The sequence below is a fragment of the Petromyzon marinus genome, chromosome 79 (genome assembly GCF_048934315.1).
Source record: "Petromyzon marinus isolate PM22_M1 ecotype Great Lakes invasive population chromosome 79, UKy_Petmar_22M1.pri1.0, whole genome shotgun sequence".
In the NCBI taxonomy this organism is placed as follows: Eukaryota; Metazoa; Chordata; class Hyperoartia; order Petromyzontiformes; family Petromyzontidae; genus Petromyzon; species Petromyzon marinus.
This window is the reverse complement of record NC_133745.1, coordinates 19,788,049-19,860,137: the sequence shown is the minus strand read 5'-3', so window position 1 is coordinate 19,860,137 and position 72,089 is coordinate 19,788,049. Positions and strand designations below refer to the sequence as shown.

The window sequence follows — 72,089 nt, the reverse complement described above, 5'->3', positions numbered from 1 at the left end:
TCACCTGTTACTCACCTGTTACTCACCTACCACTCACCTCGCACTCACCTGCCACTCACCTGTTACTCACCTGTTACTCACCTGCCACTCACCTCGCACTCACCTGTTACTCACCTGCCACTCACCTGTTACTCACCTACCACTCACCTGGCACTCACCTGCCACTCACCTGTTACTCACCTGTTACTCACCTGCCACTCACCTGTTACTCACCTGCCACTCACCTGCCACTCACCTGCCACTCACCTGTTACTCACCTGCCACTCACCTGCCACTCACCTGCCACTCACCTGTTACTCACCTGCCACTCACCTGGCACTCACCTGGCACTCACCTGTTACTCACCTGCCACTCACCTTGCACTCACCTGCCACTCACCTGCCACTCACCTGGCACTCACCTGCCACTCACCTGTTACTCACCTGCCACTCACCTGTTACTCACCTGCCACTCACCTGGCACTCACCTGGCACTCACCTGTTACTCACCTGGCACTCACCTGCCACTCACCTGTTACTCACCTGGCACTCACCTGTTACTCACCTGCCACTCACCTGCCACCCACCTGCCACTCACCTGGCACTCACCTGCCACTCACCTGTTACTTGCTCACCCATTCACCTGCATACTCACCTGTACACACAATCACCCAGTCACTGAATCAGCTGATCCTCAATTGCTCACCTGTGCACGCACTGACTCACCTGCACACCCACACATTCACACGTACACACACACATTCACACGCACACCCACACATTCACACGTACACTCACACATTCACACGTACACTACAACCACACATTCACACGTACACTACAACCACACATTCACACGTACACCCACACATTCACACGTACACTACAACCACACATTCACACGTACACTACAACCACACATTCACACGTACACTCACACATTCACACGTACACCCACACAATCACACGCACACCCACACAATCACACGCACACCCACACATTCACACGTACACTCACACATTCACACGTACACCCACACATTCACACGTACACCCACACAATCACACGTACACACACACATTCACACGTACACCCACACATTCACACGTACACTCACACATTCACACGTACACCCACACAATCACACGTACACCCACACATTCACACGTACACTCACACATTCACACGTACACTACACCCACACATTCACACATACACTACACCCACACATTCACACGTACACTCACACATTCACACGTACACCCACACATTCACACGTACACTACAACCACACATTCACACGTACACTCACACATTCACACGTACACTACACCCACACATTCACACGTACACTCACACATTCACACGTACACCCACACAATCACACGTACACCCACACATTCACACGTACACCCACACATTCACACGTGCACTCAACCATTCATACGTACACACACACATTCACACGTACACCCACACATTCACACGTACACCCACACATTCACACGTACACTCACATATTCACACATTCACACTACACACACACATTCACACTACACTCACACATTCACACGTACAATCACACACACATTCACACGTACACTCACACATTCACACGTACACTCACCTATTAACTCACCTGGGAATGATATTCACTTACCCACCCACTCACCTGCAACCCACCCACTCACCTACCAGGCACGCACTCACTTATCCACCCACTCAACCATTCACTTGTGCACTCACCCACTCACCTAGCTCCCCACTCAACCATTCACCTGTGTACTCACCCACTCACCTATCTACCCACTCAACCATTTACCTGTGCACTCACCCACTCACCTAGCTCCCCACTCAACCATTCACCTGTGCACTCACCCACTCACCTAGCTCCCCACTCAACCATTCACCTGTGCACTCACCCACTCACCTAGCCCCCACTCAACCATTCACCTGTGCACTCACCCACTCACCTAGCTCCCCACTCAACCATTCACCTGTGCACTCACCCACTCACCTAGCTCCCACTCAACCATTCACCTGTGCACCCACTCACTCACCTAGCTCCCCACTCAACCATTCACCTGTGCACCCACTCACCTAGCTCCCACTCAACCATTCACCTGTGCACTCACCCACTCACCTATCTACCCACTCAACCATTCACCTGTGCACTCACCCACCCACCACACAGGACGAGGTGTCTGGGCAAGGCTACGAGCGCTTTGACGATGGTGGCGAGGACGAGGAGGGGGGGGAGCAGCGGACCCCAAACCAGGACCCCTCCCAAGGGGATGAGGGTGAGGTTTGCTCGCCGGTGAACCCTCTGAACCAAGGGGGTGCCACCCTACCCCCCACAGCTCCTCCAACACGACGCTTCCTCACACCACGCTCTCTCTAAACACTGTGGTCCATGGGTCTCACTGTGATGAGTCTATGGCTCTCTGTGTGAGTGAGACTGTGGGTCTCTGTGTGAGTGAGTCTATGGGACTCTGTGTGATGAGTCTATGGATCTCTGTGTGAGTGAGTCTATGGGTCTCTGTGTGAGTGAGTCTATGGTTCTCTGTGTGAGTGAGTCTATGGTTCTCTGTGTGAGTGAGACTGTGGGTCTCTGTGTGAGTGAGTCTATGGGTCTCTGTGCGATGAGTCTATGGGTCTCTGTGTGATGAGTCTATGGGTCTCAGTGTGAGTGAGTCTATGGTTCTCTGTGTGAGTGAGTCTATGGTTCTCTGTGTGAGTGAGACTGTGGGTCTCTGTGTGAGTGAGTCTATGGGTCTCTGTGTGATGAGTCTACGGGTCTCTGTGTGAGTCTATGGGTCTCTGTATGAGTCTATGGGTCTATGTGTGATGAGTCGATGGGTCTCTGTGTGAGTCTATGGGTCTCTGTATGAGTCTAAGGGTCTCTGTGTGATGAGTCTATGGGTCTCTGTGTGATGAGTCTATGGGTCTCTGTGTGAGTGAGTCTATGGTTCTCTGTGTGAGTGAGTCTATGGTTCTCTGTGTGAGTGAGACTGTGGGTCTCTGTGTGAGTGAGTCTATGGGTCTCTGTGCGATGAGTCTATGGGTCTCTGTGTGAGTGAGTCTATGGGTCTCTGTGTGAGTGAGTCTATGGTTCTCTGTGTGAGTGAGTCTATGGTTCTCTGTGTGAGTGAGACTGTGGGTCTCTGTGTGAGTGAGTCTATGGGTCTCTGTGCGATGAGTCTATGGGTCTCTGTGTGATGAGTCTATGGGTCTCAGTGTGAGTGAGTCTATGGTTCTCTGTGTGAGTGAGTCTATGGTTCTCTGTGTGAGTGAGACTGTGGGTCTCTGTGTGAGTGAGTCTATGGGTCTTTGTGTGATGAGTCTACGGGTCTCTGTGTGAGTCTATGGGTCTCTGTATGAGTCTATGGGTCTATGTGTGATGAGTCGATGGGTCTCTGTGTGAGTCTATGGGTCTCTGTATGAGTCTAAGGGTCTCTGTGTGATGAGTCTATGGGTCTCTGTGTGATGAGTCTATGGGTCTCTGTGTGAGTGAGTCTATGGTTCTCTGTGTGAGTGAGACTGTGGGTCTCTGTGTGAGTGATTCTATGGGTCTCTGTGCGATGAGTCTATGGGTCTCTGTTTGATGAGTCTATGGGTCTCAGTGTGAGTGAGTCTATGGTTCTCTGTGTGAGTGAGTCTATGGTTCTCTGTGTGAGTGAGACTGTGGGTCTCTGTGTGAGTGAGTCTATGGGTCTCTGTGTGATGAGTCTACGGGTCTCTGTGTGAGTCTATGGGTCTCTGTATGAGTCTATGGGTCTATGTGTGATGAGTCGATGGGTCTCTGTGTGAGTCTATGGGTCTCTGTGTGATGACTCTATGGGTCTCTGTATGAGTCTATGGGTCTCTGTATGAGTCTATGGGTCTCTGTGTGAGTGAGTCTATGGGTCTCTGTGTGAGTGAGTCTATGGGTCTCTGTGTGATGAGTCTACGGGTCTCTGTGTGAGTCTATGGGTCTCTGTATGAGTCTATGGGTCTCTATGTGATGAGTCTATGGGTCTCTGTGTGATGAGTCTACGGGTCTCTGTGTGAGTCTATGGGTCTCTGTATGAGTCTATGGGTCTCAGTGTGAGTCTATAGGTCTCTGTAAGAGTCTATGGGTCTCTGTATGGGTCTATGGGTCTCTGTGTGATGAGTCTTAGGGTCTCTATTTCATGAGTGTATGGGTCTCTGTGTAATGAGTTTATGGGTCTCCGAGTGAGTCTACGGGTCTCTGAGTGAGTCTATGGGTCTCTGTGTGATGAGTCTACGGGTCTCTGTATGAGTCTATGGGTCTCTGTGTGAGTCTACGACTCTCTGAGTGAGTCTACGAGTCTCTGAGTCTACGGGTCTCTGAATGAGTCTACGCATCTCTGAGTGAGTTTACGGGTCTCTGAGTGAGTCTACGCATCTTTGAGTGAGTTTACGGGTCTCTGAGTGAGTCTACGGGTCTCTGAGTGAGTCTACGGGCCTCTGAGTGAGTCTACGGGTCTCTGAGTGAGTCTACGAGTCTCTGAGTGAGTTTAGGGGTCTCTGAGTGAATCTATGGGTCTCTGAGTGAGTCTACAGGTCTCTGAGTGAGTTTAGGGGTCTCTGAGTGAATCTATGGGTCTCTGAGTGAGTCTACGGGTCTCTGAGTGAGTTTACGGGTCTCTGAGTGAGTTTACGGGTCTCTGAATGAGTCTACGGGTCTCTGAGTGAGTCTACGGGTCTCTGAGTGAGTTTACGGGTCTCTGAGTGAGTCTACAGGTCTCTGAGCGAGTCTACGGGTCTCTGAGTGAGTCTACGGGTCTCTGAGTGAGTCTACGGGTCTCTGAGTGAGTTTAGGGGTCTCTGAGTGAATCTATGGGTTTCTGAGTGAGTTTACAGGTCTCTGAGTGAGTCTACAGGCCTCTGAGTGAGTCTACGGGTCTCTGAATGAGTCTACGGGTCTCTGAGTCTACGGGTCTCTGCGTGAGTCTACGGGTCTCTGAGTGAGTTTACGGGTCTCTGAGTGAGTCTACGGGTCTCTGAGTGAGTCTATGGGTCTCTGAGTGAGTCTACTGGTCTCTGAGTGAGTCTACGGGTCTCTGAGTGAGTCTACGGGTCTCTGAATGAGTCTACGGGTCTCTGAGTGAGTCTACGGGTCTCTGAGTGAGTCTGTAAGTTTCTGTGACCCCGTGGCCCAGATGCTAGGAGTGATGCAACCGAGGGCCATGACGAGGAGGGAGGGGAGGAGCGCGGATACCAGATGGGGTCAGATAACGGTGAGGGCACAGAGACTCGCCCACTCACTCACCCACTCACTCACTCACCCACACACCCACTCACTCACTCACCCACCCACCCACTCACTCACCCACCCATTCACTCACTCACCCACTCACTCACCCACTCACTCACTCACCCACTCACCCACTCACCCACTCACTCACCCACTCACTCACCCACTCACTCACCCACTCACCCACTCACCCACTCACTCACCCACTCACTCACCCACTCACTCACCCACTCACTCACCCACTCACTCACCCACTCACCCACTCACCCACTCACTCACTCACCCACTCACTCACCCACTCACTCACTCACCCACCCACTCACTCACCCACTCACTCACCCACCCACTCACCCACTCACTCACTCACTCACCCACTCACTCACTCACTCACCCAGTCACTCACTCACCCACCCACTCACTCACTCACCCACTCACTCACCCACCCACCCACACACTCACTCACTCACCCACTCACTCACTCACCCACTCACTCACCCACTCACTCACCCACCCACCCACTCACCCACTCACCCACACACCTCACCCACCCACTCACCTCACTCACCACAACTGCCCATCCAATCACCCACACACCTCACCCACCCACTCACCTCACCCACACACCCACCCACCCAATACCATTAACCCGCCATTCGCCACGAAGTCGGTGACATCACCACGGCGCCCGTGCCAGGCTAGGTGCACTTTGAGGACGTCACGTGAAGTGTAGATGGCTCGCTGCTGGCAGGAGGTCTCGGGCCAGAACGTGCAGGTGCCATGGGTTGGCTAACTGAGATGAGTGGCTGATGCACCACCACCTGTGCCCCCTACTGTGCTAACTTGCTGCATTTTAGCCACCCGGCGCTCCGCTCGTTGTTGTGAGCGTTGCTCCTCCGCCCTCCGTTGTTGTTGGAGGGCGATTGCCTCCAACTGCCCAGTAGCGTCCTTCACGAGCCTCCTCCACAGAGGCCGATCTTGACACCGCTGGTACCAGTCATCGGCAAGTCCACTCAGCTCCACGTCCTCCTGTACCACATCACTCCATCTCTTCTCTAGCCCGTGCCGCGCCCGTTTAGCCCCCTCAATCCGGCTGAACAAAAGCTGTTTCGGCATGCGGTGGCTGGGCATGCGGGCTACATGACCCAGCCAACGCAGCCTTGCCCACCAGAGGATCTCACCGATGGGACTTTATCCAGATCCTTTCAAGGATTTGTAAGCTCCTCACACAATCCAGCCTGCAGGTTAAATTCAGGATGGATCATAGGCAGGCCAGCCTAAATGTTTCTAACCGGTGAAGATGTTCCATTAGGGGGGTCCACGTTTCGCAAGCGTAGAGAAGGGAGGGAATGACCGTTGCCGAGAAGACCTGAAGCTTAGTGCGGAGCGACAGACCAGGTAGCTTCCACACAGCGTTACGCAACCGATGAAAAGATATTGCCGCTCGACTGAATTGGAGTGAGACCTCTGCTATTAAACTGGAGCCAGTCATAAGCACACTGCCCAGGTATGGGAAACTCTCCACTCTCTCCACAACTGCCCCATCACCGATAGGGAGTTGTGGCGGTGAAGCGTCCGATGGTACAAAATACCCAGGCAGGTGCTTAGTTTTGGTGGGGCTGATGGTAAGGCCCCATCTCTTAGTGGCACGCTCCAGTCCCAGCAGCAGCGTCTCCAACTCCTCCTCTGAATGAGCAGCTATTACCAAATCATCAGCATACATAACGTGGTTGAGCAATAGGGACCCATCCCTTGACCGCACCCGGGCATCGATCAGCCTCCCATTATATCTGTACCATATGGAGATTCCCCCGGTACAGCTATTGAAGGCTTCACGAACTACGTGGTCAAAATAGATGTTAAATAATGTGGGAGCCAGAGGACATCCCTGTCGCACCCCAAGGTGTAGAGGGAATGGCTCTGACTCCCGGCCACGTGGTTTACCCGGGCCCGCTCACCATCATGAAGGTCCGTAATGATCGTGAGCAGAGGGTCCGGCACTCCAAAAGCACGAAGAACAACCCAGAGCCCAGGGCTACTGATGGTATCATAGGCCTTAACCAGGTCAATAAAACAGAGATGTAGGTCTTGTTGGAATTCCCTACACCTCTGCTGTAGAAGACGGACAGAAAATATGGCATCTGTGCAGGACCGCCATTTCCTGAAACCGCATTGGTTTCAGGAAAGGGCGTGCCTGGCAAGGCGATGTTGAATAATCCTTGCCAGGACCTTTCCCGGCACACTGAGGAGTGAGATGCCCCTGTAGTTGTTACAGTCTGTGCGGTCCCCCTTCTTAAAAAGGGGGACCACCAGGGCATCCTTCCAATCCTGCGGAACCCGTCCAGTGGTCCAGACTGTTGTTATGATGTCATATAGGGCAGTCTGTGCACAAACGCCACCCTCCTTCAGCATTTTGCTTGGGAGATCATCTCTGCCCGCTGCCTTTCCTGGTCTCAGACTCCGGATCGCCTTCAGTACTTCCTCCACAGATGGCACCTCAGCCAGCCACTCACAGTGGGTGACTTCTTCCAATATTTGAGGCACCGCAGCCTCAGCATGGGTCATCCTCACTTTGTGCCACGATGTTTTCCTGGCTGAGGGATTTTCCCTCCCCCAGGACCTCACAGAAATGCTCAGCAAATCTGCAAACCTGTTCCTGGGGGTCGGAGATTGGATCACCGTTTTTTCCCCTAATGATGGTAATAGGTGTGGCGCTGCAGGTTACTTTTTTGATGGAGTTAAATAGAGATTTGTGATCGCGGGCCACTGAGGCAGACTCCATCTCCTCAGCAACCCGCGACCACCACCCATCCTTGCAGCGCCTCACGGCTCTCCGAACCTCCGAGCGAAGGCTGCGGTAAGCCTCCTCATTCTCTGATGTGGGATTCTGTAGCCGATGACAGTGGGCCTGTCGCTTTTTCTCAACCATCCTGAACACCTCCTCTGTCAGCCAGGGTCTCTGGGGAGGTCTGGACCGCGTACCCAAAGCAGCCATTGCAGCTGCATGAGTCACAGTCCTAAACCTCGCCCATTTACCCTCGACATCAGGAGGAGTCGGGGACGATGCCAATCCCAGCCGCAAGCGATGATGAAATTCTCGCTTGCAACTTTCATCAGATAACTGAGACCAGGCCACTTTAGGTCGGAATGGGGTCCTGGGTGTACACCCACCACCGGAGTGGAAGAATGGCAGGCGCATCTTACAGATGACTAGTCGATGGTCAGAGGGCAGATCAGCTCCACGGTAGGTCCTGGTGTCAAGGACATGGGCTCGCATCCGCTGGTCCGTCACTATGTAGTCCAGCAGATGTTCTTGCTTGGACCCGGCATGCATCCATGATGTTGTGTGGATGCGCCGATGCTGGAACAGCGTGTTGGTAATTACAAGCCCATGGGCTGCACAAAAATCTAGCAGCCTCCTACTGTTGTTATTGAGCTGATCTGGCCCATGCCCTCCAATCACTCCAGACCAGGTGCCAGTATCATGACCAACTCGGGCATTAAAGTCACCCAACATGATGACTCTATCCCGAGGGGCCACTTTAGCCAGCACCTGTGACAGGAGGTCATAGAAGGCATCTGACTCATCGGCTTTGCCTGCATCCCTCCATGGATGTTCATCTTCGGTGGGGGCATAAGTAACCACGACCACCATTCCTCGCCTCCGGTTGATGGGAAGGCGAGCCCAAAGTAGCCTAGGGCTTACAGCTTCCCACACCTCACCGCCACGCTCCCTTCATTCTTTTGTTCAAAAGAAGAGCCACACCCTGTTGTTTGGCAGTCTGCTGCCCCGAGTAGAGGACTGTCCACCCCTCATGGTGGCAGGAGCCAGAGCCGGTCCACCGGACCTCCTGAATGCTGCATAGATCCAGGCGGTACCGGTCCAGCTCCCGACAGAGGAGTGGCAGCCTCTCCTAACACACACACACACACACTAACACACACACACTAACACACACACACACACACACTAACACACTAACACACACACTAACACACTAACACACACACACTAACACACACACTAACACACTAACACACACACTAACACACTAACACACACACTAACACACACACACTAACACACACACACTAACAGACACACACTAACACACACACACTAACACATACACACTAACACATGAACACACTAACACACACACACTAACACACACACACACACTAACACACACACTAACACACACACACTAACACACTAACACACACACTAACACACACACTAACACACACTAACACACACAAACTAACACACTAACACTAACACACACACTAACACACTAACACACACACACTAACACACTAACACACACACACTAACACACACACACTAACACACACACTAACACACACACACTAACACACACACACTAACACACACACACTAACACACACACACTAACACACACACACACTAACACACACTAACACACACACACTAACACACACACTAACACACACACTAACACACACACACACTAACACACACACTAACACACACACACTAACACACACTAACACTAACACACACACACTAACACACACACTAACACACTAACACACACACACTAACACACACACACACACTAACACACACACTAACACACACACACACACTAACACACTAACACACACACACTAACACACACACACTAACACACACACACTAACACACACACACACACTAACACACACACACTAACACACACACTAACACACTAACACACACACTAACACACTAACAAACACACTAACACACACTAACACACTAACACACACACTAACACACTAACAAACACACTAACACACACTAACACTAACACACACACACACTAACACACACACACTAACACACTAACACACACACTAACACACACACTAACACACACACACTAACACACACACACTAACACACACACTAACACACACACACACTAACACACACTAACACACACACACACTAACACACACACACACTAACACACACTAACACACACACTAACACACACACACACTAACACACTAACACACACTAACACACACTAACACACACTAACACACACACACACTAACACACACTAACACACACTAACACACACACACTAACACACACTAACACACACACACTAACACACACTAACACACACACACTAACACACACACACTAACACACACACTAACACACGCACACTAACACACACACACACTAACACACACACTAACACACACACACTAACACACACACACACACTAACACACACACTAACACACACACACTAACACACACACACTAACACACACACACTAACACACACACACTAACACACACACTAACACACACACACTAACACACACTAACACACACACTAACACACACACACTAACACACACACACACACTAACACACTAACACACACACACACTAACACACACACACACACACTAACACACACACTAACACACACACTAACACACACACACACTAACACACACTAACACACACACACTAACACACACACACTAACACACACACACACACACTAACACACACACTAACACACTAACACACACACTAACACACTAACACACACACTAACACACACACTAACACACTAACACACACACACTAACACACACACTAACACACACACTAACACACTAACACACACACACACACACTAACACACTAACACACACACACTAACACACACACACACACTAACACACACACTAACACACTAACACACACACACTAACACACACACTAACACACACACTAACACTAACACACACACACACTAACACACACTAACACACACACACTAACACACACACACTAACACTAACACACACACACTAACACACACACTAACACTAACACACACACTAACACTAACACACACACTAACACACACACACTAACACACACACACACTAACACACACACTAACACACACACACTAACACACACACTAACACACACACACTAACACACTAACACTAACACACACACACTAACACACACACTAACACACACACACTAACACACACACACTAACACACACACTAACACACACACACACTAACACACACACTAACACACACACACTAACACACACACACACTAACACACACACTAACACACACACACTAACACACACACTAACACACACACACTAACACACACACACACTAACACACACACACACACACACTAACACACACACACTAACACACACACACTAACACACACACACTAACACACACACTAACACACACACACTAACACACACACACTAACACACACACTAACACACACACACTAACACACACACACTAACACACACTAACACACACTAACACACACACACACTAACACACACACTAACACACACACTAACACACACACACACTAACACACACACTAACACACACACTAACACACACACTAACACACACACACACTAACACACACACTAACACACACACACTAACACACACACTAACACACACACACTAACACACACACACTAACACACACACACTAACACACACTAACACACACTAACACACACACACACTAACACACACACTAACACACACACACTAACACACACACACTAACACACACACACTAACACACACACACTAACACACACACTAACACACACACACTAACACACACACTAACACACACACACTAACACACACACTAACACACACACACTAACACACACACACTAACACACACACACTAACACACACACTAACACACACACTAACACACACACACACTAACACACACACACTAACACTAACACACTAACACACACTAACACACACACTAACACACACACACTAACACACACACACTAACACACACACACTAACACACACACACTAACACACACACACTAACACACACACACTAACACACACACACACTAACACACACACACTAACACACACACACTAACACACACACACACTAACACACACACACTAACACACACACACTAACACACACACACACTAACACACACACTAACACACACACACTAACACACACACTAACACACACACACTAACACACACACACTAACACACACACACTAACACACACACACTAACACACACACTAACACACTAACACACACACACTAACACACACACTAACACACACACTAACACACTAACACACACACACACTAACACACACACACTAACACACACACACTAACACACACACTAACACACACACACTAACACACACACTCTAACACTAACACTAACACACACACACTAACACACACTAACACACTAACACACACACACTAACACACACACTAACACACACACACTAACACACACACACTAACACACACACTCTAACACTAACACTCCCACCCACCCCTTCCCCCACCCTGGCCCCCACCCCCTAGGCGCGTCTCCCCGGGGGCTCCCCCCCCTGGGCCCCCCCCCGCTGGGCCCCGCCCCCCTGGAGGCCGCCCTGGAGCCGAGCGGCCACGGCGCGGCTCAGTGGCGGCTGCTGCTGGCGTTGGGGCCGGCGGTGGCGGCCGACGGTGCGGAGCGCCTCCTGGTGTGGCTGGCGCTGCCCAGCGCAGAGAGAGACTTCTGTGGGCCGGACGCCAAGGGCTGGCTCTGTGCGTCACTGTGGTGTGGTGTGACCCTGGTGTGGTGTGGTGTGACCATGGTGTGGTGTGACCCTGGTGTGGTGTGGACCCTGGTGTGGTGTGGACCCTGGTGTGGCGTGAGCCCTGGTGTGGTGTGAACCCTAGTGTGGTGTGTACCCTGGTGTGGTGTTCACCCTGGTGTGGTGTGACCCTGGTGTGGTGTGACCCTGGTGTGGTGTGAACTCTGGTGTGGTGTGACCTTGGTGTGGTGTGACCCTGGTGTGGTGTGTACCCTGGTGTGGTGTGACCCTGGTGTGGTGTGAACCCTAGTGTGGTGTGTACCTTGGTGTGGTGTATACCCTGGTGTGGTGTGACCCTGGTGTGGTGTGACCCTGGTGTGGTGTGGACCCTGGTGTGGTGTGTACCCTGGTGTGGTGTGTACCCTGGTGTGGTGTGGCCTAATACCCTGGTCTGGTGTGCACCCTGGTGTGGTGTGACCCTGGTGTGGTGTGAACTCTGGTGTGGTGTGAACTCTGGTGTGGTGTACCCTGGTGTGGTGTGGCCTGATACCCTGGTCTGGTGTGCACCCTGGTGTGGTGTGGACCCTGGTGTGGCGTGGGCCCTGGTGTGGTGTGAACCCTAGTGTGGTGTGTACCCTGGTGTGGTGTGTACCCTGGTGTGGTGTGACCCTGGTGTGGTGTGACCCTGGTGTGGTGTGGACCCTGGTGTGGTGTGGACCCTGGTCTGGTGTACACCCTGGTGTGGTGTGAACCTTGGTGTGGTGTACACCCTGGTGTGGTGTGGACCCTGGTGTGGCGTGAGCCCTGGTGTGGTGTGACCTAATACCCTGGTGTAGTGTGCACCCTGGTGTGGTGTGACCTTGGTGTAGTGTGGTGTGAACCCTGGTGTGGTGTGAACCCTGGTGTGGTGTGGTGTGAACCCTGGTGTGGTGTGAACCCCGGTGTGGTGTGGTGTGAACCCTGGTGTGGTGTGACCCTGGTGTGGTGTGGTGTGAACCCTGGTGTGGTGTGAACCCTGGGTTGGTGTGACCCTGGTGTGGTGTGGTGTGAACCCTGGTGTGGTGTGACCCTGGTGTGGTGTGGTGTGAACCCTGGTGTGGTGTGAACCCTGGTGTGGTGTGACCTTGGTGTAGTGTGGCCTGTGTGATTGGTGAGTAATTGGTGAGTAATTGGTGAGTGATTGGGGAGTGATTGGTGAGTAATTGGTGAGTGTGTGCAGGCGTGCTGGTGAGTAATTGGTGAGTAATTGGTGAGTAATTGGTGAGTGGGTGCAGGCGTGCTGGTGAGTAGTTGGTGAGTAATTGGTGAGTAATTGGTGAGTGATAGGTGAGTAATTGGTGAGTGTGTGCATGCGTGCTGGTGAGTGATGGGTGAGTAATTGGTGAGTGATGGGAGAGTAATTGGTGAGTAATTGATGAGTGATTGGTGAGTAATTGGTGAGTAATTGGTGAGTAAGTGATTGGTGAGTAATTGGTGAGTGATTGGTGAGTAATTGGTGAGTGTGTGCAGGCGTGCTGGTGAGTGATGGGTGAGTAATTGGTGAGTGATGGGTGAGTAATTGGTGAGTAATTGGTGAGTGATTGGTGAGTAATTGGTGAGTGGGTGCAGGCGTGCTGGTGAGTAGTTGGTGAGTAATTGGTGAGTAATTGGTGAGTGATAGGTGAGTAATTGGTGAGTGTGTGCAGGCGTGCTGGTGAGTAATTGGTGAGTGTCTGGTGAGTAATTGGTGAGTAATTGGTGAGTGTCTGGTGAGTGATTGGTGAGTAATTGGTGAGTAATTGGTGAGTGATTGGTGAGTGATTGGTGAGCCATTGGTGAGTGTGGGCTGGCGTGCTGGTGAGTATTTGGTGAGTGATTGGTGAGTAATTTGTGAGTAATTAGTGAGTAATTGGTGAGTAATTAGTGAGTGATTGGTGAGTAATAGGTAAATGATTGGTGAGTAATTGGTGAGTGATTGGTGAGTAATTGGTGAGTAATTGGTGAGTGTGTGCAGGCGTGATGGTGAGTGATTGGTGAGTAATTGGTGAGTGATTGGTGAGTAATTGGTGAGTAATTGGTGAGCAATTGGTGAGTGTGTGCAGGTATGCTGGTGAGTGATTGGTGAGTAATTGGTGAGTAGTTGGTGAGTGATTGGTGAGTAATTGGTGAGTGATTGGTGAGTAATTGGTGAGTGATGGGTGAGTAATTGGTGAGTAATTGGTGAGTGATTGGTGAGTAATTGGTGAGTGGGTGCAGGCATGCTGGTGAGTAGTTGGTGAGTAATTGGTGAGTAATTGGTGAGTGATAGGTGAGTAATTGGTGAGTGTGTGCAGGCGTGCTGGTGAGTAATTGGTGAGTGTCTGGTGAGTAATTGGTGAGTAATTGGTGAGTGTCTGGTGAGTGATTGGTGAGTAATTGGTGAGTAATTGGTGAGTGATTGGTGAGTGATTGGTGAGCCATTGGTGAGTGTGGGCTGGCGTGCTGGTGAGTATTTGGTGAGTGATTGGTGAGTATTTGGTGAGTAATTGGTGAGTAATTGGTGAGTAATTGGTGAGTAATTAGTGAGTGATTGGTGAGTAATAGGTAATTGATTGGTGAGTAATTGGTGAGTGATTGGTGAGTAATTGGTGAGTAATTGGTGAGTGTGTGCAGGCGTGATGGTGAGTGATTGGTGAGTAATTGGTGAGTGATTGGTGAGTAATTGGTGAGTATTTGGTGAGCAATTGGTGAGTGTGTGCAGGTATGCTGGTGAGTGATTGGTGAGTAATTGGTGAGTAGTTGGTGAGTGATTGGTGAGTAATTGGTGAGTGATTGGTGAGTAATTGGTGAGTGATTGGTGAGTAATTGGTGAGTAATTGGTGAGTGATTGGTGAGTGATTGGTGAGTGTGTGCAGGCATGCTGGTGAGTGATTGATGAGTAGTTGGTGAGTGATTGGTGAGTAATTGGTGAGTGATTGTAGAGTGATTGGTGAGTTATTGGTGAGTGATTGGTGTGTAATTGGTGAGTAATTGGTGAGTGATTGGTGAGTAATTGGTGAGTAATTGGTGAGTGATTGGTGAGTGATTGGTGAGTGATTGGTGAGTAATTGGTGAGTGTGTGCAGGCGTGCTGGTGAGTAATTGGTGAGTGATTGGTGAGTGATTGGTGAGTAATTGGTGAGTAATTGGTGAGTAATTGGTGTGTGATTGGTGAGTAATTGGTGAGTAATTGGTGAGTGATTGGTGAGTAATTAGTGAGTGATTGGTGAGTAATAGGTAAATGATTGGTGAGTAATTGGTGAGTGATTGGTGAGTAATTGGTGAGTAATTGGTGAGTGTGTGCAGGCGTGATGGTGAGTGATTGGTGAGTAATTGGTGAGTGATTGGTGAGTAATTGGTGAGTAATTGGTGAGCAATTGGTGAGTGTGTGCAGGTATGCTGGTGAGTGATTGGTGAGTAATTGGTGAGTAGTTGGTGAGTGATTGGTGAGTAATTGGTGAGTGATTGGTGAGTAATTGGTGAGTGATTGGTGAGTAATTGGTGAGTAATTGGTGAGTGATTGGTGAGTGATTGGTGAGTGTGTGCAGGCATGCTGGTGAGTGATTGATGAGTAGTTGGTGAGTGATTGGTGAGTAATTGTAGAGTGATTGGTGAGTAATTGGTGAGTAATTGGTGTGTAATTGGTGAGTAATTGGTGAGTAATTGGTGAGTAATTGTAGAGTGATTGGTGAGTGATTGGTGAGTGATTGGTGAGTAATTGGTGAGTGTGTGCAGGCGTGCTGGTGAGTAATTGGTGAGTAATTGGTAAGTAATTGGTGAGTAATTGGTGAGTAATTGGTGAGTGTGTGCAGGCGTGCTGGTGAGTAATTGGTGAGTGATTGGTGAGTATTTGGTGAGTGATTGGTGAGTAATTTGTGAGTAATTGGTGAGTAATTGGTGAGTAATTGGTGAGTAATTGGTGTGTGATTGGTGAGTAATTGGTGAGTAATTGGTGAGTGATTGGTGAGTAATTAGTGAGTGATTGGTGAGTAATAGGTAAATGATTGGTGAGTAATTGGTGAGTGATTGGTGAGTAATTGGTGAGTAATTGGTGAGTGTGTGCAGGCGTGATGGTGAGTGATTGGTGAGTAATTGGTGAGTGATTTGTGAGTAATTGGTGAGTAATTGGTGAGCAATTGGTGAGTGTGTGCAGGTATGCTGGTGAGTGATTGGTGAGTAATTGGTGAGTAGTTTGGTGAGTGATTGGTGAGTAATTGGTGAGTGATTGGTGAGTAATTGGTGAGTGATTGGTGAGTAATTGGTGAGTAATTGGTGAGTGATTGGTGAGTGATTGGTGAGTGTGTGCAGGCATGCTGGTGAGTGATTGATGAGTAGTTGGTGAGTGATTGGTGAGTAATTGTAGAGTGATTGGTGAGTAATTGGTGAGTGATTGGTGTGTAATTGGTGAGTAATTGGTGAGTGATTGGTGAGTAATTGGTGAGTAATTGGTGAGTGATTGTAGAGTGATTGGTGAGTGATTGGTGAGTGATTGGTGAGTAATTGGTGAGTGTGTGCAGGCGTGCTGGTGAGTAATTGGTGAGTAATTGGTGAGTGTTTGGTGAGTGTTTGGTGAGTGATTGGTGAGTGATTGGTGAGTGATTGGTGAGTGATTGGTGAGTAATTGGTGAGTTATTGGTGAGTGATTGGTGAGTAATTGGTGAGTAATTGGTGAGTAATTGGTGAGTGATTGGTGAGTAATTGGTGAGTGATTGGTGAGTAATTGGTGAGTAATTGGTGAGTGATTGGTGAGTAATTGGTGAGTAATTGGTGAGTAATTGGTGAGTGATTGGTGAGTGTGTGCAGGCGTGCTGGTGAGTAATTGGTGAGTATTTGGTGAGTAATTGGTGAGTGATTGGTGAGTAATTGGTGAGTGATTGGTGAGTGATTGGTGAGTGATTGGTGAGTGATTGGTGAGTAATTGGTGAGTAATTGGTGAGTGATTGTAGAGTGATTGGTGAGTGATTGGTGAGTGATTGGTGAGTAATTGGTGAGTGTGTGCAGGCGTGCTGGTGAGTAATTGGTGAGTAATTGGTGAGTGTTTGGTGAGTGTTTGGTGAGTGATTGGTGAGTGATTGGTGAGTGATTGGTGAGTTATTGGTGAGTGATTGGTGAGTAATTGGTGAGTAATTGGTGAGTAATTGGTGAGTGATTGGTGAGTAATTGGTGAGTGATTGGTGAGTAATTGGTGAGTAATTGGTGAGTGATTGGTGAGTAATTGGTGAGTAATTGGTGAGTAATTGGTGAGTGATTGGTGAGTGTGTGCAGGCGTGCTGGTGAGTAATTGGTGAGTAATTGGTGAGTAATTGGTGAGTGATTGGTGAGTAATTGGTGAGTGATTGGTGAGTGATTGGTGAGTGATTGGTGAGTGATTGGTGAGTGATTGGTGAGTAATTGGTGAGTAATTGGTGAGTGATTGTAGAGTGATTGGTGAGTGATTGGTGAGTGATTGGTGAGTAATTGGTGAGTGTGTGCAGGCGTGCTGGTGAGTAATTGGTGAGTAATTGGTGAGTGTTTGGTGAGTGTTTGGTGAGTGATTGGTGAGTGATTGGTGAGTGATTGGTGAGTGATTGGTGAGTAATTAGTGAGTTATTGGTGAGTGATTGGTGAGTAATTGGTGAGTAATTGGTGAGTAATTGGTGAGTGATTGGTGAGTAATTGGTGAGTGATTGGTGAGTAATTGGTGAGTAATTGGTGAGTAATTGGTGAGTAATTGGTGAGTAATTGGTGAGTGATTGGTGAGTAGTTGGTGAGTAATTGGTGAGTGATTGGTGAGTGATTGGTGAGTGATTGGTGAGTAATTGGTGAGTGATTGGTGAGTAATTGGTGAGTAATTGGTGAGTGATTGGTGAGTGTGTGCAGGCGTGCTGGTGCAACTCTCCCTGGTTCTCGGCTCCCTCTGCTGTGGGGTTCTCAGCGATGCTGTGGGGAGACGCTCGACACTCCTCACCGCGCTGCTCACCACCACCGCCTTCTCCCTCCTGTCCACGCTCACCACCTCCTATGGAGCCTTCCTCACCTGCAGGGTGCTGGGGGCGCTCGGGTGCTCACCAACAAACTCACCAACACACTCACCAACAAACTCACCACGACACTCACCACTACACTCACCTCTACACTCACCACTACACTCACCAACACACCACTACTATTACACTCACTACTACACTCACCACTACACTCACCACTACACTCACTACTACACTCACCAACACATTCACCACTACACTCACCACACTCACCACTACACTCACCAACACACTCACCTCTACACTCACCACTACACTCACCAACACACCACTACAATTACACTCACTACTACACTCACCACTACACTCATCACTACACTCACCACTACACTCACTACTACACTCACCAACACATTCACCACTACACTCACCACCACACTCACTACTACACTCACCAACACACTCACCAACAAACTCACCACTGCACTCACCACTACACTCACCAACAACCTCACCACTACACTCACCACTACACTCACCACTAAACTCACTACTACACTCACCAACACACTCACCACTACACTCACCACTACACTCACCAACAACCTCACCACTACACTCACCACTACACTCACCACTAAACTCACTACTACACTCACCACTACACTAACCACTACACTCACCACTACACTCACCAACAACCTCACCACTACACTCACCACTACACTCACCACTACACTCACTACTACACTCACCAACACACTCACCACTACACTCACCACTACACTCACCAACAACCTCACCACTACACTCACCACTACACTCACCACCACACTCACCACTACATTCACCATGTGTCTCACCGTGTCTCTGTGTGTCTCCCCGTGTCTCGCCATGTCTCTGTGTGTCTCACCGTGTCTCTGTGTGTCTCACCGTGTCTCCGTGTGTCTCATGGTGTCTCTGTGTCTCCCCGTGTCTCACCATGTCTCCGTGTGTCTCACGGTGTCTCTGTGTGTCTCCCCGTGTCTCTGTGTCTCCCCGTGTCTCTGTGTGTCTCTGTGTGTCTCCCCGCAGTATGGGAGGGGTGTTCCCCGTCTCCGTGAGTCTCCACGTGGAGTCTCTGGGAGCCCCGAGGCGCTTGGCTCATCTCTCGTGTCTCTGTGTCTCTGTGTGTCTCTGTGTCTCTGTGTCTGTGTGTCTCTGTGTGTCTCACCATGTCTCTGTGTGTCTCTGTGTGTCTCTGTGTGTCTCCCCGTGTCTCTGTGTGTCTCTGTGTGTCTCCCCGCAGTATGGGAGGGGTGTTCCCCGTCTCCGTGAGTCTCCACGTGGAGTCTCTGGGAGCCCCGAGGCGCTTGGCTCATCTCTCGTGTCTCTGTGTGTCTCTGTGTCTCTGTGTCTGTGTGTCTCTGTGTGTCTCACCATGTCTCTGTGTGTCTCTGTGTGTCTCTGTGTGTCTCTGTGTGTCTCCCCGTGTCTCTGTGTGTCTCTGTGTGTCTCCCCGCAGTATGGGAGGGGTGTTCCCCGTCTCCGTGAGTCTCCACGTGGAGTCCCTGGGAGCCCCGAGGCGCTTGGCTCATCTCTCGTGGCTCTGTGTGTCTCTGTGTGTCTCTGTGTGTCTCTGTGTCTCTGTGTGTCTCTGTGTCTCTGTGTGTCTCTGTGTGTCTCACCATGTCTCTGTGTGTCTCCCCGTGTCTCTGTGTGTCTCCCCGCAGTATGGGAGGGGTGTTCCCCGTCTCCGTGAGTCTCCACGTGGAGTCTCTGGGAGCCCCGAGGCGCTTGGCTCATCTCTCGTGGCTCTGTGTGTCTCTGTGTGTCTCTGTGTGTCTCTGTGTCTCTGTGTGTCTCTGTGTCTCTGTGTGTCTCTGTGTGTCTCACCATGTCTCTGTGTGTCTCCCCGTGTCTCTGTGTGTCTCCCCGCAGTATGGGAGGGGTGTTCCCCGTCTCCGTGAGTCTCCACGTGGAGTCTCTGGGAGCCCCGAGGCGCTTGGCTCATCTCTCGTGGCTCTGTGTGTCTCTGTGTGTCTCTGTGTCTCTGTGTGTCTCTGTGTCTCTGTGTGTCTCTGTGTGTCTCACCATGTCTCTGTGTGTCTCCCCGTGTCTCTGTGTGTCTCCCCGCAGTATGGGAGGGGTGTTCCCCGTCTCCGTGAGTCTCCACGTGGAGTCTCTGGGAGCCCCGAGGCGCTTGGCTCATCTCTCGTGGCTCTGTGTGTCTCTGTGTGTCTCTGTGTCTCTGTGTGTCTCTGTGTCTCTGTGTGTCTCTGTGTGTCTCACCATGTCTCTGTGTGTCTCCCCGTGTCTCTGTGTGTCTCCCCGCAGTATGGGAGGGGTGTTCCCCGTCTCCGTGAGTCTCCACGTGGAGTCTCTGGGAGCCCCGAGGCGCTTGGCTCATCTCTCGTGGCTCTGTGTGTCTCTGTGTGTCTCTGTGTCTCTGTGTGTCTCTGTGTCTCTGTGTGTCTCTGTGTGTCTCACCATGTCTCTGTGTGTCTCCCCGTGTCTCTGTGTGTCTCCCCGCAGTATGGGAGGGGTGTTCCCCGTCTCCGTGAGTCTCCACGTGGAGTCTCTGGGAGCCCCGAGGCGCTTGGCTCATCTCTCGTGGCTCTGTGTGTCTCTGTGTGTCTCTGTGTCTCTGTGTGTCTCTGTGTCTCTGTGTGTCTCTGTGTGTCTCACCATGTCTCTGTGTGTCTCCCCGTGTCTCTGTGTGTCTCCCCGCAGTATGGGAGGGGTGTTCCCCGTCTCCGTGAGTCTCCACGTGGAGTCTCTGGGAGCCCCGAGGCGCTTGGCTCATCTCTCGTGGCTCTGTGTGTCTCTGTGTCTCTGTGTGTCTCTGTGTGTCTGTGTGTCTCTGTGTGTCTCACCATGTCTCTGTGTGTCTCACCGTGTCTCTGTGTGTCTCCCCTTGTCTCTGTGTGTCTCTGTGTGTCTCCCCGCAGTATGGGAGGGGTGTTCCTCGTCTCCGTGAGTCTCCACGTGGAGTCTCTGGGAGCCCCGAGGCGCTTGGCTCATCTCTCGTGGCTCTGTGTGTCTCTGTGTGTCTCTGTGTCTCTGTGTGTCTCTGTGTCTCTGTGTGTCTCTGTGTGTCTCACCATGTCTCTGTGTGTCTCCCCGTGTCTCTGTGTGTCTCCCCGCAGTATGGGAGGGGTGTTCCCCGTCTCCGTGAGTCTCCACGTGGAGTCTCTGGGAGCCCCGAGGCGCTTGGCTCATCTCTCGTGGCTCTGTGTGTCTCTGTGTCTCTGTGTGTCTCTGTGTGTCTGTGTGTCTCTGTGTGTCTCACCATGTCTCTGTGTGTCTCACCGTGTCTCTGTGTGTCTCCCCTTGTCTCTGTGTGTCTCTGTGTGTCTCCCCGCAGTATGGGAGGGGTGTTCCCCGTCTCCGTGAGTCTCCACGTGGAGTCTCTGGGAGCCCCGAGGCGCTTGGCTCATCTCTCGTGGCTCTGTGTGTCTCTGTGTGTCTCTGTGTCTCTGTGTGTCTCTGTGTCTCTGTGTGTCTCTGTGTGTCTCACCATGTCTCTGTGTGTCTCCCCGTGTCTCTGTGTGTCTCCCCGCAGTATGGGAGGGGTGTTCCCCGTCTCCGTGAGTCTCCACGTGGAGTCTCTGGGAGCCCCGAGGCGCTTGGCTCATCTCTCGTGGCTCTGTGTGTCTCTGTGTCTCTGTGTCTCTGTGTGTCTCCCCGTGTCTCTGTGTGTCTCTGTGTGTCTCCCCGTGTCTCTGTGTGTCTCCCCGCAGTATGGGAGGGGTGTTCCCCGTCTCCGTGAGTCTCCACGTGGAGTCTCTGGGAGCCCCGAGGCGCTTGGCTCATCTCTCGTGGCTCTGTGTGTCTCTGTGTCTCTGTGTCTCTGTGTGTCTCCCCGTGTCTCTGTGTGTCTCTGTGTGTATCCCCTTGTCTCTGTGTGTCTCCCCGCAGTATGGGAGGGGTGTTCCCCGTCTCCGTGAGTCTCCACGTGGAGTCTCTGGGAGCCCCGAGGCGCTTGGCTCATCTCTCGTGGCTCTGTGTGTCTCTGTGTCTCTGTGTGTCTCTGTGTCTCTGTGTGTCTCCCCGTGTCTCCCCGTGTCTCCCCGCAGTATGGGAGGGGTGTTCCCCGTCTCCGTGAGTCTCCACGTGGAGTCTCTGGGAGCCCCGAGGCGCTTGGCTCATCTCTCGTGGCTCTGTGTGTCTCTGTGTCTCTGTGTCTCTGTGTGTCTCTGTGTCTCTGTGTGTCTCTGTGTGTCTCACCATGTCTCTGTGTGTCTCCCCGTGTCTCTGTGTGTCTCCCCGCAGTATGGGAGGGGTGTTCCCCGTCTCCGTGAGTCTCCACGTGGAGTCTCTGGGAGCCCCGAGGCGCTTGGCTCATCTCTCGTGGCTCTGTGTGTCTCTGTGTCTCTGTGTCTCTGTGTGTCTCCCCGTGTCTCTGTGTGTCTCTGTGTGTCTCCCCGTGTCTCTGTGTGTCTCCCCGCAGTATGGGAGGGGTGTTCCCCGTCTCCGTGAGTCTCCACGTGGAGTCTCTGGGAGCCCCGAGGCGCTTGGCTCATCTCTCGTGGCTCTGTGTGTCTCTGTGTCTCTGTGTCTCTGTGTGTCTCCCCGTGTCTCTGTGTGTCTCTGTGTGTATCCCCTTGTCTCTGTGTGTCTCCCCGCAGTATGGGAGGGGTGTTCCCCGTCTCCGTGAGTCTCCACGTGGAGTCTCTGGGAGCCCCGAGGCGCTTGGCTCATCTCTCGTGGCTCTGTGTGTCTCTGTGTCTCTGTGTGTCTCTGTGTCTCTGTGTGTCTCCCCGTGTCTCCCCGTGTCTCCCCGCAGTATGGGAGGGGTGTTCCCCGTCTCCGTGAGTCTCCACGTGGAGTCTCTGGGAGCCCCGAGGCGCTTGGCTCATCTCTCGTGGCTCTGTGTGTCTCTGTGTCTCTGTGTGTCTCTGTGTCTCTGTGTGTCTCCCCGTGTCTCCCCGTGTCTCCCCGCAGTATGGGAGGGGTGTTCCCCGTCTCCGTGAGTCTCCACGTGGAGTCTCTGGGAGCCCCGAGGCGCTTGGCTCATCTCTCGTGGCTCTGTGTGTCTCTGTGTCTCTGTGTGTCTCTGTGTCTCTGTGTGTCTCCCCGTGTCTCCCCGTGTCTCCCCGCAGTATGGGAGGGGTGTTCCCCGTCTCCGTGAGTCTCCACGTGGAGTCTCTGGGAGCCCCGAGGCGCTTGGCTCATCTCTCGTGGCTCTGTGTGTCTCTGTGTCTCTGTGTGTCTGTGTGTCTCTGTGTGTCTCCCCGTGTCTCTGTGTGTCTCCCCGCAGTATGGGAGGGGTGTTCCCCGTCTCCGTGAGTCTCCACGTGGAGTCCCTGGGAGCCCCGAGGCGCTTGGCTCATCTCTCGTGGCTCTGTGTGTCTCTGTGTCTCTGTGTGTCTCCCCGTGTCTCTGTGTGTCTCCCCGTGTCTCTGTGTGTCTCCCCGTGTCTCTGTGTGTCTCCCCGCAGTATGGGAGGGGTGTTCCCCGTCTCCGTGAGTCTCCACGTGGAGTCCCTGGGAGCCCCGAGGCGCTTGGCTCATCTCTCGTGGCTCTGTGTGTCTCTGTGTCTCTGTGTGTCTCCCCGTGTCTCTGTGTGTCTCCCCGTGTCTCTGTGTGTCTCCCCGTGTCTCTGTGTGTCTCCCCGCAGTATGGGAGGGGTGTTCCCCGTCTCCGTGAGTCTCCACGTGGAGTCCCTGGGAGCCCCGAGGCGCTTGGCTCATCTCTCGTGGCTCTGCCTCGCCTGGGGACTCGGCACGGCGCTGGCCGCCGCCCTCGGCAGCGTCTCCCTGCAGGACTACGGTGAGCGGAGTTACTCACCACCCACACTCACCACACTCACTCACCACACTCACCACCCACACTCACCACCCACACTCACCACCCTCACCACCCACACTCACCACCCACACTCACCACCCTCACCACCCACACTCACCACCCACACCACCCTCACTCACCACCCACACTCACCACCCTCACTCACCACCCTCACCACCCTCACTCACCACCCTCACTCACCACCCACACTCACCACCCTCACCACCCTCACTCACCACCCACACTCACCACCCACACTCACCACCCTCACTCACCACCCTCACTCACCACCCTCACCACCCTCACTCACCACCCACACTCACCACCCTCACTCTCACCACCCACACCACCCTCACTCACCACCCTCACCACCCACACTCACCACCCACACTCACCACCCTCACTCACCACCCACACCACCCTCACTCACCACCCTCACTCACCACCCTCACTCACCACCCACACTCACCACCCACACTCACCACCCTCACCACCCACACTCACCACCCACACTCACCACCCACACTCACCACCCTCACCACCCACACTCACCACCCACACTCACCACCCTCACTCTCACCAACCTCACCACCCTCACTCACCACACTCACCACCCTCACTCACCACCCACACTCACCACACTCACCACCCACACTCACCACCCTCACCACCCACACTCACCACCCTCACTCACCACCCACACTCACCACCCACACTCACCACCCTCACTCACCACCCACACTCACCACCCTCACTCACCACCCTCACCACCCTCACTCACCACCCTCACCACCCTCACTCACCACCCTCACCACCCTCACTCACCACTCTCACCACCCTCACTCACCACCCACACTCACCACCCTCACCACCCACACTCACCACCCTCACTCACCACCCACACTCACCACCCTCACCACCCACACTCACCACCCACACTCACCACACTCACCACCCACACTCACCACCCTCACTCACCACCCTCACTCACCACCCACACTCACCACCCACACTCACCACCCTCACTCACCACCCTCACTCACCACCCTCACTCACCACCCACACTCACCACCCTCACTCACCACCCTCACCACCCACACTCACCACCCTCACCACCCACACTCACCACACTCACTCACCACACTCACCACCCTCACCACCCACACTCACCACCCTCACCACCCACACTCACCACCCTCACTCTCACCACCCACACTCACCACCCACACTCACCACCCTCACCACCCACACTCACCACCCACACTCACCACCCTCACCACCCACACTCACCACCCTCACCACCCACACTCACCACCCTCACTCACCACCCTCACCACCCTCACTCACCACCCTCACTCTCACCACCCACACTCACCACCCTCACTCACCACCCACACTCACCACCCTCACCACCCACACTCACCACCCACACTCACCACCCACACTCACCACCCTCACCACCCACACTCACCACCCACACTCACCACCCTCACTCTCACCAACCTCACCACCCTCACTCACCACACTCACCACCCTCACTCACCACCCACACTCACCACACTCACCACCCACACTCACCACCCTCACCACCCACACTCACCACCCTCACTCACCACCCACACTCACCACCCACACTCACCACCCTCACTCACCACCCACACTCACCACCCTCACTCACCACCCTCACCACCCTCACTCACCACCCTCACACCCTCACTCACCACCCTCACCACCCTCACTCACCACTCTCCCACCCTCACTCACCACCCACACTCACCACCCCTCACCACCCACACTCACCACCCTCACTCACCACCACACTCACCACCCTCACCACCCACACTCACCACCCACACTCACCACACTCACCACCCACACCACCACACCCTCACTCACCACCCTCACTCACCACCCACACTCACCACCCACACTCACCACCCTCACTCACCACCCTCACTCTCCACCCTCACTCCCCACCCACACTCACCACCCTCACTCACCACCCTCACCACCCACACTCACCACCCTCACCACCCACACTCACCACACTCACTCACCACACTCACCACCCTCACCACCCACACTCACCACCCTCACCACCCACACTCACCACCCTCACTCTCACCACCCACACTCACCACCCACACTCACCACCCTCACCACCCACACTCACCACCCACACTCACCACCCTCACCACCCACACTCACCACCCTCACTCACCACCCTCACTCACCACCCACACTCACCACCCTCACCACCCACACTCACCACCCACACTCACCACCCTCACTCACCACCCTCACCACCCACACTCACCACCCTCACCACCCACACTCACCACACTCACTCACCACACTCACCACCCTCACCACCCACACTCACCACCCTCACCACCCACACTCACCACCCTCACTCTCACCACCCACACTCACCACCCACACTCACACCCTCACCACCCACACTCACCACCCACACTCACCACCCTCACCACCCACACTCACCACCCTCACTCACCACCCTCACTCACCACCCACACTCACCACCCTCACCACCCACACTCACCACCCTCACTCACCACCCTCACCACCCTCACTCTCACCACCCTCACCCTCACTCACCCCCCACACTCCTCACACTCACCCCCTCACTCACCCTCACTCTCACCACCCACACTCACCACCCTCACCACCCTCACTCACCACCCTCACTCACCACCCACACTCACCACCCTCACTCACCACCCACACTCACCACCCTCACCACCCACACTCACCCACCCTCACCACCCTCACTCTCACCACCCACACTCACCACCCTCACTCACCACCCTCACTCACCACCCTCACCACCCACACTCACCACCCACACTCACCACCCTCACCCTCACTCACCCCCACACTCCTCACACTCACCCCCCTCACTCACCCTCCACTCTCACCACCCACACTCACCACCCTCACCACCCACACTCACCACCCTCACTCACCACCCACACTCACCACCCTCACCACCCACACTCACCACCCACACTCACCACCCTCACCACCCTCACTCACCACCCTCACTCACCACCCTCACTCACCACCCTCACCACCCACACTCACCACCCTCACTCACCACCCACACTCACCACCCTCACCCCTCACCACCCACACTCACCACCCTCACTCACCACCCTCACTCACCACCCTCACTCACCACCCACACTCACCACCCTCACTCACCACCCACACTCACCACCCTCACCACCCTCACTCTCACCACCCACACTCACCACCCTCACTCACCACCCTCACTCACCACCCTCACCACCCACACTCACCACCCTCACTCACCACCCACACTCACCACCCACACTCACCACCCTCACCACCCACACTCACCACCCTCACTCACCACCCTCACTCACCACCCTCACCACCCACACTCACCACCCTCACTCACCACCCACACTCACCACCCTCACCACCCTCACCCCTCACCACCCTCACTCACCACCCTCACTCACCACCCTCACTCACCACCCACACTCACCACCCTCACTCACCACCCACACTCACCACCCTCACCACCCACACTCACCACCCTCACCACCCTCACTCTCACCACCCTCACTCACCACCCTCACTCACCACCCTCACTCACCACCCTCACCACCCTCACTCACCACCCTCACTCACCACCCTCACCACCCACACTCACCACCCTCACTCACCACCCACACTCACCACCCTCACCACCCTCACCCCTCACCACCCACACTCACCACCCTCACTCACCACCCTCACTCACCACCCTCACCACCCACACTCACCACCCTCACTCACCACCCTCACTCACCACCCTCACTCACCACCCTCACCACCCACACTCACCACCCTCACTCACCACCCTCACTCACCACCCTCACTCACCACCCACACTCACCACCCTCACTCACCACCCACACTCACCACCCTCACCACCCTCACTCTCACCACCCACACTCACCACCCTCACTCACCACCCTCACTCACCACCCTCACCACCCACACTCACCAACCTCACTCACCACCCACACTCACCACCCACACTCACCACCCTCACCACCCACACTCACCACCCTCACTCACCACCCTCACTCACCACCCTCACCACCCACACTCACCACCCTCACTCACCACCCACACTCACCACCCTCACCACCCTCACCCCTCACCACCCTCACTCACCACCCTCACTCACCACCCTCACTCACCACCCACACTCACCACCCTCACTCACCACCCACACTCACCACCCTCACCACCCACACTCACCACCCTCACCACCCTCACTCTCACCACCCTCACTCACCACCCTCACTCACCACCCTCACTCACCACCCTCACCACCCTCACTCACCACCCTCACTCACCACCCTCACCACCCACACTCACCACCCTCACTCACCACCCACACTCACCACCCTCACCACCCTCACCCCTCACCACCCACACTCACCCCCTCACTCACCACCCTCACTCACCACCCTCACCACCCACACTCACCACCCTCACTCACCACCCTCACTCACCACCCTCACTCACCACCCTCACCACCCACACTCACCACCCACACTCACCACCCACACTCACCACCCACACTCACCACCCACACTCACCACCCTCACCACCCACACTCACCACCCTCACCACCCTCACCCCTCACCACCCTCACTCACCACCCTCACTCACCACCCTCACTCACCACCCACACTCACCACCCTCACTCACCACCCTCACTCACCACCCTCACTCACCACCCTCACCACCCACACTCACCACCCACACTCACCACCCACACTCACCACCCACACTCACCACCCACACTCACCACCCTCACCACCCTCACTCACCACCCTCACTCACCACCCACACTCACCACCCACACTCACCACCCTTACTCACCACCCTCACTCCTCACTCCTCACCCTCACCCCTCTCACTCACCACCCTCACCACCCTCACCACCCTCACTCACCACCCTCACTCACCACCCTCACTCACCACCCTCACCACCCTCACTCTCACCACCCTCACCACCCACACTCACCACCCTCACTCACCACCCTCACTCACCACCCTCACCACCCTCACTCTCACCACCCTCACTCACCACCCTCACTCACCCCTCACTCTCACCACCCTCACCACCCTCACCACCCTCACTCACCACCCTCACCACCCTCACTCTCACCACCCTCACTCACCCCCCACACTCCTCACTCCTCACCCTCACCCCCCTCACTCACCCTCACCCCTCACTCACCCCCCTCACTCACCCCCCCTCACTCCTCACCCCCCTCACTCACCCTCACCCCTCACTCACCCCCCTCACTCACCCCCCCACACTCCACACCCCTCACCCCCCACCCCCCTCACTCACACTCACCCCCCTCACCCCCCACCCCCCTCACTCACCCCCCTCACTCACTCCTCACCCCCCTCACTCACCCCCCTCACTCACCCCTCACCCCCCCACCCCCCTCACTCACCCCTCACCCCCCTCACTCACCCCTCACCCCCACCCCAGGCTGGAGTGAGGATCTGCGCTGGGGCGGCCGCTCCGCCTGGCGCGGCTTCGTGGTGGCAGCTTTGCTGCCCGGAGCCGCGGCCATCGCCACCGTCACGCTCCTGACCACCGAGAGCCCCCTCCACCTGCTGCAGGCGAGCACGGGGCCTAGAGCGGTGCTGCTGGTGCTGGTCTACAGTGATGCTGGTGGTGGTCTACAGTGCTGGTGGTGGTGGTCTACAGTGGTGGTCTACAGTGGTGGTGGTCTAGAGTGGTGCTGGTGGTGGTCTAGAGTGGTGGTCTACAGTGGTGCTGGTGGTGGTCTAGAGTGGTGGTCTAGAGTGGTGCTGGTCTACAGTGGTGCTGGTGGTGGTCTAGAGTGGTGGTGGTCTAGAGTGATGGTGGTCTACAGTGGTGCTGGTGGTCTATAGTGGTGGTCTAGAGTGGTGGTGGTCTAGAGTAGTGGTCTATAGTGGTGGTCTAGAGTGGTGGTGGTGCTGGTCTACAGTGGTGGTCTAGAGTGGTGGTCTAGAGTGGTGCTGGTGGTGGTGGTCTAGAGTGGTGGTGGTCTATAGTGGTGGTGGTCTAGAGTGGTGGTCTAGAGTGGTGGTCTAGAGTGGTGGTCTAGAGTGGTGGTCTAGAGTGGTGCTGGTGGTGGTGGTCTAGAGTGGTGGTCTACAGTGGTGGTGGTCTAGAGTGGTGGTCTAGAGTGGTGGTCTAGAGTGGTGGCCTAGAGCGGTGCTGCTGGTGCTGGTCTACAGTGGTGCTGGTGGTGGTCTAGAGTGGTGGTGGTCTACAGTGGTGGTGGTGGTGGTCTACAGTGGTGGTGGTCTACAGTGGTGGTGGTGATCTAGAGTGGTGGTGGTGGTCTAGAGTGGTGGTCTACAGTGGTGCTGGTGGTGGTCTGGAGTGGTGGTCTATAGTGGTGGTCTACAGTGGTGCTGGTGCTGGTCTAGAGTGGTGGTGGTCTACAGTGGTGCTGGTCTAGAGTGGTGGTGGTCTAGAGTGGTGGTCTAGAGTGGTGGTCTAGAGTGGTGGTGGTGGTGGTCTACAGTGGTGCTGGTGGTGGTCTAGAGTGGTGGTGGTCTAGAGTGGTGGTGGTGGTGGTCTACAGTGGTGGTGGTGGTCTAGAGTGGTGGTCTATAGTGGTGGTGGTCTAGAGTGGTGCTGGTGGTCTACAGTGGTGGTGGTCTAGAGTGGTGGTAGTCTACAGTGGTGGTCTACAGTGGTGGTGGTCTAGAGTGGTGGTCTAGAGTGGTGGTGGTCTATAGTGGTGGTGGTCTATAGTGGTGGTGGTCTAGAGTGGTGGTCTACAGTGGTGGTGGTGGTCTAGAGTGGTGGTGGTGGTGGTCTACAGTGGTGGTGGTGGTGGTCTACAGTGGTGGTGGTCTAGAGTGATGGTCTAGAGTGGTGGTGGTGGTCTATGGTTGTGGTCTACAGTGGTGGTGGTGGTCTACAGTGGTGGTCTAGAGTGGTGGTCTAGAGTGGTGGTGGTGGTGGTGGTCTGTAGTGGTGGTGGTGGTCTATGGTGGTGGTGGTCTAGAGTGGTGGTGGTGGTCTATGGTGGTGGTGGTCTAGAGTGGTGGTGGTGGTCTATAGTGGTGGTGGTCTATAGTGGTGGTGGTGGTCTAGAGTGGTGGTGGTGGTGGTGGTCTAGAGTGGTGGTGGTCTAAAGTGGTGGTGGTCTATAGTGGTGGTGGTCTATAGTGGTGGTGGTGGTCTATGGTGGTGGTGGTCTAGAGTGGTGGTGGTGGTCTATAGTGGTGGTGGTCTATAGTGGTGGTGGTCTAGAGTGGTGGTGGTGGTCTAGAGTGGTGGTGGTCTAAAGTGGTGGTGGTCTATAGTGGTGGTGGTCTATAGTGGTGGTGGTCTAGAGTGGTGGTGGTCTATAGTGGTGGTGGTGGTCTAGAGTGGTGGTGGTCTAGAGTGGTGGTGGTGGTCTAGAGTGGTGGTGGTCTATAGTGGTGGTGGTCTAGAGTGGTGGTGGTGGTGGTCTATAGTGGTGGCGGTCTAGAGTGGTGGTGGTCTATAGTGGTGGTGGTCTAGAGTGGTGGTGGTGGTCTATGGTGGTGGTCTAGAGTGGTGGTGGTGGTGGTCTATGGTGGTGGTGGTCTAGAGTGGTGGTGGTGGTGGTCTATAGTGGTGGTGGTCTAGAGTGGTGGTGGTGGTCTATGGTGGTGGTCTAGAGTGGTGGTGGTGGTCTATGGTGGTGGTCTAGAGTGGTGGTGGTGGTGGTCTAGAGTGGTGGTGGTGGTCTAGAGTGGTGGTGGTGGTCTATGGTGGTGGTCTATAGTGGTGGTCTAGAGTGGTGGTGGTGGTCTATGGTGGTGGTGGTCTAGAGTGGTGGTGGTGGTCTATAGTGGTGGTGGTCTATAGTGGTGGTGGTGGTCTAGAGTGGTGGTGGTGGTCTAGAGTGGTGGTGGTCTAAAGTGGTGGTGGTCTATAGTGGTGGTGGTGGTGGTCTAGAGTGGTGGTGGTCTAGAGTGGTGGTGGTGGTCTATAGTGGTGGTGGTCTATAGTGGTGGTGGTGGTCTAGAGTGGTGGTGGTGGTCTAGAGTGGTGGTGGTCTAAAGTGGTGGTGGTCTATAGTGGTGGTGGTCTATAGTGGTGGTGGTCTATAGTGGTGGTGATGGTGGTCTAGAGTGGTGGTGGTGGTCTAGAGTGGTGGTGGTGGTCTATAGTGGTGGTGGTCTAGAGTGGTGGTGGTGGTGGTCTATAGTGGTGGTGGTCTAGAGTGGTGGTGGTCTATAGTGGTGGTGGTCTAGAGTGGTGGTGGTGGTCTATGGTGGTGGTCTAGAGTGGTGGTGGTGGTGGTCTATGGTGGTGGTCTAGAGTGGTGTTGGTGGTGGTGGTCTATGGTGGTGGTGGTCTAGAGTGGTGGTGGTGGTGGTCTATGGTGGTGGTCTAGAGTGGTGGTGGTGGTGGTGGTGCAGGTTGGGAGACGCGAGGAGGCGTGGATGGTGCTGAAGGAGATTCACGACATCAACGCCAAGGGGAGGGGCCACCCAGAGGAGGTCTACCCGGTGAGTGGGGGGGGGTGAGTGGGGGGGAGGGGTGAGGGGGGGTGAGTGGGGGGGTGAGTGTGAGGGGGGGTTGATGAGTGGGGGTGAGGAGTGAGTGGGGGGTGAGTGGGGGGGGGGTGAGTGTGAGGGGGGGGGGTGTGAAGGGGGTGAGTGGGGAGTGGGGGAGGGGTGAGTGGGGGGGGGGTGAGTGTGAGTGGGGGGTGAGTGTGAGGGGGGTGAGTGGGGAGTGAGTGTAGGGGGGGGGTTGATGAGTGTGGGTGATGGGTGAGTGGTGGGTGAGTGTCACGTGCTAGAGATTGGATGGAGTGACGTGATGCAGGAGGACGTGGAGCTGAGTGGACTTGCCGATGACTGGTACCAGCGGTGTCAAGATCGGCCTCTGTGGAGCAGGAGCCTCGTGGAAGATACTACCGGGGAGTGCCAGGCTAGGTGCATGCAAGTTCGAGTGTCCTTGTGTGCGCGTCTCTGTGAGTACGTAGGTGACAGACTTGTCCCAGCTGGGAGTGAGTCTGCCAGTACAGAGTGACCTCAATGAGCTGCAGTCGGAGACAGGGACCTGGTTCCAGAGACTCGGAGTGCGATCCCTCACTCACGTCTCACAGGCAAGCCTCAGACTCACACAGAGACCCACAGACTCACTCACACAGAGACCCACAGACTCACTCACACAGAGACCCATAGACTCACACAGAGACCCATAGACTCACAAAGAGACCCATAGACTCACACACAGACTCACAGACTCACACAGAGATCCATTGACTCACACAGAGACCCACAGACTCACTCACACAGAGACCCATAGACTCACACAGAGACCCATAGACTCACACACAGACCCACAGACTCACACAGAGACCCATAGACTCACACAGAGACCCATAGACTCACCACACAGAGACCCACAGACTCACTCACACAGAGACCCATAGACTCACACAGAGACCCATAGACTCACAAAGAGACCCATAGACTCACACAGAGATCCATTGACTCACACAGAGACCCACAGACTCACTCACACAGAGACCCATAGACTCACACAGAGACCCATAGACTCACACACAGACCCACAGACTCACACAGAGACCCATAGACTCACACAGAGACCCATAGACTCACCACACAGAGATCCATAGACTCACTCACACAGAGACCCATAGACTCACACAGAGACCCATAGACTCAGCACACAGAGACCCATACTCACTCACACAGAGACCCATAGCCTCACTCACACAGACCCATAGACTCAGCACACAGAGACCCATAGACTCACTCACACAGACCCATAGACTCAGCGCACAGAGACCCATAGACTCAGCACGCAGAGACCCATAGACTTACTCACACAGAGACCCATAGACTCACCACACAGAGATCCATAGACTCACTCACACAGAGACCCATAGACTCACACAGAGACCCATAGACTCAGCACACAGAGACCCATAGACTCACTCACACAGAGACCCATAGACTCACTCACACAGAGACCCATAGACTCACTCACACAGAGACCCATAGCCTCACTCACACAGACCCATAGACACACACACACAGAGACCCATAGATTCACTCACACAGAGACCCATAGACTCACTCACACAGAGACCCATAGACTCACTCACACAGAGACCCAGAGACTCACTCACACAGAGACCCATAGACTCACCACACAGAGACCCTTAGACTCACCACACAGAGAGCCATAGACTCACCACACAGAGACCCATAGACTCACTCACATAGAGACCCATATACTCACCACACAGAGACCCATAGACTCACTCACACAGAGACCCACAGACTCACACAGAGAGCCGTAGACTCACTCACACAGAGACCCATAGACTCACACAGAGACCCATAGATTCACTCACACAGAGACCCATAGACTCACCACACAGAGAGCCATAGACTCACTCACACAGAGAGCCATAGACTCACAATCAGTGCACTGCATTACCTATATCGGTGACCCTACGACTTTATTTCCAGGCTTTCCGAAGTCTCCCAGGCCTCTTCTCTCCGGAGCTGAAGGCCTCCACTCTGTGGCTGCTACCAATGTGGTTTAACCTCTCATTCAGGTGATGATGGGCTTCAGAATTCTCATTGTGTGGCTGGGTTGGGTGGGTGTGGAGCGGTGGTGCAGCTGTCAGCGCGCCGAGCTATCTGAACCCGTCCTGAGCCTCCCCTAGGTCGACTCGGCCTCAAATGAGTACCTGGTGCTGTGTGTAAACATCGCCACTGGGGAGACAAAGGCGGCTGGGCGTGGTAGTGGCCACCCACCCCCACGTGTACTGTGCCGGCCTTCATCGGTGCTGCTCGCTAACAGCACTTGGCCCTACAGTGGGTTGGCGAGTGTGGGAATGGGTAGGTGGGTGACTTCGTGTACTTGTGTCTCTGTGTGTTCGTGTGTCTCTGTGTGTACGTGTGTCTCTGTGTGTTCGTGTCTCTGTGTGTTCGTGTATCTGTGTGTACGTGTGTCTCTGTGTGTTCGTGTCTCTGTGTGTTCACGTGTCTCTGTGTGTACGTGTGTCTCTGTATGTACGTGTGTCTCTGTGTGTACGTGTCTCTGTGTGTACGTGTGTCTCTGTGTGTTCGTGTCTCTGTGTGTACGTGTGTCTCTGTGTGTACGTGTCTCTGTGTGTTCGTGTGTCTCTGTGTGTACGCGTGTCTCTGCGTGTACGCGTGTCTCTGCGTGTACGCGTGTCTCTGTGTTCGTGTGTCTCTGTGTGTACGTGTGTCTCTGTGTGTCCGTGTCTCTGTGTGTACGTGTGTCTCTGTGTGTACGTGTGTCTCTGTGTGTTCGTGTCTCTGTGTGTTCGTGTCTCTGTGTGTTCGTGTCTCTGTGTGTTCGTGTGTCTCTGTACACGTGTCTCTGTGTGTTCGTGTCTCTGTGTACGTGTGTCTCTGTGTACGTGTGTCTCTGTGTGTTCGTGTCTCTGTGTGTACGTGTGTCTCTGTGTGTTCGTGTGTCTCTGTGTGTACGTGTGTCTCTGTGTGTACGTGTGTCTTCGTGTACTTGTGTCTCTGTGTGTCCGTGTGTCTCTGTGTGTACGTGTGTCTCTGTGTGTACGTGTGTCTCTGTGTGTACGTGTGTCTCTGTGTGTTCGTGTGTCTCTGTGTGTACGTGTCTGTGTTTACGTGTCTCTGTGTGTGCGTGTGTCTGTGTGTTCGTGTGTCTCTGTGTGTACGTGTGTCTCTGTGTGTTCGTGTCTCTGTGTGTTCGTGTATCTGTGTGTTCGTGTGTCTCTGTGTGTTCGCGTGTCTCTGCGTGTATGCGTGTCTCTGCGTGTACGCGTGTCTGTGTGTACGTGTCTCTGTGTGTTCGTGTCTCTGCGTGTACGTGTGTCTCTGTGTGTTCGTGTCTCTGTGTGTACGTGTGTCTCTGTGTGTTCGCGTGTCTCTGTGTGTACGCGTGTCTCTGTGTGTCCTTGTGTCTCTGCGTGTACGCGTGTCTCTGTGTGTACGTGTCTCTGTGTGTTCGTGTCTCTGCGTGTACGTGTGTCTCTGTGTGTTCGCGTGTCTCTGTGTGTACGCCTGTCTCTGTGTTCGTGTGTCTCTGCGTGTTCGCGTGTCTCTGCGTGTTCGCGTGTCTCTGCGTGTACGCGTGTCTCTGCGTGTACGCGTGTCTCTGTGTGTCCGCGTGTCTCTGTGTGTACGCCTGTCTCTGTGTTCGTGTGTCTCTGTGTGTACGTGTTTCTGTGTGTACGTGTGTCTCTGTGTGTACGCATGTCTCTGCGTGTACTTGTGTCTGTGTGTACGCGTGTCTCTGTGTGTACGCGTGTCTCTGTGTGTACGCGTGTCTCTGTGTGTGCGTGTGTCTCTTTGTGTACGTGTGTCTCTGTGTGTACGTGTCTCTGTGTGTACGCGTGTCTCTGTGTGTGCAGCTTGTGTCTTTGTGTGTACATGTGTCTGTGTGTGTACGTGTCTCTCTGTGTGTGCAGCTTGTGTCTCTGTGTGTACGCGTGTCTCTGCGTGTTCACGTGTCTCTGTGTGTACGTGTCTGTGTTTACGTGTCTCTGTGTGTACGCGTGTCTCTGTGTGTACGTGTGTCTCTGTGTGTGCAGCTTGTGTCTCTGTGTGTACGTGTGTCTCTGTGTGTGCAGCTTGTGTCTCTGTGTGTTCGTGTGTCTCTGTGTGTGCAGCTTCTGTCTCTGTGTGTGCAGCTTGTGTCTCTGTGTGTTCGTGTGTCTCTGTGTGTGCAGCTTGTGTCTCTGTGTGTACGTGTGTCTCTGTGTGTACGTGTCTGTGTTTACGTGTCTCTGTGTGTACGTGTGTCTCTGTGTGTACGTGTGTCTCTGTGTGTGCAGCTTGTGTCTCTGTGTGTACGTGTGTCTCTGTGTTCATGTCTCTGTGTGTTCGCGTGTCTCTGTGTGTACGTGTGTCTCTGTGTGTTCGTGTCTCTGTGTGTGCAGCTTATGTCTCTGTGTGTACGTGTCTCTGCGTGTACGTGTGTCTCTGTGTGTTCACGTGTCTCTGCGTGTACGTGTGTCTCTGTGTGTACGTGTGTCTCTGTGTGTACGCGTGTCTCTGTGTGTACGTGTGTCTCTGTGTGTACGTGTGTCTCTGTGTGTTCGTGTGTCTCTGTGTGTTCGCGTCTCTGTGTGTACGCGTGTCTCTGTGTGTTCGCGTGTCTCTGTGTGTGCAGCTTGTGTCTCTGTGTGTTCACGTGTCTCTGTGTGTACGTGTGTCTCTGTGTGTTCACGTGTCTCTGCGTGTACGTGTCTCTGTGTGTGCAACTTGTGTCTCTGTGTGTTCACGTGTGTCTCTGTGTGTACGTGTGTCTCTGTGTGTGCAGCTTGTGTCTTTGTGTGTACGTGTGTCTCTGTGTGTACGCGTGTCACTGCGTGTACGTGTCTCTGTGTGTACGTGTGTCTCTGTGTGTACGTGTGTCTCTGTGTGTGCAGCTTGTGTCTCTGTGTGTTCACGTGTGTCTCTCCGTGTACGTGTGTCTCTGCGTGTACATGTCTCTGTGTGTACGTGTGTCTCTGTGTGTTCACGTGTCTCTGCGTGTACGTGTGTCTCTGTGTGTCCTTGTGTCTCTGCGTGTACGTGTGTCTCTGTGTGTACGTGTGTCTCTGTGTGCAGCTTGTGTCTCTGTGTGTTCACGTGTCTCTGCGTGTACGTGTGTCTCTGTGTGTGCAGCTTGTGTGGGCTGTCCTGCTGGGCTCCTGCCCAGCTAGAGTGGGCGCTGCATGCGGGCCGCGTTCGCGAGTTCCACGGAGAGACGGTGACGGGAGCACTCTTCAACTTCTCGCTGCACAACCAGAGACATGTGGCTTGTGTCTACAGAAAGGACAGGTATGGAGACAGGCACGGGGAGACACACGGAGAGAGACACGGGGAGAGACACACGGAGAGAGACACGGGGAGAGACACACGGAGAGAGACACGGGGAGAGAGACACGGAGAGAAACACGGGGAGAGACACACGGAGAGAGACACGGGGAGAGAGACACGGAGAGACGGTGACGGGAGCACTCTTCAACTTCTCGCTGCACAACCAGAGACATGTGGCTTGTGTCTACAGAAAGGACAGGTATGGAGACAGGCACGGGGAGACACACGGAGAGAGACACGGGGAGAGACACACGGAGAGAGACACACGGAGAGACACACGGAGAGAGACACGGGGAGAGACACACGGAGAGAGACACACGGAGAGAGACACGGAGAGACGGTGACGGGAGCACTCTTCAACTTCTCGCTGCACAACCAGAGACATGTGGCTTGTGTCTACAGAAAGAACAGGTATGGAGACAGGCACGGGGAGACACACGGAGAGAGACACAGGGAGAGACACACGGAGAGAGACACGGGGAGAGAGACACGGGGAGCGACACGGGGAGAGAGACACGGGGAGACACACGGAGACACGGGGAGAGACACCGAGAGAGACACACGGAGAGAGACACACGGAGAGACACACACGGAGAGAGACACGGAGAGCAACACGGGGAGACACACGGGGAGACACGGGGAGACACACGGAGAGAGACACGGGGAGAGACACGGAGAGAGACACACGGAGAGAGACACGGGGAGCGACACGGGGAGACACACGGAGACACGGGGAGAGACACGAGAAGACACACGGAGACACGGGGAGAGACACACGGGGAGCGACACGGGGAGCGACACGGGGAGCGACACGGGGAGCGACACGGGGAGCGACACGGGGAGATAGACACGGGGAGATAGACACGGAGAGACACACGGAGACACGGGGAGAGACACACGGGGAGAGACACACGGGGAGAGACACGGAGAGAGACACGGGGAGACACACGGAGACACGGGGAGAGACACGAGGAGACACACGGAGAGAGATATGGGGAGAGACACACACGGAGAGAGACACACGGAGAGAGACACGGAGAGACACACGGAGAGACACACGGAGAGACACACGGAGAGAGATACGGGGAGAGACGCACACGGAGAGAGACACGGGGAGACACACGGGGAGAGACACGCGGAGAGAGACACGGGGAGAGACACGGGGAGACACACGGGGAGACACACGGAGAGACACACGGAGAGACACACGGGGAGAGACACACACGGAGAGAGACACGGAGAGAGACACGGGGAGACACAAATAGTTGCTGTGTGGTTACTAGACTCGTGGGGATGCACCTGTACGTGGTTGCTTTGTGGTTGCTATGCCGTTGTCCGTGTGGTTGCTTGGTTCGTGAGAATCCACCTGTACGCGGTTGCTATGCGGTTGCTGTTTGCCATACGGTTGCTATGCGGTTGTCTGTGTGGTTGCTACGTGGTTGTCATACGGTTGCTATGCGGTTGCTATGTGTGGTTGCTAGGTTCGTGGGGATCCACTTGTACGCGGTTGCTATGTGTGGTTGCTAGGTGTGGTTGCTAGGTTCGTGGGGATCCACCTGTACGCGGTTGCTATGTGTGGTTGCTATGTGTGGTTGCTAGGTTCGTGGGGATCTACCTGTACGCGGTTGCTATGTGTGATTGCTATGTGTGGTTGCTATGTGTGGTTGCTAGGTGTGGTTGCTATGTGTGGTTACTATGTGTGGTTGCTAGGTTCGTGGGGATCCACCTGTACGCGGTTGCTATGTGTGGTTGCTATGTGTGGTTGCTAGGTTCGTGGGGATCCACCTGTACGCGGTTGCTGTGTGGTTGCTATGTGTGGTTCCTATGTGTGGTTGCTAGGTTCGTGGGGATCCACCTGTACGCGGTTGCTATGTGTGGTTGCTATGTGTGGTTGCTATGTGTGGTTGCTACGTGTGGTTGCTATGTGTGGTTGCTATGTGTGGTTGCTATGTGTGGTTGCTAGCTTCGTGGGGATCCACCTGTACGCGGTTGCTATGTGTGGTTGCTATGTGTGGTTGCTATGTGTGGTTGCTAGGTTCGTGGGGATCCACCTGTACGCGGTTGCTGTGTGGTTGCTATGTGTGGTTGCTATGTGTGGTTGCTATGTGTGGTTGCTATGTGTGGTTGCTAGCTTCGTGGGGATCCACCTGTACGCGGTTGCTATGTGTGGTTGCTATGTGTGGTTGCTATGTGTGGTTGCTAGGTTCGTGGGGATCCACCTGTACGCGGTTGCTATGTGTGGTTGCTATGTGTGGTTGCTATGTGTGGTTGCTATGTGTGGTTGCTAGGTTCGTGGGGATCCACCTGTACGCGGTTGCTATGTGTGGTTGCTATGTGTGGTTGCTATGTGTGGTTGCTAGGTCCGTGGGGATCCACCTGTACGCGGTTGCTATGTGTGGTTGCTATGTGTGGTTGCTGTGTGGTTGCTATGTGTGGTTGCTAGGTTGCTACGTGTGGTTGCTATGTGTGGTTGCTATGTGTGGTAGCTAGGTTCGTGGGGATCCACCTGTACGCGGTTGCTGTGTGGTTGCTATGTGTGGTTGCTATGTGTGGTTGCTATGTGTGGTAGCTAGGTTCGTGGGGATCCACCTGTACGCGGTTGCTGTGTGGTTGCTATGTGTGGTTGCTATGCGTGGTTGCTAGGTTGCTACGTGTGGTTGCTATGTTTGGTTGCTAGGTTCGTGGGGATCCACCTGTACGCGGTTGCTATGTGTGGTTGCTATGTGTGGTTGCTATGTGTGGTTGCTATGTGTGGTTGCTATGTGTGGTTGCTATGTGTGGTTGCTAGGTTCGTGGGGATCCACCTGTACGCGGTTGCTGTGTGGTTGCTATGTGTGGTTGCTAGGTTCGTGGGGATCCACCTGTACGCGGTTGCTATGTGTGGTTGCTATGTGTGGTTGCTATGTGTGGTTGCTAGGTTCGTGGGGATCCACCTGTACGCGGTTGCTATGTGTGGTTGCTATGTGTGGTTGCTATGTGTGGTTGCTATGTGTGGTTGCTATGTGTGGTTGCTATGTGTGGTTGCTATGTGTGGTTGCTAGGTTCGTGGGGATCCACCTGTACGCGGTTGCTATGTGTGGTTGCTATGTGTGGTTGCTATGTGTGGTTGCTATGTGTGGTTGCTATGTGTGGTTGCTATGTGTGGTTGCTATGTGTGGTTGCTAGGTTCGTGGGGATCCACCTGTACGCGGTTGCTGTGTGGTTGCTATGTGTGGTTGCTACGTGTGGTTGCTACGTGTGGTTGCTATGTGTGGTTGCTATGTGTGGTTGCTGTGTGGTTGCTAGGTTGCTATGTGTGGTTGCTATGTGTGGTTGCTATGTGTGGTTGCTATGTGTGGTTGCTAGGTTCGTGGGGATCCATCTGTATGCGGTGCGCTTCGAGGACTCGCGGTTTGAGTCTTGCGTCTTTGACGACGTCTCCTCCTCACGCCTCGTCTTCTCCAACTGCACCGTCATGGACACCCTCTTCATCAACACGGGTCAACCACCACCACCACAACCACCACAACCACTAGAACCACCACCACAACCACCACAACAACCACCAACACAACAACCACCAACACCACCACATCTAACACCACCACAACCACCACCACTACAACCACCACCACCACTACAACCACCACCACCACAACCAACACCACAACCACCAACACCACCACAACCTACACAACCACCACCACAACCAAAACCACTACATCCAACACCACCACAACCACCACCACCACATCTAACAACACCACCACAACAACCACCAACACCACCACATCTAGCACCACCACAACCAAAACCACTACATTCAACACCACCACCACCACAACCACCACCACAACCACCAACACCACAACCACCACCAGCGCCACAACAACCATCAACACCACCACATCTAGCACCACCACAACCAAAACCACTACATCCAACACCACCACAACAACCACCAACACCACAACCACCACCACAACCAACACCACTACATCCAATACCACCACAACCACCACCACTATAGACCACCACCACAACAACCACCAACACCACCACATCTAACACCACCACAACCACCACCACCACTATAGACCACCACCACAACAACCACCAACACCACCACATCTAACACCACCACAACCACCACTACAACCAAAACCACTACATCCAACACCACCACAACCACCACCACCACCACAACCACCAACACCACAACCACCACCACCACAACCACCACCACAACCACCACCACCACAACAACCACCAACACCACCACATCTAACACCACCACATCTAACACCACCACAACCACCACCACCACCACAACCACTACATCCAACACCACCACAACCACCGCCACCACCAGAACCAACACCACTACATCTAACACCACCACAACCACCACAACCACCAGAACCAACACCACTACATCCAACACCACCACAACCACCAGAACCAACACCACTACATCCAACACCACCACAACCACCACAACCACCAGAACCAACACCACTACATCCAACACCACATACAATATCCGCCATTCGCCACTAAGTGATGGTGCCATCACCACGGCGCCTGTGCCAGGCTAGGTGCACTTTGAGGCTACCACGTGAAGTGTCGCTCGCTGACCGGTCACGGGACAGAGCCGGGTGCCATGGGTCGACCGACTGAGATGATTGGCAGAGGCACCACCCGTGCCCCATGCAGTGCCAACTCGCTGCATTTATCCGCCCGACGCTCCGCTCGTTGTTGTGAGCGTCGCTCCACTGCCCTCACGAGCCTCCTCCACAGAGGGCGATCTTGACACCGCCGCTGGTACCGGTCCACTCAGCTCCACGTCCTCCTCTACCACATCACTCCGTCTCTCTCCAGTCCGTGTCGGGCCCGTTTAGCCCCCTCGATCCGGCCAAACAGAAGCGGCCTGGCCATGCGGTGGCTGCTGGCCATGCGGTGGCTGCTGGCCATGCGGTGGCTGCTGGCCATGCGGGCTACACGACCCCAGCCAACGCAGCCTCGCATGCCGGAGGAGCTCACCCGTGTCTCCCCCGTGTCTCACCCGTGTCTCGTGTCTCCCCCGCGTCTCACCCGTGTCTCACCCGTGTCTCACCCGTGTCTCGTGTCTCACCCGTGTCTCCCCCGTGTCTCGTGTCTCCCACGTGTTTCACCCGTGTCTCATGTCTCTCTCGTGTCTCCCCCGTGTCTCACCCGTGTCTCACCCGTGTCTCCCCCGTGTCTCGTGTCTCCCCCGTGTCTCGTGTCTCCCCCGTGTCTCACCCGTGTCTCGTGTTTCACCCGTGTCTCATGTCTCTCTCGTGTCTCACCCGTGTCTCACCCGTGTCTCACCCGTGTCTCCCCCGTGTCTCGTGTCTCCCCCGTGTCTCACCCGTGTCTCGTGTTTCACCCGTGTCTCATGTCTCTCTCGTGTCTCACCCGTGTCTCACCCGTGTCTCACCCGTGTCTCATGTCTCCCCCGTGTCTCCCCCGTGTCTCATGTCTCCCCCGTGTCTCCGCCGTGTCTCGTGTCTCTCTCGTGTCTCCCCCGTGTCTCACCCGTGTCTCCCCCGTGTCTCATGTCTCTCTCGTGTCTCCCCCGTGTCTCACCGTGTCTCTCTCGTGTCTCGTGTCTCCCCCATGTCTCCCCGTGTCCCACCCGTGTCTCCCCTGTGTCTCATGTCTCTCTCGTGTCTCCCCCGTGTCTCACCCGTGTCTCATCCGTGTCTACCCCGTGTCTCCCCCGTGTCTCACCCGTGTCTCACTCGTATCTCGTGTCTCCCCCGTGTCTCTCTCGTGTCTCATCCGTGTCTCCCCCGTGTCTCCCCCGTGTCTCACCCGTGTCTCGTGTCTCCCCCGCGTCTCCCCCGTGTCTCACCCGTGTCTCACCCGTGTCTCCCCCGTGTCTCACCCGTGTCTCGTGTCTCCCCCGTGTCTCTCCCGTGTCTCACCCGTGTCTCTCCCGTGTCTCACTCGTGTCTCACCCGTGTCTCACTCGTGTCTCACCCGTGTCTCACTCGTGTCTCGTGTCTCACCCGTGTCTCCCCCGTGTCTCCCCCGTGTCTCTCCGTGCAGATATCCCCAAATCGGCGTTTCAAGACAGCATCCTCATTAACACCTCCTTCCTCACCCGGAGGGGTGAGGAGAGGGGTGAGGAGCGGGGTGAGGAGAGGGGTGAGGAGCGGGGTGAGGAGCGGGGTGAGGAGAAGGGTGAGGAAAAGGGTGAGGAGAGGGGTGAGGAGAGGGGTGAGAAGGGTGAGGAGAGGGGTGAGGAGAGGGGTGAGGAGAGGGGTGAGAAGGGTGAGGAGAGGGGTGAGAAGGGTGAGGAGAGGGGTGAGGAGCGGGGTGAGGAGCGAGGTGAGGAGAAGGGTGAGGAGAGGGGTGAGGAGAGTGGTGAGAGGGGTGAGGAGCGGGGTGAGGAGCGGGGTGAGGAGCGGGGTGAGGAGAGGGGTGAGGAGAGCGGCAGGGAGAGGGGTGAGGAGAGTGGTGAGGAGGAGGGTGAGCGGGAGGAAGACGAGGTGAGGGAGGAGAGGCGTGGTGAGCAGACACGGGTGAGGAACTGCGGCGGGCCCAGTGCCCTGTGGATGTTCCTCACCACCACCATCGCCTCGCTCACCGGGCTCCCTGGAGCTGCGCTCACCACCCTCACCTCCCTCACCACGCGGGCTCGCACCGTCCCCCGCTTACTGGGTAAGCTCACCACGGTACACTCACCACTAGTACACTCACCACTAGTACACTCACCACTACTCACCACTAGTACACTCACCACTAGTACACTCACCACTAGTACACTCACCACTAGTACACTCACCACTAGTACACTCACCACTACTCACCACTAGTACACTCACCACTAGTACACTCACCACTAGTACACTCACCACTAGTACACTCACCACTAGTACACTCACCACTACTCACCACTAGTACACTCACCACTAGTACACTCACCACTAGTACACTCACCACTAGTACACTCACCACTAGTACACTCACCACTACTCACCACTAGTACACTCACCACTAGTACACTCACCACGGTACACTCACCACTAGTACACTCACCACTAGTACACTCACCACTACTCACCACTAGTACACTCACCACTACTCACCACTAGTACACTCACCACTAGTACACTCACCACTAGTACACTCACCACTAGTACACTCACCACTAGTACACTCACCACTACTCACCACTAGTACACTCACCACTAGTACACTCACCACTAGTACACTCACCACTAGTACACTCACCACTAGTACACTCACCACTACTCACCACTAGTACACTCACCACTAGTACACTCACCACGGTACACTCACCACTAGTACACTCACCACTAGTACACTCACCACTACTCACCACTAGTACACTCACCACTACTCACCACTAGTACACTCACCACTAGTACACTCACCACTAGTACACTCACCACTACTCACCACTAGTACACTCACCACTAGTACACTCACCACTAGTACACTCACCACTAGTACACTCACCACTACTCACCACTAGTACACTCACCACTACTCACCACTAGTACACTCACCACTAGTACACTCACCACTAGTACACTCACCACTAGTACACTCACCACTACTCACCACTACTCACCACTAGTACACTCACCACTAGTACACTCACCACTACTCACCACTAGTACACTCACCACTACTCACCACTAGTACACTCACCACTAGTACACTCACCACTACTCACCACTAGTACACTCACCACTACTCACCACTAGTACACTCACCACTACTCACCACTAGTACACTCACCACTAGTACACTCACCACTAGTACACTCACCACTACTCACCACTACTCACCACTAGTACACTCACCACTAGTACACTCACCACTAGTACACTCACCACTACTCACCACTAGTACACTCACCACTAGTACACTCACCACTAGTACACTCACCACTAATACACTCACCACTACTCACCACTAGTACACTCACCACGGTACACTCACCACTAGTACACTCACCACTAGTACACTCACCACTACTCACCACTAGTACACTCACCACTACTCACCACTAGTACACTCACCACTAGTACACTCACCACTACTCACCACTAGTACACTCACCACTAGTACACTCACCACTAGTACACTCACCACTACTCACCACTAGTACACTCACCACTAGTACACTCACCACTAGTACACTCACCACTACTCACCACTAGTACATTCACCACGATCCACTCACCACTAGTACACTCACCACTAGTACACTCACCACTAGTACACTCACCACTACTCACCACTAGTACACTCACCACTACTCACCACTAGTACACTCACCACTAGTACACTCACCACTAGTACACTCACCACTAGTACGCTCACCACTACTCACCACTAGTACACTCACCACGGTACACTCACCACTAGTACACTCACCACTAGTAAACTCACCACTACTCACCACTAGTACACTCACCACTAGTACACTCACCACTACTCACCACTACTCACCACTAGTACACTCACCACTACTCACCACTAGTACATTCACCACGGTACACTCACCACTAGTACACTCACCACTACTCACCACTAGTACACTCACCACTAGTACACTCACCACTACTCACCACTAGTACACTCACCACTACTCACCACTAGTACACTCACCACTACTCACCACTAGTACACTCACCACTACTCACCACTAGTACACTCACCACTAGTACACTCACCACTAGTACACTCACCACTACTCACCACTACTCACCACTAGTACACTCACCACTAGTACACTCACCACTACTCACCACTAGTACACTCACCACTACTCACCACTAGTACACTCACCACTAGTACACTCACCACTAGTACACTCACCACTACTCACCACTAGTACACTCACCACGGTACACTCACCACTAGTACACTCACCACTAGTACACTCACCACTACACACCACTAGTACACTCACCACTACTCACCACTAGTACACTCACCACTAGTACACTCACCACTACTCACCACTAGTACACTCACCACTAGTACACTCACCACTAGTACACTCACCACTACTCACCACTAGTACACTCACCACTAGTACACTCACCACTAGTACACTCACCACTACTCACCACTAGTACATTCACCACGATACACTCACCACTAGTACACTCACCACTACTCACCACTAGTACACTCACCACTACTCACCACTAGTACACTCACCACTAGTACACTCACCACTAGTACACTCACCACTAGTACGCTCACCACTACTCACCACTAGTACACTCACCACGGTACACTCACCACTAGTACACTCACCACTAGTAAACTCACCACTACTCACCACTACTCACCACTAGTACACTCACCACTAGTACACTCACCACTACTCACCACTACTCACCACTAGTACACTCACCACTAGTACACTCACCACTACTCACCACTAGTACATTCACCACGGTACACTCACCACTAGTACACTCACCACTACTCACCACTAGTACACTCATCACTAGTACACTCACCACTACTCACCACTAGTACACTCACCACTAGTACACTCACCACTAGTACACTCACCACTTGTACACTCACCACTAGTACACTCACCACTAGTACACTCACCACTACTCACCACTAGTACACTTACCACTAGTACACTCACCACTACTCACCACTAGTTCACTCACCACTAGTACACTCACCACTAGTACACTCACCACTACTCACCACTACCCACCACTAGTACACTCACCACTAGTACACTCACCACTACTCACCACTAGTACACTCACCACTAGTACACTCACCACTACTCACCACTAGTACACTCACCACGATACACTCACCACTAGTACACTCATCACGGTACACTCACCACCATTACACTCACCACTAGTACACTCACCACTAGTACACTCACCACTAGTACACTCACCACGGTACACTCACCACTAGTACACTCATCACGGTACTCACCACTAGTACACTCACCACTAGTACACTCACCACCACTACACTCACCACTAGTACACTCACCACTAGTACACTCATCACGGTACACTCACCACTAGTACACTCACCACTAGTACACTCATCACGGTACACTCACCACTAGTACACTCACCACTAGTACACTCACCACTCTGGTGTGCTGTGTAGTGGTGTGGTGGTGTAGTGGGGTGCTGTGTAGTGGTGTGCTGTGTAGTGGTGTGCTGTGTGGTGGGGTGGTGGTGTGCTGTGTAGTGGTGTGCTGTGTAGTGGAGTGGTGGCGTGCTGTGTAGTGGTGTGCTGTGTAGTGGTGTGCTGTGTAGTGGTGTGGTGTGTAGTGGTGTGGTGTGCTGTGTGGTGGTGTGCTGTGTAGTGGTGTGCTGTGTAGTGGTGTGGCTGTGTGGTGGTGTGGTGTGCTGTGTAGTGGTGTGCTGTGTAGTGGGGTGCTGTGTAGTGGTGTGCTGTGTGGTGGTGTGCTGTGTAGTGGTGTGCTGTGTAGTGGTGTGCTGTGTAGTGGTGTGGCTGTGTAGTGGTGTGCTGTGTGGTGGTGTGGTGGTGTAGTGGGGTGCTGTGTAGTGGTGTGCTGTGTGGTGGAGTGGTGGTGTGCTGTGTAGTGGTGTGCTGTGTAGTGGTGTGCTGTGTGGTGGTGTGGTGTGCTGTGTAGTGGTGTGCTGTGTAGTGGTGTGGCTGTGTGGTGGTGTGGTGTGTGGTGGTGTGGTGTGCTGTGTAGTGGTGTGCTGTGTAGTGGTGTGCTGTGTGGTGGTGTGGTGTGCTGTGTAGTGGTGTGCTGTGTAGTGGTGTGGCTGTGTGGTGGTGTGGTGTGCTGTGTAGTGGTGTGCTGTGTAGTGGTGTGCTGTGTAGTGGTGTGGCTGTGTGGTGGTGTGGTGTGTGGTGGTGTGGTGTGCTGTGTAGTGGTGTGCTGTGTAGTGGTGTGCTGTGTGGTGGTGTGGTGTGCTGTGTAGTGGTGTGCTGTGTAGTGGTGTGGCTGTGTGGTGGTGTGGTGTGCTGTGTAGTGGTGTGCTGTGTAGTGGTGTGCTGTGTAGTGGTGTGGCTGTGTGGTGGTGTGGTGTGTGGTGGTGTGGTGTGCTGTGTAGTGGGGTGCTGTGTAGTGGTGTGCTGTGTGGTGGAGTGGTGGTGTGCTGTGTAGTGGTGTGGCTGTGTGGTGGTGTGCTGTGTAGTGGTGTGGCTGTGTGGTGGTGTGGTGTGTGGTGGTGTGGTGTGCTGTGTAGTGGTGTGCTGTGTAGTGGTGTGCTGTGTGGTGGAGTGGTGGTGTGCTGTGTAGTGGTGTGCTGTGTAGTGGTGTGGCTGTGTGGTGGTGTGGTGGTGTAGTGGAGTGGTGGCGTGCTGTGTAGTGGTGTGGCTGTGTGGCGGTGTGGTGTGCTGTGTAGTGGTGTGCTGTATAGTGGTGTGCTGTGTAGTGGTGTGCTGTGTGGTGGAGTGGTGGTGTGCTGTGTAGTGGTGTGCTGTGTAGTGGTGTGGTGTGCTGTGTAGTGGTGTGCTGTGTAGTGGTGTGGCTGTGTGGTGGTGTGCTGTGTAGTGGTGTGCTGTGTAGTGGTGTGGCTGTGTGGTGGAGTGGTAGTGGCGTGATGTACAATGGTATGAGGCGCCGTGGTATGCTGTGTGGTGGTGTGGTGTGCTGTGTGGTGGTGTGCTGTGTGGTGGTGTGCTGTGTGGTGGTGTGGCTGTGTGGTGGTGTGCTGTGTGGTGGTGTGGTGTGCTGTGTGGTGGTGTGCTGTGTGGTGGTGTGGCTGTGTAGTGGTGTGGTGTGCTGTGTGGTGGTGTGCCTGTGTGGCGGTGTGGTAGTGGCCTGATGTACAATGGTATGAGGCGCCGTGGTATGCTGTGTGGTGGTGTGGTGTGGCTGTGTGGCGGAGTGGTAGTGGCGTGATGTACAATGGTATGAGGCGCCGTGGTATGCTGTGTGGTGGTGTGGTGTGGCTGTGTGGCGGAGTGGTAGTGGCGTGATGTACAATGGTATGAGGCGCCGTGGTATGCTGTGTGGTGGTGTGCTGTGTGGCGGGGTGGTAGTGGCGTGATGTACAATGGTATGAGGCGCCGTGGTATGCTGTGTGGTGGTGTGCTGTGTGGCGGGGTGGTAGTGGCGTGATGTACAATGGTATGAGGCGCCGTGGTATGCTGTGTGGTGGTGTGGTGTGTGGCGGAGTGGTAGTGGCGTGATGTACAATGGTATGAGGCGCCGTGGTATGCTGCGCTGGTATGCACAGGCGCGGTGCTGCTGGCGCTGGGCGTGCTGTCTGCCCTCCCGGTGTGCGCCGTGGGCGAGGCTCCCACTCTGCTGCTGCTCTGCTGCTCCTCGGGGCTCACCCTGCCGGCCTGCGCCTCACTCCTCACCATCTCCAGCGAGGCCTACCCCACCCGCACGCGGTGAGCACAATTGTGGGTGGGTGAGCGGGTGGGTGAGCGGGTGGGTGGGTGAGTGGATGAGTGGGTAAGTGGGTAAGTGAGTAGGTGAGTGGGTGAGTGGGTAAGTGAGTAGGTGAGTGGGTGAGTGGGTAAGTGAGTGGGTGAGTGGGTAAGTTTGTGAGTGGGTGAGTGGGTAAGTGGGTAAGTGAGTAGGTGAGTGGGTGAGGTGAGTGGGTAAGTGAGTAGGTGAGTAGGTGAGTGGGTGAGTGGGTAAGTGAGTAGGTGAGTGGGTGAGTGGGTAAGTGAGTGGGTGAGTGGGTAAGTGGGTAAGTGAGTAGGTGAGTGGGTGAGTGGGTAAGTGAGTGGGTGAGTGGGTAAGTGGGTAAGTGAGTAGGTGAGTAGGTGAGTGGGTAAGTGAGTAGGTGAGTGGGTGAGTGGGTAAGTGAGTGGGTGAGTGGGTAAGTTTGTGAGTGGGTGAGTGGGTAAGTGGGTAAGTGAGTAGGTGAGTGGGTGAGGTGAGTGGGTAAGTGAGTAGGTGAGTAGGTGAGTGGGTGAGTGGGTAAGTGAGTAGGTGAGTGGGTGAGTGGGTAAGTGAGTGGGTGAGTGGGTAAGTGGGTAAGTGAGTAGGTGAGTGGGTGAGTGGGTAAGTGAGTGGGTGAGTGGGTAAGTGGGTAAGTGAGTAGGTGAGTAGGTGAGTGGGTAAGTGAGTAGGTGAGTGGGTGAGTGGGTAAGTGAGTGGGTGAGTGGGTAAGTTTGTGAGTGGGTGAGTGGGTAAGTGGGTAAGTGAGTAGGTGAGTAGGTGAGTGGGTAAGTGAGTAGGTGAGTGGGTGAGTGGGTAAGTGAGTGGGTGAGTAGGTAAGTTTGTGAGTGGGTGAGTGGGTAAGTGGGTAAGTGAGTAGGTGAGTGGGTGAGGTGAGTGGGTAAGTGAGTAGGTGAGTAGGTGAGTGGGTGAGTGAGTAAGTGAGTAGGTGAGTGGGTGAGTGGGTAAGTGAGTGGGTGAGTGGGTGGGTGGGTGAGTGGGTAAGTGAGTGGATGAGTGGGTAAGTGGGTAAGTGAGTAGGTGAGTAGGTGAGTGGGTAAGTGAGTAGGTGAGTGGGTGAGTGGGTAAGTGAGTGGGTGAGTGGGTAAGTTTGTGAGTGGGTGAGTGGGTGAGTGGGTAAGTGAGTAGGTGAGTGGGTGAGTGGGTAAGTGAGTGGGTGAGTGGGTAAGTGGGTAAGTGAGTAGGTGAGTGGGTAAGTGAGTAGGTGAGTGGGTGAGTGGGTAAGTGAGTGGGTGAATGGGTAAGTGGGTGAGTAGGTGAGTGGGTGAGTGGGTGAGTAGGTGAGTGGGTAAGTGAGTAGGTGAGTAGGTGAGTGGGTGAGTGGGTGAGTGGGTAAGTGAGTAGGTGAGTGGGTGAGTGGGTAAGTGAGTGGGTGAGCGGGTGAGTGGGTGAGTGAGTAGGTGAGTGGGTGAGTGGGTGAGTTTGTGAGTGGGCGAATGAGCGAGTGGGTAAGTGGGTAAGTGAGTAGGTGAGTGGGTGAGTAGGTGAGTGGGTAAGTGAGTAGGTGAGTGGCTGAGTGGGTGAGTGGGTAAGTGAGTAGGTGAGTGGGTGAGTGGGTAAGTGAGTGGGTGAGTAGGTGAGTGGGTGAGTTTGTGAGTGGGTGAGTTTGTGAGTGGGCGAATGAGCGAGTGGGTAAATGAGTGGGTAAGTGAGTGAGTGGGTGAGCGAGCAAATGAGCGAGCGAGCGGCTGGGTGGGTGCGTGGGCGAGCGAGCGAGCGAGCGGGCGGGCGAGCGAGCGAGCGTCTCTCCCGGTGTGATGCGGCAGGGCGGGGGCGCTGGGCCTGCTGGCTGCGTGCGGCCGCGTGGGCGAGCTGCTGGGTGCCGTGGTGGCGTCCCCGCTGGGCGGCGTTGGTGCCGGCCAGCGGCTGCTGCTCTCCCTGCTGCTCGCCCCACCCCTGCTGGGGGCGGCGGTCGCAGCGCTGAGACGCGGGAACGGCAAAGAGCGCCGGGAGATCAACTGAGAGAGAGAGACACGTGGGGGGACACGGACACACGTGGGGGGACACGGACACACGTGGGGGGACACGGACACACGTGGGGGGGACACGGACACACGTGGGGGGACACGGACACACGTGGGGGGACACGGACACACGTGGGGGGACACGGACACACGTGGGGGGGACACGGACACACGTGGGGGGACACGGACACACGTGGGGGGGACACGGACACACGTGGGGGGGACACGGACACACGTGGGGGGGACACGGACACACGTGGGGGGACACGGACACACGTGGGGGGGACACGGACACACGTGGGGGGGACACGGACACACGTGGGGGGGACACGGACACACGTGGGGGGACACGGACACACGTGGGGGGACACGGACACACGTGGGGGGGACACGGACACACGGGAACACAACAACAACAACAACCGCCATTCACCACTAAGTGGCGGTGACATCACCACGACGCTTGTGCCAGGCTATGTGCACGTTAAGGCCACGTGAAGTGTCGAACGCCCGCCGGCAGGAGGTCACGGGACAGACTCAGGCACTCCGCTCGTCGTTGTGAGCGTCGCTCCTCCGCCCTCCGTTGTTACTGCAGCGCGACTGCCTCCAACAGCCCAGTAGCAGCGTCCATCACGAGCCTCCTCTACAGAGGCCGATCTTGACAACGCTGGTACCAGTCATTGGCAAGTCCACTCAGCTCCACATCCTCTTGTACCGCATCACTCCATCTCTTCTCTAACCCATGCTGCGCCCGTTTAGCCCCCTCTATCTGGCTGACCCAGCCAACGCAGCCTTGCCTGCCGGAGGAGCTCACTGATGGGACTGTGTCCAGATCTTTCAAGGATTTGTGAGCTCCTCTAAACAAACCAGCCTGGTTAAACCCAGGATGGATCGTCAGCAAGCCATCCTAAATGTTTCTAACTGGCAAAGATGTTCCATTAAGGGGGGTCCACGTTTCGCAAGCGTAGAGAAGGGAGAGCAGGACTGTGGCCGAGAAGACCTGAAGCTTCGTGCGGAGCGACAGACCAGGTAGCTTCCACACAGCGTTACGCAGCCGATGAAAAGATAATGCCGCTCGACTTATTCGGAGTGAGATCTCTGCTGTCAAACCGGAGCAGGTCATAAGCACACTGCCCAGGTATGGAAAACTCTCCACTCTCTCCACAACTGCCCCATCACCGATTGGAAGTTGTGGGGGTCCAGTGTTTGATGGCACAAAATACCCAGGCAGGTGCTTAGTTTTGGTGGGGCTGATGGTAAGGCCCCACCTCTTAGTAGCACGCTTCAGGTTCAGCAGCAGTTCCTCCACTCCTCTGAGTGAGCAGCAATCACCAGATCATCAGCATACATAACATGGTTGACCAATAGGGAGCCATCCCTTGATGGCACCCGCGCAGCGATCAGCCTCCCATTGTATCTGTACCAGATGGAAATTCCTCTGGTACAGCCATCAAAGGTTTCACGAACTACGTGGTCGAAATAGATGTTAAATAACGTGGGAACCAGAGGACATCCCTGTCGCATCCCAAGGTGAAAAGGGAATGGCTCTGACTCCCGGCCACGTAGTTTAACCCGAGCCTGCCCATCATCACGAAGATCCTTAATTATTGTGAACAGAGATTTAGGGACTCTGAAAGGTCAACCCAGAGTCCAGGCCTACTGATGGTATCATAGGCCTTGACCAGGTCAATAAAGCAGAGATGTAGGTATTGTTGGAATTCCCTACACTTCTGCTGAAGCAGAGGGACAGAAAATATGGCATCTGTGCAGGACCGCCATTTTTTGAATCCACATTGGGGCTCTGTAAGCCTCTCCTCAGCGTGCCTGGCAAGGGCGATGTTGAATAATCCTTGCCAGGACCTTTCCCGGCACACTGAGGAGTGAGATGCCCCTGTAGTTGTTACAGTTTGTGCGGTCCCCCTTAAAGAGGGGGCGGGGGGGGCACCAGGGCATTGTTCCAGCCCTGCGGTACCCATCCAGTGATCCAGACTGTTACGATTTCACATAGAGCAGTCTGCACACAAACGTCACCCTCCCTCAGCATTTCGCTTGGGAGATCATCTCTGCCCAGTGCTTTTCCTGGTCTCAGACTCTGGATCGTCTTCAGTACTTCCTCAACAGATGACACTTCAGCCAGCCACTCACAGGGGGTGACTTTCTCTTCCAATATTTGAGGGACCGCAGCCTCAGCAGGGTCATCCCCACTTTGCCCCACGATGTTTCCAAGCTGAGGGATTTCCCCTCCCCCAAGAGCTCACAGAAATACTTGCAAATCTGCAAACCTGTTCCTTAGGATTGGAGATTGGATCACTTTTCTTTCCCCTAATGATGGTCATAGGTGTGGCGGTGCAAGTTACTTTTTTGACGGAGTTAAAGAGTAATTTGTGATCGTGGGCTACTGAGGCAGACTCCATCTCCTCAGCAACCCGTGACCACCACCCATCCTTGCAGCACCTCACGGCAATCCGAACCTCCGAGCGAAGGCTGCGGTAAGCCTCCTCATTCTCCGACGTGGGATTCTGTAGCCGATGAGAGTGGGCCTTTCGCTTTTTCTCAGCCAGCCGGAACACCTCCTCTGTCGGTCATGGTCTCTGGGTAGGTCTGGACCGCGTACCCAAAGCAGCCATTGCAGCTGCATGAGTAAACAGTCCTAAACCTAGCCCATTTCACCTTGACATCAGGAGAAGTGGGGGACGATGCCAACCCCAGCTGCAAGCGATGATGATATTCTCAAGTGCAACTTTCATCAGGTAGCTGAGACAAGGCCACTAAGGGTTTGAATGGGGTCCTGGGTGTACACCCACCACCGGAGTGGAAGAATAGCAGGCGCATCTTACAGATGACAAGTCGATGGTCAGTGGGCAGATCAGCTCCACGGTAGGTCCTGGTGTCAAGGACATGGGCCCGTATCTGCTGTTCTGTCACTATATAGTCCATGAGATGTTCTTGCTTGGACCCGGCATGCATCCATGATGTGTGGATACGCTGATGCTGGAACAGCGTGTTGGTAATTAAAGCCCATGCGTCACACAAAAGTCTAGCAGCCTCCTACTGTTGTTATTGAGCTGATCTGGCCCATGCCTTCCAATCACTCCATACCAGGGGCCAGCATCATGACCAACTCGGTCATTAAAGTCATCCAATAGGAGTACTCTGTCCCGAGGGGTCACTTTAGCTAGCACCTGTGAGAGGAGGTCATAGAAGGCATCTGACTCATCGGCTTTGCCTGCATCCCTCCACTGATGTTCATCTTCGGTGGGGGCATAAGTACCCACGACCACCACTCCTCGCCTCTTGTTAATGGGAAGACGAGACCACACCTCATCGCTACGCTCCCACGCCCCCGTCATTCTTTTGTTCAGAAGAAAAGCCACTCCCTGTTGTTTGGCAGTCTCCTGCCCCGAGTAGAGGACTGTCTACTCCTCATGGTGGCGAGAGCCAAAGCCGGTCCGCCGGACCTCCTGAATACCGCAGAGATCCAGACGGTACTGGTCCAGCTCCCAGCACAGACATACGGGGACACAGACACACATGTGGGGACACGGACACCAAGGGATGAAGACACACATCGGGACACGTACACACGGACACACGTGGGGACAAGGACACACGTGGACATGCAGACACACGGGGACACACACAGGGACACAGACATACATTGGGACACGTACACACGTGGGGACAAGGACACACGTGGACATGCAGACACACGTGGACATGCAGACACACGGGGACACAGACACACGTGGGAGACGTGGGTCCACGTGCATAGCGAGAAGTCTGTACCGCCATGGTGGTGGTCGTGGTGTTTGTGTAGCGAGGAGTCACCTTGCTTCTGGTTTCTCTCCACGTCCCTGAGCTCTCCACCCCTCCTCCAGCTCCGTTGCCGTTCGGCCTCCGCGGGGTTCTGTCAACGGCACCAGGCGGGTCGCAAACTCCCCCTCGGTGGCGAACAGCTGCTACTCTACAGTCCGCATACAACAACAACAATCACAACAATCACATCAACAATCACAACAATAACATCAACAATCACAACAATAACATCAACAATCACAACAATAACAACAACAATCACAACAATAACATCAACAATCACAACAATAACATCAACAATCACAACAATAACATCAACAATCACAACAATAACATCAACAATCACAACAATAACATCAACAATCACAACAATAACATCAACAATCACAACAATAACAACAACAATCACAACAATAACATCAACAATCACAACAATAACATCAACAATCACAACAATAACAACAACAATCACAACAATAACATCAACAATCACAACAATAACATCAACAATCACAACAATAACATCAACAATCACAACAATAACATCAACAATCACAACAATAACATCAACAATCACAACAATAACATCAACAATCACAACAATAACATCAACAATCACAACAATAACATCAACAATAACAACTACAACCACAACAATAACAACTACAACCACAACAATCACAACCACAACAATCACAACTACAACAACAAGAAAAATAACAGCGGTGCTGTGTGTGTAGTGTATCGAGCAGCGTCGTCACCCTCCATGTAGTTGGCGTCTCTCCGGACGAACCAACCTAAACCCCGCACTGGTAAACCCTAATAAAACCCTAATAAAACCCCAATAAAACCCTAATAAAACCCTAAATGTAACCGAGTAGACTTTCAAGGATGAGTACATTGCACAGGGAACGTAGCCTACAGCACAAGCGGAGGGCATGCGGGTGATGACACATCTCTAGACGATCATCTGGTGATTGCTGCCCACTTCGAGGAGGAGTTGAAGACGCTGCTGCTGCTGCTGACCCTGGAGTATGCCACCTGGAGGTGAGGCCTCGCCATCAGCCCCACTAAGAAACTGCTCGGGTGCTTTGTGTCATCAAACGCTCCACCCGCACCCTCGATTAGCACGGTTGGCGACGTACGGTGCGAAAGAAGTTCAACATACATACACACCCCCTCAACTCCCCATTGGTGATGGAGCAGTTGTGGATAGAGTGGAGAGTTTTCATACCTGGGCAGTCCGCTTATGACCAATTCCGGTTTGACAGCAGTCTCACTCCGAATCAGTCGGGGGGCTGCGTTACACTGCCATGCGGAAGCTACCTGATCCGTTGATCTACACGAAGCTTTGGGTCTTTTCGGCCACACTTATGCCCTCCCTTCTCTATGCTTGTGAAACGTGGACCCCTCTAATGGGACACCTGGGCCGATTAGATTCAGGCTGGCCTGCCTATGATCCATCCTGAATTTAACCTGCAGGCTGGATTCTGTGAGGAGCTTACAAATCCTTGAAAGGATCTGGATACAGTCCCATCGGTGAGATCCTCTGGCGGGCAAGGCTGCGTTGGCTGGGTCATGTAGCCCGCATGCCCAGCCACCGCATGCCCAAACAGCTTTTGTTCGGCCGGATAGAGGTGGCTAAACAGGCGCGGCACGGGCTAGAGAAGAGATGGAGTGATGTGGTACAGGAGGACGTGGAGCTGAGTGGACTTGCCGATGACTGGTACCAGCAGAGTCAAGATCGGCCTCTGTGGAGGAGGCTCATGAAGGACGCTGCTACTTGGGCAGTTGGAGGCAGTCGCCCTCCAACAACAGGACAGAGAGTGACGCTCACAAGTGGAGTGCCGGGTGGCTAAAACAGTGATTTGGCACAGTAGGGGGGCACAGGTGGTGCATCTGCCAGTCATCTCAGTCCGTCAACCCATCGCACCTGCTGGGTCTGTCCCGTGACCTCCTGTCAGTGAGCCTTCGACATTTCACGTGGCCTCAAAGTGCACCTGGCTGGGCACAGGCTCAGTGGTGAATGGCGGTTGTTGTTGTGGTGGAGTGGGCGAGTGTGTGGGTGAGTGGGGAGCGGCCGTCGAGTGGTTAGCTACACCACCGTGAACGGCCAACACCAGTGACCATTATCTGAACTGGTCCTGGGCCTCCCCTAGGTCGACTCAGCCTCAAATGAGTTACCTGGTGTGGTGTTTCGTAAACATTGCCACTGAGGAGACAAAGGCGGCTGGACGTGGTGTTGGCCACCCACCACCTCGTGTGGCGTGCCGGCCTTCGTAGGTGCTCACTAACAGCACTTTCCCCAACAGTCTGTTAAGGCTATATGGGGGATCTTTGTCTTTGTTTGGGTGAGTGTCTGGGTGAGTGTGTGGGTGAGTGTCTGGGTGTCTGGGTGAGTGTCTGGGTGTGTGGGTGAGTGTCTGGGTGAGTGTGTGGGTGTGTGTGTGGGTGAGTGTGTGGGTGAGTGTGTGGGTGAGTGGGTGAGTGTGTGGGTGAGTGTCTGGGTGAGTGTGTGGGTGAGTGTCTGGTTGAGTGTGTGGGTGTGTGTGTGGGTGAGTGTCTGGGTGTGTGGGTGAGTGTCTGGGTGAGTAGGTGAGTGTCTGGGTGAGTGTGTGGGTGAGTGTGTGGGTGAGTGTGTGGGTGTGTGTGTGGGTGAGTGGGTGGGTGAGTGTGTGGGTGAGTGTCTGGGTGAGTGTGTGGGTGAGTGTGTGGGTGAGTGTCTGGGTGAGTGTCTGGGTGAGTGTCTGGGTGAGTGTGTGTGGCTCCAGTTTAACAGCAGAGGTCTCACTCCGAATCAGTCGAGCGGCAATATCTTTTCATCGGTTGCGTAACGCTGTGTGGAAGCTACCTGGTCTGTCGCTCCGCACTAAGCTTCAGGTCTTCTCGGCCACGGACATTCCCTCCCTTCTCTACGCTTGCGAAACGTGGACCCCCTTAATGGAGCATCTTCGCCAGTTGGAAACATTTAGGCTGGCCTGCCTACGATCCATCCTGGGTTTATCCAGGCTTGATTGTGTGAGCTCAAAAATCCTTGAAAGATCTGGGCAAGGTCCCATCGGTGAGCTCCTCCGGCAGGCAAGGCTGCGATGGCTGGGTCATGTAGCCCGCATGCCCAGTCACCGCATGCCGAAACAGCTTTTATTCGGCCGGATCGAGGGGGCTAAACGGGCGCGGCACGGGCTAGAGAAGAGATGGAGTGATGTGGTCCAGGAGGACGTGGAGCTGAGTGGACTTGCCGATGACCGGTACCAGCGGTGTCAAGATCGGCCTCTGTGGAGCAGGCTCGTGAAGGACGCTATTGGGCAGTTGGAGGCAGTCGCCCTCCAACAACAACGGAGGGCGGAGGAGCGACGCTCACAACAACGAGCGGAGCGGCGGGTGGCTAAAGCACAGCAGGTTGGCACAGTAGGGGGCACAGGTGGTGCACCAGCCAGTCATCTCAGTCAGTCGACCCGTGCCACCTGGGTCTGCCCCGTGACCTCCTGCCCGCGGGCGTTCGACACTTCATGTGGCCTCAAGGTGCACATGGCCTGGCACAAGCGTCGTGGTGACGTCACCGCCACTTAGTGGCGAATGGCGGTTGTTGTTGAGTGTGTGGATGAGTGTCTGGGTGAGTGTGTGGGTGAGTGTCTGGGTGAGTGTGTGGGTGAGTGTATGGGTGAGTGTGTGGGTGAGTGTGTGGGTGAGTGTGTGGGTGAGTGTGTGGGTGAGTGTCTGGGTGAGTGTGTGGGTGAGTGTGTGGGTGAGTGTCTGGGTGAGTGTGTGGGTGAGTGTGTGGGTGAGTGTCTGGGTGAGTGTGTGGGTGAGTGTCTGGGTGAGTGTGTGGGTGAGTGTATGGGTGAGTGTGTGGGTGAGTGTCTGGGTGAGTGTGTGGGTGAGTGTCTGGGTGAGTGTGTGGGTGAGTGTATGGGTGAGTGTGTGGGTGAGTGTCTGGGTGAGTGTGTGGGTGAGTGTGGGTGAGTGTCTGGGTGTGTGGGTGAGTGTGTGGGTGAGTGTCTGGGTGAGTGTGTGGGTGAGTGTGTGGGTGAGTGTCTGGGTAAGTGTGTGGGTGAGTGTCTGGGTGAGTGTGTGGGTGTGTGTGTGGGTGAGTGGGTGGGTGAGTGTGTGGGTGAGTGTGTGGGTGAGTGTCTGGGTGAGTGTGTGGGTGAGTGTGTGGGTGAGTGTCTGGGTAAGTGTGTGGGTGAGCCGGTGTCAGTCCAGCCAACCTATAACACCTGGGTGTCCCCCGTGATCTGCCAGCAGTGAGCCTCCACACTTCACGTGACGGCTCATGATTGCACCTAGCCTAGCACAAGTGCTGTTCTATCACCATCACTATAGTGGCGAGTAATGGCTGTGTTGTGGCGAGTGTGGCTGAGTGTGGTTCATGGTTAAAGAGACCGATCCAGAGGAGGATTTTGAGTCGGATTTATTGAGCAGAGACACACAGAGAAAGGGGAGGAGACATGCAGGAAACAAACAAAGGTTCCCCGTGTAACCCCACAAGACTGCTGGGGCAAGGGCTGTCCGCGAGTGCCACACCTTTGTCACCCCGATGCTGATGTTTACACAACTCACTAGGGACTCATCTAAGGATGAGTTGACCTCGGGGTTAGGCCCAGGAACGGTCCAGATGTAACCGGCAATGTTGGCCATGAGTGGGAATGGAACGCCTGTCGCTGGGTCTGTAGCGCAGCGTTAACCTCTGCGCCACTCCTCGCTCATCACGCAGACACAGGGAGAGACACAGACGCAGAGTTCATGCAAAGTGCAGAGGCAGGGGGAGTGCTGTGTCTCTGTCTCAGGAGACACAGAGACAGGGGGAGTGCTGTGTCTCTGTCTCAGGAGACACAGAGACAGGGAGAGGGCTGTGTCTCTGTCTCAGGAGACACAGAGACAGGGGGAGTGCTGTGTCTCTGTCTCAGGAGACACAGAGACAGGGGGAGTGCTGTGTCTCTGTCTCAGGAGACACAGAGACAGGGGGAGTGCTGTGTCTCTGTCTCAAGAGACACAGAGACAGGGGGAGTGCTGTGTCTCTGTCTCAGGAGACACAGAGACAGGGGGAGTGCTGTGTCTCTGTCTCAGGAGACACAGAGACAGGGGGAGTGCTGTGTCTCTGTCTCAGGAGACACAGACAGGGGGAGTGCTGTGTCTCTGTCTCAGGAGACACAGAGACAGGGGGAGTGCTGTGTCTCTGTCTCAGGAGACACAGAGAAAGGGGGAGTGCTGTGTCTCTGTCTCAGGAGACACAGACAGGGGGAGTGCTGTGTCTCTGTCTCAGGAGACACAGAGACAGCGGAGGTGCTGTGTCTCTGCCTCAGGAGACACAGAGACAGGGGGAGTGCTGTCTCTGTCTCAGGAGACACAGAGACAGAAGGAGTACTGTGTCTCTGTCTCAGGAGACACAGAGACAGGGGGAGTGCTGTGTCTCTGTCTCAGGAGACACAGAGACAGGGGGAGTGCTGTGTCTCTGTCTCAGGAGACACAGAGACAGGGGGAGTGCTGTGTCTCTGTCTCAGGAGACACAGAGACAGGGGGAGTGCTGTGTCTCTGTCTCAGGAGACACAGAGACAGGGGGAGTGCTGTGTCTCTGTCTCAGGAGACACAGAGACAGGGGGAGTGCTGTGTCTCTGTCTCAGGAGACACAGAGACAGGGGGAGTGCTGTGTCTCTGTCTCAGGAGACACAGAGACAGGGGGAGTGCTGTGTCTCTGTCTCAGGAGACACAGAGACAGGGGGAGTGCTGTGTCTCTGTCTCAGGAGACACAGAGACAGGGGGAGTGCTGTGTCTCTGTCTCAGGAGACACAGAGACAGGGGGAGTGCTGTGTCTCTGTCTCAGGAGACACAGAGACAGGGGGAGTGCTGTGTCTCTGCCTCAGGAGACACAGAGACAGGGGGAGTGCTGTGTCTCTGTCTCAGGAGACACAGAGACAGGGGGAGTGCTGTGTCTCTGTCTCAGGAGACACAGAGACAGGGGGAGTGCTGTGTCTCTGTCTCAGGAGACACAGAGACAGGGGGAGTGCTGTGTCTCTGTCTCAGGAGACACAGACAGGGGGAGTGCTGTGTCTCTGTCTCAGGAGACACAGAGACAAGGGGAGTGCTGTGTCTCTGTCTCAGGAGACACAGACAGGGGGAGTGCTGTGTCTCTGTCTCAGGAGACACAGACAGGGGGAGTGCTGTGTCTCTGTCTCAGGAGACACAGAGACAGCGGAGGTGCTGTGTCTCTGTCTCAGGAGACACAGGGACAGGGGGAGTGCTGTCTCTGTCTCAGGAGACACAGAGACAGGGGGAGTGCTGTGTCTCTCTCTCAGGAGACACAGAGACAGGGGGAGTGCTGTGTCTCTGTCTCAGGAGACACAGAGACAGGGGGAGTGCTGTGTCTCTGTCTCAGGAGACACAGAGACAGGGGGAGTGCTGTGTCTCTGTCTCAGGAGACACAGAGACAGGGGGAGTGCTGTGTCTCTGTCTCAGGAGACACAGAGACAGGGGGAGTGCTGTGTCTCTGTCTCAGGAGACACAGAGACAGGGGGAGTGCTGTGTCTCTGTCTCAGGAGACACAGAGACAGGGGGAGTGCTGTGTCTCTGTCTCAGGAGACACAGAGACAGGGGGAGTGCTGTGTCTCTGTCTCAGGAGACACAGAGACAGGGGGAGTGCTGTGTCTCTGCCTCAGGAGACACAGAGACAGGGGGAGTGCTGTGTCTCTGTCTCAGGAGACACAGAGACAGGGGGAGTGCTGTGTCTCTGTCTCAGGAGACACAGAGACAGGGGGAGTGCTGTGTCTCTGTCTCAGGAGACACAGAGACAGCGGGAGTGCTGTGTCTCTGTCTCAGGAGACACAGAGACAGGGGGAGTGCTGTGTCTCTGTCTCAGGAGACACAGAGACAGCGGGAGTGCTGTGTCTCTGTCTCAGGAGACACAGAGACAGGGGGAGTGCTGTGTCTCTGTCTCAGGAGACACAGAGACAGGGGGAGTGCTGTGTCTCTGTCTCAGGAGACACAGAGACAGGGGGAGTGCTGTGTCTCTGCCTCAGGAGACACAGAGACAGGGGGAGTGCTGTGTCTCTGTCTCAGGAGACACAGAGACAGGGGGAGTGCTGTGTCTCTGTCTCAGGAGACACAGAGACAGGGGGAGTGCTGTGTCTCTGTCTCAGGAGACACAGAGACAGCGGGAGTGCTGTGTCTCTGTCTCAGGAGACACAGAGACAGGGGGAGTGCTGTGTCTCTGTCTCAGGAGACACAGAGACAGCGGGAGTGCTGTGTCTCTGTCTCAGGAGACACAGAGACAAGGGGAGTGCTGTGTCTCTGTCTCAGGAGACACAGACAGGGGGAGTGCTGTGTCTCTGTCTCAGGAGACACAGAGACAGGGGGAGTGCTGTGTCTCTGTCTCAGGAGACACAGACAGGGGGAGTGCTGTGTCTCTGTCTCAGGAGACACAGACAGGGGGAGTGCTGTGTCTCTGTCTCAGGAGACACAGAGACAGGGGGAGTGCTGTGTCTCTGTCTCAGGAGACACAGAGACAGGGGGAGTGCTGTGTCTCTGTCTCAGGAGACACAGAGACAGGAGGAGTGCTGTGTCTCTGTCTCAGGAGACACAGGGACAGGGGGAGTGCTGTGTCTCTGTCTCAGGAGACACAGAGACAGGGGGAGTGCTGTGTCTCTGTCTCAGGAGACACAGAGACAGCGGGAGTGCTGTGTCTCTGTCTCAGGAGACACAGACAGGGGGAGTGCTGTGTCTCTGTCTCAGGAGACACAGAGACAGGAGGAGTGCTGTGTCTCTGTCTCAGGAGACACAGACAGGGGGAGTGCTGTGTCTCTGTCTCAGGAGACACAGAGACAGGGGGAGTGCTGTGTCTCTGTCTCAGGAGACACAGAGACAAGGGGAGTGCTGTGTCTCTGTCTCAGGAGACACAGAGACAGGAGGAGTGCTGTGTCTCTGTCTCAGGAGACACAGAGACAGGAGGAGTGCTGTGTCTCTGTCTCAGGAGAAACAGAGACAGGGGGAGTGCTGTGTCTCTGTCTCAGGAGACACAGAGACAGCGGGAGTGCTGTGTCTCTGTCTCAGGAGACACAGAGACAGGGGGAGTGCTGTGTCTCTGTCTCAGGAGACACAGAGACAGCGGGAGTGCTGTCTCTGTCTCAGGAGACACAGAGACAGGGGGAGTGCTGTGTCTCTGTCTCAGGAGACACAGAGACAGGAGGAGTGCTGTGTCTCTGTCTCAGGAGACACAGAGACAGGGGGAGTGCTGTGTCTCTGTCTCAGGAGACACAGAGACAGGAGGAGTGCTGTGTCTCTGTCTCAGGAGACACAGAGACAGCGGGAGTGCTGTGTCTCTGTCTCAGGAGACACAGAGACAGGGGGAGGGCTGTGTCTCTGTCTCAGGAGACACAGAGACAGCGGGAGTGCTGTGTCTCTGTCTCAGGAGACACAGAGACAGGGGGAGTGCTGTGTCTTTGTCTCCGGAGACACAGAGACAGCGGGAGTGCTGTGTCTCTGTCTCAGGAGACACAGAGACAGCGGGAGTGCTGTGTCTCTGTCTCAGGAGACACAGAGACAGGGGGAGTGCTGTGTCTCTGTCTCAGGAGACACAGAGACAGGGGGAGTGCTGTGTCTCTGTCTCAGGAGACACAGAGACAGGGGGAGTGCTGTGTCTCTGTCTCAGGAGACACAGAGACAGGGGGAGTGCTGTGTCTCTGTCTCAGGAGACAAGATATATTCATCATCGCCAGTTAATAATTATATTGCACCTCCCATGCAGTACATTTTGGAGGCAGTCGAGACCGATGGACCACCCACCCACCCAACCCAACCCACCCACCCACCCCAACCCAACCCACCCACCAACCTACCCACCAAACCTACCAACCTACCCACCCAACCTACCAACCTACCCACCCAACCTACCAACCTACCCACCCACCTACCCCACCCACCCACCCCAACCCACCCACCCACCCCAACCCACCCACCCACCCACCAACCTACCCACCCAACCTAGCAACCTACCCACCCCACCCACCCCACCCACCCAATCCACCCACCCAACCTACCCACCCAACCTACCCACCCACCCAACCCAACCCACCCACCTAAACCCACCCACCCACCAAACCCAACCCACCAACCTACCCACACAACCTACCCACCCACCCAACCTACCAACCTACCCACCCACCCTACCCACCCCACCCACCCCAACCCACCCGCCCACCAACCTACCCACCTACCAACCTACCCACCCAACCTACCAACCTACCCACCCTACCCACCTAAACCCACATACCCACCCACCCACCCCAACCTACCCACCCACCCACCCAACCTACCACCCTACCAACCCAACCTACCCACCCACCTAAACCCACCCACCCACTCACCCCAACCCACCCACCCACCTAAACCCACCCACCCACCTAAACTCACCCACCCACCCACCTAAACCCACCAACCCACCCACCCACTCGCTCAGCCGCCCGCCCGCCCCTCGTGAGAGCGACGTCACAGGGTGCGGAACGAGCGAAGCGCTGGAGACCTCGAACGTCACGACCTCCCCCCGCCACGGCTCAGAGGTCACCGGAGTCGTAGGTCACGACCCCCGGCCGTATGGCCAGCGCCGCGACCTCCGAGGGGTCGTGGTGCGGGGTCGTGGCGGGGTCAAAGTCGGGCTCGGGGTCGCTCAGCAGGAGGTCGTCCAGGAAGTCGTCGGGCCCGGAGGAGTCGCTGCAGGCGCTGTAGTCCGGCTCCTCGTCGCACGGCGCCTCTTCCTCTTCCTCCTCCACCTCCTCGTCCACCCCCACCACAGCGCTGGGGGACACACGGGGGGGGGGGGGGGGAGACGCTCGGCCACTCACTCAACCGCTCATGCAGTCACTCACTCACTCGCTGAACGAGTGAGTGAGTGAATGATTCGTGAATTGTGTCTGCCCCCGTGACTTCCCCATGTCTCCTCCGTACGTGCCCCAAGTATCTCCACCCGTGTCTCCATCCGTGCCTCCTCCAGTGTCTCCCCCCCGTGTCTCCCCCGTGTCTCCATCCGTGCCTCCTCCAGTGTCTCCCCCCCGTGTCTCCCCGCGTACCGGAGGGCGCTGTCTCCCGGTGTCCACGCGTTGTCCCCGCCGTGTCCCAGGCGCGGACGAAGGCGGAGGAGAGCAATGCAGAAACACTCCCCCATCTCCTGCAGCTCACGCAGACCCAGCTGGAGACCCTGGGAGCGTGATAGAAACACGCTCACCCACCCACCGACCCATCCTCTCACTCACTCACTTACTCACTCACTCACCCACCGACCCGTCCTCTCACTCACTCACTCACCCGTCCACCTGTAAATGTGTCCCTGGATAACTCACCAACTCATTCTCACCACCACCAGCATCACCGCTCACCCTGTAGGGACCGTGGTCACACCCACAGTAGGTGGTCTCCATGGTGTAGGAGGTCCACTCACCTTGTAGGGACCGTGGTCACACCCACAGTAGGTGGTCTCCATGGTGTAGGAGGTCCACTCACCCTGTAGGGACCGTGGTCACACCCACAGTAGGTGGTCTCCATGGTGTAGGAGGTCCACTCACCCTGTAGGGACCGTGGTCACACCCACAGTAGGTGGTCTCCATGGTGTAGGAGGTCCACTCACCTTGTAGGGACCGTGGTCACACCCACAGTAGGTGGTCTCCATGGTGTAGGAGGTCCACTCACCTTGTAGGGACCGTGGTCACACCCACAGTAGGTGGTCTCCATGGTGTAGGAGGTCCACTCACCTTGTAGGGACCGTGGTCACACCCACAGTAGGTGGTCTCCATGGTGTAGGAGGTCCACTCACCCTGTAGGGACCGTGGTCACACCCACAGTAGGTGGTCTCCATGGTGTAGGAGGTCCACTCACCTTGTAGGGACCGTGGTCACACCCACAGTAGGTGGTCTCCATGGTGTAGGAGGTCCACTCACCTTGTAGGGACCGTGGTCACACCCACAGTAGGTGGTCTCCATGGTGTAGGAGGTCCACTCACCCTGTAGGGACCGTGGTCACACCCACAGTAGGTGGTCTCCATGGTGTAGGAGGTCCACTCACCTTGTAGGGACCGTGGTCACACCCACAGTAGGTGGTCTCCATGGTGTAGGAGGTCCACTCACCTTGTAGGGACCGTGGTCACACCCACAGTAGGTGGTCTCCATGGTGTAGGAGCTTCACTCACCTTGTAGGGACCGTGGTCACACCCACAGTGGGTGGTCTCCATGGTGTAGGAGCTTCACTCACCTTGTAGGGACCGTGGTCACACCCACAGTAGGTGGTCTCCATGGTGTAGGAGGTCCACTCACCTTGTAGGGACCGTGGTCACACCCACAGTAGGTGGTCTCCATGGTGTAGGAGGTCCACTCACCTTGTAGGGACCGTGGTCACACCCACAGTAGGTGGTCTCCATGGTGTAGGAGGTCCACTCACCTTGTAGGGACCGTGGTCACATCCACAGTAGGTGGTCTCCATGGTGTAGGAGGTCCACTCACCTTGTAGGGACCGTGGTCACACCCACAGTAGGTGGTCTCCATGGTGTAGGAGGTCCACTCACCTTGTAGGGACCGTGGTCACACCCACAGTAGGTGGTCTCCATGGTGTAGGAGGTCCACTCACCTTGTAGGGACCGTGGTCACACCCACAGTAGGTGGTCTCCATGGTGTAGGAGCTTCACTCACCCTGTAGGGACCGTGGTCACACCCACAGTAGGTGGTCTCCATGGTGTAGGAGCTTCACTCACCTTGTAGGGACCGTGGTCACACCCACAGTAGGTGGTCTCCATGGTGTAGGAGGTCCACTCACCTTGTAGGGACCGTGGTCACACCCACAGTAGGTGGTCTCCATGGTGTAGGAGCGCCGCACTCCCAGCTCCCTCCAGGCCACCACGCGGGCTGTGGCGTCGCGCGACCGCTCCACCAGGAAACGCGACGAGCGCTCCGAGAACATCGGAGCGCTCGTCGCCAGCAGGCGCGCCAGCGTCTAGCAGGGAGCGGGGTAGACGAGTGGGGGGGGGGTAGCTGGGTGGGTAGCTGGGTGGGTGGGTAGCTGGGTGTGTGAGTAGCTTGGTGTGTGAGCCTCTGAGTGGGTGGGTAGCTGACCTGGTAGCTGGGTGGGTAGCTGGGTGGGTAGCTGGGTGGGTGGGTAGTTGGGTGGGTGGGTAGCTGGGTGTGTGAACCTCTGAGTGGGTGGGTAGCTGGGTGTGTGAGTAGCTGAGTGTGTGAGTAGCTTGGTGTCCGAGTAGCCGAGTGGGCAGCTGAGTGGGTGGGCAGCTGAGTGGGTGGGTACCCGAGTGGGGGGGGGTGGGGGGTTAGCTGGGTGGGTAGGTGAGTGGGTGGGTAGGTGAGTTGGTGGGTAGTTGGGTGGGTGGGTAGCTGGGTGGGTGGGTAGCTGGGTGGGTGGGTAGCTGGGTGTGTGAGCCTCTGAGTGGGTGGGTAGCTGACCTGGTAGCTGGGTGGGTAGCTGGGTGGGTAGCTGAGTGTGTGAGTAGCTGAGTGTGTGAGTAGCTTGGTGTCCGAGTAGCCGAGTGGGTAGCTGAGTGGGTGGGTAGCCGAGTGGGTAGCCAGGTGGGTAAGCGAGCGGCTCACCCTGTAGCTCGAGTCCTCGCTGACACAGTTGGCGCCCAGCTCCGAGTACCACAACGTCTCCCGCAGGCTGCAGCCGTACAGGAAGACGTTCTTCTTGCTCGAGTGGCCGTGGTAGTCGCAGAACACCTGCGGCACCGGAGACACGGATACACACGGGGACACGGAGACACGGACACACACGGGGACACGGAGAGACACACGGAGACACGAGGACACGGAGAGACACACGGGGACACGGAGAGACACACGGAGACACGAGGACACGGAGAGACACACGGGGACACGGAGACACGGACACACACGGGGACACGGAGACACGGACACACACGGGGACACGGACACACACGGGGACACGGAGAGACACACGGAGACACGGGGACACACGGAGACAATCAGTCCATCAAGTCGCTCACCCACCCGACCCCACCCACCCACCCGACCCCACCATACCCACCCACCCACCCACCCCACCCACCCACCCCACCCACCCACCCACCCCCCCCACCCCACCCACCGCGGGCGTGTGTCCCACGCTGGCGAGGTAGAGCAGCAGGCCCTTGCTGTGGTACACGGTGGGCGCCCGCTCTGGGCAGGGAGACCTCCACTGGCGGTTCAGATCCTCGCCGCTCAGAGCGCAGCGGTGCCTAAGTGGGGGCAGGGGGGCACAGGCGCAAGGGCCCCGGGCGGCCTCCAACACGGCGCCAGGGCAAGTGCACCGTGGCAGACGGACGCGAGGCAAAGGCCTCGCCCCCGCGTAGGTGCGGCGGCGGTGACGGCGGCGCCTACGAAGGCCGGCACCGCACCCGGCCGCCTTTGTCTCCCCAGTGGCGATGTTCACACCGGGTACTCGCACACACGCAGACTCACACAGACATCCGCACAGAGCGTGTGGTGAGCGTGTGGTGAGTGTGTGTGTCTCTCTGTGTGAGGTGAGTGTGTGGTGAGTGTGTGGTGAGTGTGTGGGTCTCTCTGTGTATTGAGTGTGTGGTGAGTGTGTGGTGAGTGTGTGTGTCTCTCTGTGAGGTGAGCGTGTGGTGAGTGTGTGGGTCTCTCTGTGAGGTGAGTGTGTGGTGAGTGTGTGTGTCTCTCTGTGAGGTGAGCGTGTGGTGAGTGTGTGGTGAGTGTGTGGGTCTCTCTGTGTGGTGAGTGTGTGGTGAGTGTGTGTGTCTCTCTGTGTGGTGAGTGTGTGGTGAGTGTGTGGGTCTCTCTGTGTGGTGAGCGTGTGGTGAGCGTGTGGTGAGTGTGTGGGTCTCTCTGTGTGGTGAGCGTGTGGTGAGCGTGTGGGTCTCTGTGAGGTGAGCGTGTGGTGAGCGTGTGGTGAGCGTGTGGCGAGCGTGTGGGTCGGTGGTGAGTCTGTGGTGAGAGTGTGGTGAGTCTGTGGGTCTCTCTGTGTGGTGAGCGTGTGGTGAGTCTGTGGGTCTCTCTGTGTGGTGAGCGTGTGGTGAGTCTGTGGGTCTCCATGCGGCGGCGAGAGCGTGGTGAGCGTGCGGTGAGCGCACGGCGAGAGCGTGGTGAGAGCGTGGTGAGCGTGGTGAGAGCGTGGTGAGAGCGTGGTGAGCGTGTGGTGAGCGTGGTGAGAGCGTGGTGTGAGCGTGGTGAGCGTGGTGAGAGCGTGGTGAGAGCGTGGTGTGAGCGTGGTGAGCGTGGTGAGAGCGTGGTGAGAGCGTGGTGAGCGTGGTGTGAGCGTGGTGAGCGCGTGGTGAGCGTGGTGAGAGCGTGGTGAGAGCGTGGTGAGCGTGGTGAGAGCGTGGTGAGGGCGTGGTGAGAGCGTGGTGAGCGTGGTGTGAGCGTGGTGAGCGTGGTGTGAGCGTGGTGAGCGTGGTGAGCGCGTGGTGAGAGCGTGGTGAGCGTGGTGAGCGTGGTGAGAGCGTGGTGAGAGCGTGGTGTGAGCGTGGTGAGCGTGGTGTGAGCGTGGTGAGGGCGTGGTGAGCATGGTGAGGGCGTGGTGAGCGTGGTGAGAGCGTGGTGAGAGCGTGGTGAGCGTGGTGAGCGTGTGGTGAGAGCGTGGTGAGAGAGTGGTGAGCGTGGTGTGAGTGTGGTGAGCATGGTGAGAGCGTGGTGTGAGCGTGGTGAGCGTGGTGAGAGCGTGGTGAGAGCGTGGTGAGCGTGGTGAGCGCGTGGTGAGAGCGTGGTGAGCGTGGTGAGCGTGGTGTGAGTGTGGTGAGCGTGGTGAGCGCGTGGTGAGCGCGTGGTGAGAGCGTGGTGAGCGTGGTGTGAGCGTGGTGAGCGTGGTGTGAGTGTGGTGAGCGTGCCAGGGTCCTCACGCTCCGCTGGCCACGCCGTCCGGGTTGAGCATGGGCAGCACGCGGAAGACGTAGGCGAGGCGCAGGGCCCGGGCCTCCACGCTGGGGCCCAGCAGGAAGCCCAGAGAGCCGCGCATCACCCAGCTGCTGTTGGACTCCCCGGGGTGGACACGGGCAGAGAGCAGCACGCACGGGCGGCGCCCTGCGCACCACGCGGGGAGATACACAGTGGGTACGTGTGGAGTGAGATACACAGTGGGTACGTGTGGAGTGAGACACACAGTGGGTACGTGTGGAGTGAGATACACAGTGGGTACGTGTGGAGTGAGATACACAGTGGGTACGTGTGGAGTGAGACACACAGTGGGTACGTGTGGAGTGAGATACACAGTGGGTACGTGTGGAGTGAGATACACAGTGGGTACGTGTGGAGTGAGACACACAGTGGGTACGTGTGGAGTGAGATACACAGTGGGTACGTGTGGAGTGAGATACACAGTGGGTACGTGTGGAGTGAGACACACAGTGGGTACGTGTGGAGTGAGATACACAGTGGGTACGT

General features: G+C 55.2%; 2 protein-coding genes and 1 non-coding gene across 3 annotated transcripts in view; 2 read left to right on the top strand and 1 right to left on the bottom strand.

Annotated features, from left to right (window-relative positions):
• Window positions 1-33,106: 33,106 nt before the first annotated feature.
• On the top strand, window positions 33,107-52,931 carry LOC116937465 (uncharacterized). Its single transcript, XM_076057098.1, has 9 exons — window positions 33,107-33,198; window positions 33,678-33,800; window positions 35,200-35,288; window positions 38,353-38,958; window positions 41,893-42,026; window positions 44,602-44,772; window positions 44,884-45,216; window positions 50,757-50,916; window positions 52,702-52,931. The coding sequence occupies exons 1-9, from the start codon at window positions 33,133-33,135 to the stop codon at window positions 52,895-52,897; spliced, it is 1,878 nt and encodes a 625-aa protein (XP_075913213.1). The 5' UTR covers window positions 33,107-33,132; the 3' UTR covers window positions 52,898-52,931.
• Window positions 52,932-64,788: 11,857 nt separating this feature from the next.
• LOC116937466 (small nucleolar RNA SNORA17) lies at window positions 64,789-64,915 on the top strand. Its single transcript, XR_004401990.1, has one exon. It is a non-coding gene; the product is annotated as a small nucleolar RNA SNORA17 (small nucleolar RNA).
• Window positions 64,916-66,142: 1,227 nt separating this feature from the next.
• Window positions 66,143-72,089, bottom strand: part of LOC116937462 (cytosolic carboxypeptidase 4-like) — a 45,875-nt gene continuing 39,928 nt past the window's right edge. Inside the window, exons 11-16 of the mRNA XM_076056971.1 lie at window positions 71,549-71,729; window positions 69,799-69,928; window positions 69,285-69,410; window positions 68,503-68,679; window positions 66,771-66,898; window positions 66,143-66,498 (exon numbers count right to left, since the gene is read on the bottom strand). Coding sequence (XP_075913086.1) covers window positions 66,258-66,498; window positions 66,771-66,898; window positions 68,503-68,679; window positions 69,285-69,410; window positions 69,799-69,928; window positions 71,549-71,729 — 983 coding nt within the window. The 3' untranslated portion in view covers window positions 66,143-66,257. The remainder of the gene's footprint in view (window positions 66,499-66,770; window positions 66,899-68,502; window positions 68,680-69,284; window positions 69,411-69,798; window positions 69,929-71,548; window positions 71,730-72,089) is intronic.

Coding starts and splice junctions, on each gene's coding strand:
- LOC116937465 (XM_076057098.1), top strand. CDS start 33,133: ATGGTGCTGAAGGAGATTCACGACATCAACGCCAAGGGGAGGGGCCAC. Junction 42,027..44,601: donor CACCCTCTTCATCAACACGG/GTCAACCACCAC, acceptor CTCTCCGTGCAG/ATATCCCCAAATCGGCGTTT. Junction 44,773..44,883: donor GGAGAGGGGTGAGGAGAGGG/GTGAGAAGGGTG, acceptor GTGAGGAGCGAG/GTGAGGAGAAGGGTGAGGAG.